Genomic DNA, 72,089 nt, shown 5'->3' on the forward strand with positions numbered 1-72,089 from the left:
ATTTTAATAAATCAGATGAAGGAAACATTCCAGCAACAATTACCTCTGAAGGACCCAGGCATACAGTGTGGGGTGTCCTAAATCTATCATTGTCACCGGAAGCAATGATTATATTTTCATTGGCAACTTCAAGGCTAGAACTTTGTGTTCTCAGTGGTGCAATCCTTGAGACTCATCTGGAAATTGTGCAAGTACTGTAGAACATAGCGAAGAACTTTATGAGTGTGATCCTATGTCTGTGTAAAAGATTGGTTTTGGCTGCTAGTCTTTTTTTTATTATTAAAAAGTTTTATAAAAGTTACAATACAAACCCACCCCCAAACCAACCCCCTCCCCCTCCCCCACTTCCCAGAACTGAATACAGGGTTACAAAAATAACAATCAAAATCTAAATAACATTAACCAACTATATATGTAACCAAGTTCCTAACGCACTTTAGCTCCCCTTTAACATGAACACAAACAAGATAAAAGTAAACATAATAATAATAGGAACATAAAAACAAGATAATATCCATATTATTAAATAATACTACTATTAATAATAAAATATAATAAAAACTAATAAAAATACCATAAAAACATACTAATATTAATAATATCATTCTATAATTCATTCATAAGCTAGATGAAACTTTTCAGTCCCATATTTGTTCTGAATGTAATCTATCCATCTTCTCCAGACCGAAATGTATCTTTCTTGTGAATGATCCTTCAAATAAGCAGAAATCTTAGCCATTTCTGCCAAATTTGACACTTTAAGTGACCAATCTTCTATAGTAGGCGGCTGCTAGTCTTCTGTTGAGTGAGATTCAACGTGATAGCATTGCTCCATCTAGGCTGCATTAACAGAGGAATAGAATCAAGATCAAGTGAAGTACTAACACCACTTTACAATGCCTTGGTAAGACCACACCTGGAATACTGCATCCAGTTTTGGTCACCACGATGTAAAAAAGATGTCGAGACTCTTGAAAGGGTACAGAGAAGAGCAACAAAGATGATTGGGGGACTGGAGGCTAAAACATATAGGAAACGGTTGCTGGAATTGGGTATGTGTAGTTTAACGAAGAGAAGGGTGAGGGGTGACATGATAGCAGTGTTCCAATATCTCAGGGGCTGCCACAAAGAAGAGGGAGTCAAGCTATTCTCCAAAGCACCTGAAAGCAGGACAAGAAGCAATGGATGGAAACTAGTCAAGGAGAGAAGCAACCTCGAACTAAGGAGAAACTTCCTGACAGTTAGAACAATTAACCAGTGGAACAACGTGCCTCCAGAAGTGGTGAATGCTCCAACACTGGAAGTTTTTAAGAAGAGACTGGACAGCCATTTGCCTGAAATGGTATAGGGTTTCCTGCCTGAGCAGGGGGTTGGACTAGATGACCTCCAAGGTCCCTTCCAATTTATTATTATTATTATTATCATCCCTCTCTCTCTCTCTCTCTCTCTCTCTCTCTCTCTCTCTCTCTCTCTCTCTCTCTCTCTCTCTCTCTCTCTCTCTCTCTCTCTCTCTCTCTCTCTCTCACACACACACACACACACACACACACACACACACGGATCCATCCATGGATCCATCCATCCATCCATGTGTCTTATATGTATATGCCACCCAAATATTTTATCAAAACAATATTAAGAATTAACAGATAAAAGCACAACTGCAGCAAGCCTTTTATTTTTAACCAAGTTCCAGATGTATCAGGTTGCACCTCTAGTTTTATAACCCTGGCTTCAGAATCATCTGGGTCTAGTCCTACCAAAATGCATACAAAGTTTTTATGCTGAAACACAATGAAAATCTGATTTTAAGAGACTGACCCAAATGGGATATGTAAATTATCTTCATTGCATCTTGCTAGCCATTTTTGATGAAATCCATTTTTGTCACATGCCACAAGGATTCTTCCTCCCTGCTCCCAAAAGCATATATTTATTTGCTTTTGGATGTCAAACCTTGTGAGGAACAGTTGAAGGATCTGCATACATTTAGCCTACAGAAAACTTAACTGAAGGGATGTGTGATATCAGTCTTCAAATATCTGAAGAGTTGCCACACAGAAGATGGAGTGGACTTATTAGAAGGAGTAGAATGAATGGGTTAACGGCCATTCAGGTTGAAATCAGGAGGAACTTCTGGCCTATAAGAGGAGTCAGTCAGCGGAACAGGCTATTACATGAAGTAGTAACTGTTTTCTGCCACAAGTATCCAAACTGAGGCTAGATCAGGCATGTCAAACTGCCAGCCCTTGGGCCGGATGCGTTGTGCCAAAACTATGCCCACCCCATTGCCGGCAATGGGGAAAAAGTCATGATACGTCACGCGACGTCACGTGATGTCACGAGTTTGATATGCCTGGGCTAGATGGTCATCTGTTAGAGATCTGCAGTGGATTCTGCACAGATCTGGGGTGGGATTAGATGACCTTTAAGATTCCTTCCAAGTCTAGAATTTAGTGAAAGGCCCGATTAGTGGTAGAAAGCATTTTTGGTTCATCAGGAGGGACTCATCTGCCTCAGAGTAAATAGATGTTTTGTGGTTGGGCTGCCAATGATCAAGTTTCCCAAGACAGCTGTTGGGTAAGTGCACCTGCCATTTGCTTCCACAATTCCAAATATTTCTGTATGGGATCTGCTTTTCCTAATCTAGTGGCCTTGGAGATGTTTAGAACTTACAAGCACCTAATGATGTTTGAACTATTATTCTTATGAGTCACTGAAAACTCTGTGGGGAAAAGCAGGATATAAATATTTAAAGTAAGCAAGCAAACAAAAATATTTCAGTGTTTTGTTGTGGTTTTGCTGCAGCTGATTAAAATAGCACATGGCTATTTTTTTGACTATCTTGTACCCTACCATTCTTCTCACATGTCCAGATGCTGACTAGCCAGATGTTTCCCCAGCTTGTTTGTCCTATTTTTCTTCACACCATCCTGCAAGCATAGCTATCCGATGGTTTCTTCATCCCTTGAACTCATGGCACAAGTTCTTGCACTAATTGGCCAGTGATCCTATACATGCTGGAATTAGGCACTTGCACTTTGCTAACAATGGATGTTGCTAATATATCATAGGGTTGCTGACTTCATACAATACACTTAACCCTAAACCTGGATTAACCATACATAATTGCTGGGTTCACATAACATGCTATGTTCCACAGTATGACTTAAGGTGTTTGTTTGGTTTGTGGAGAATACTAAGATGGTGGGTGGGTTTTGCAAAGTAAGCTGAACCAGATACTACTTTATCTCATCATATAATAGTCTAATCTAGTGTGTGGTATGAACTCAATCAGCATAAATGGATACAAATGAATGCTTAATGCCTGTTAGCTTTTCCTTGCCCTGCATTAGGCAGATGAAGTGAACAGTCTAACATGATGTGTGTTGTTATATATATGGAGAGCCTACATAAGGGAGTTAAATCCCACTATAGGTACAAGATTTCTGAATGACATTTGTAGGACTATATCACATTTTCTGCTGCTGTTTGTCATAGAATGTAAGCCCTTGCTGAAAGGAAAACAAGAATCATTTTTGCTGATTTTCCAACATTCTCAGAAGTTCTTCAATCTTTTCATAACACTTGTTTACATAATTTTAGACCTTTCTCTTTATAGTAAAAAGCCTGAGCTACTTGGGGATGAAATAATAAAAGAAGACCCAATTTCACAGGGAATCAAACAACATCTGTCTCAAACTTGATGCCCTATCCAAAAAGAATGAATTGAATAGGTGCCTGTCCTCACAGTTCGTTTTACATTTATGGAAAATGTTTTAAACCTTCAGTTGCTTTCTCTCTGAAAGATATCAATCAAACATTATTCCACATTTTATGGCCTCCCAGTCATTGATAATTTATTCTACAGAATCAAAATAGCATGCAAAGCATCACTTATCACAGAAATGGAGCCTGAGCATTGTGCAAAAACAGATTGCTTTGAACAATCTGGATGATGGATTTTTTTGTTTAAGTTTCCAAATGCTCCTTTTTCAGTATAAGAAACCCATAAATATTTAGATGGCAGTTTTCATATGGCCTATTCATGCTTATCTCACTGCTTCACTTCCACTGAGCTTGGATATTCAACTTTTTTTTCCTGCAATATTTTCAGTTTTTATGCTAACTCTATCTCTCCTGCATCCGGCATTGGCTGCTCATATCCCTGAGTTAATCAGTCATCCAATTTCCATTTTTATACTCTCCTAAAATTCTAAGATAAAGCTCAGCTAAGGGAATGAGAAAAGAATGAAGGCTCGGCTAGTGCTGAGAATTATTCCCAGTGTTTTTAAACACTCATTAAAGGCTTTTGCAGTATCTCACTTCAATAAACATCATGCTCCAGTTACTACTTCAAATCATAGGGGCATTATCCTGAGCAGCACTTATCAATATTTTAACATGTGAAAGTCAAATGATGTTGAAACATTGAACTATATTTCCATCTGTGCAAGCTAAAATGGTACAAATGCATCTCATGTAATGCAACCCTGCATCCCTTGCTGCTTTCTCAGAAGTGATACCTCCTGATTCCTTAGTATTTCATGTGGCTGCTTTGAGTGACTCCAAGAGGAATCCAGTTTTTTTAAAAAAAAATTCTTTTTAAAATATTAAAAGAGCTTTAGTCCAAGTAAGTAGAAAGGGAAAGTATCCGTATGGTGATTTGGGATCATGTTAGGGAGGGAGAGGCACATTTTTAAAACGGTGACTTAGATTCAAAGGGCTTTAATTATGCACATGAAAAATGTAATATGCATGAAACGGAGAAAGTTATTTTTTACTCATTAGATTATTACAAGGGAAGGGAATCTTTTAAGACCATTTGGAATGTTGATGAGCAGGTCTTGGGTGGTTTCCAACAATGGCTGATATTAGAAGTGTGGCCAGAAACAAAAACACTCCTTTATTGGAAAGCAAACTAATAGAATTGCTCCCTGACACATCTAGATTTGTCAGGATGTTATAGGAGATGCTATCTAGCCTTCTTGCTTACCCCCTGGATTGCTATAGTTAATCTTGACCATCAATTGAATATGCTTTAAAAAGCCAGATGGCATTAAACTAATGGGAAGGACTAACAGATTGAAACCCATTTACAGTTTTTGTAGCATGAAACCACAAGGTCCCCAATGTATGTACATTTTTAAAAGGAACAAGAGCACAACTATAGTGCCCTGCTGCTAAGTTTCCTTCTGAGAAACATCTTATTTTCAAAAGAGGAGAAAGAACACAAAGCCAAATCCCACTCAGACCCTTTGAAGGTGAATGAGTTGTCATAGCCTCTTGGATGCCTGACAGCAGTTCATTTCAGAATCCTCAAGGGAACAGCTGTACAAAACAACAGAGATGTCTCATATGTGATAGAATCCGTGATGGGGTTCTTTGAATGAGGATTTGAGTTCCACGGATGTCTGAAGTCATTGTGGCACTACTATATGGCGAATATGATGTTGTATAAGGAGATTCAAAGAGACCCAACAGAACTCCAAAAAGTAATTGGGTAGGCCGCATGGAGCACTTTTGTATAAGAAACAATGTTGGTATTGCCGCTCCTATTATAAAATAGACTACCCTGTCAATTGTTCTGATAAGATCCAGCATCTGAGAGTGACTATATCAACATCTGATATGATTCTCACTGTTACTTTGGCCTTCGAACTGGATACAAACCGGCAAAAGCTGATATTCTAAGGCAGGTTTCTTACTTCACATTGAATAGAGCAGTGTTTATCAACCTTGGCAATTTTAAGATTAATGGATTTCAACTCCTGGCCAGCTGGGGAATGCTGGGAGTTGAAGTCCACTCATCTTAAAGTTGCCAAGGTTGAGAAACACTGGAATAGACAGCTCCGCATCTTTTTTTTATTGAAAAGTTTTACAATACATTTTTAAATACAACCCCCCTCCTCCCCCTCCCCTCTCCCCAACCCCTCCCTCCCCTCCCCTCCCCCCTCCCCGACTTCCCAGAGCTGAATACAGGGTATAAAAATACAAACAAGCATAATCTAAAATATGCTAACAACAATAAGACATTAAATTCTGTCGCACTTTAACTCTCCATCGTCAAAATATTAATAAAATAACTACTAACTAGTTATACATCATATAGATCCAGTACTTATTCAAATGCTAAATGAAACTTTTTAGTCCCATATTTATTCTGAATATATTCAATCCATCTCCTCCATTCCACAATGTATCTCTGTTGCGATTGGTCTTTCAAATACGCTGAAATCTTTGCCATTTCTGCCAAGTTAGAAACTTTTAAAGTCCACTCTTCTATAGTCGGCAGTTCTTCCTTCTTCCAATATTGCGCTACTAAAAGTCTTGCTGCCGTAATTAAATTCAACATCAACTCAGTATCTATAACAGTAGTATCTGTAATAATACCCAATAAAAACAATTGCGGAGAAAACTTTATCCTTTTCTTAAATATCTTTTGCATATTCCACCAAATTTTAATCCAAAAAGCTTTAACCTTTTTACAAGTCCACCATATATGAAAATACGTTGCATCCTCACAACCACACCTCCAACATTTGGGCTGGCAGTTCGGATACATACTTGCTAATTTTTTAGGATCTAAGTGCCACCTATAAAACATTTTATAAAAATTCTCTCTTAAATTTTGGGCCTGTGTAAATTTTACATTTCTAACCCAGATCTTTTCCCAAGTGTCCATTGTTATAACTTCTTGAAAATTCTGAGCCCACTTTATCATACAGTCTTTAACAAGTTCCGTTTCTGAATCAATTTCTATCAATGCATTATATATCCTTTTTATAAGTGCTTGACCTTGATCTCTAATTTGTTTTACCAAATTTTCATCAGTCATCGAAAAACCAACTTTCTGGTCCTCTTTCCATCTAGCCTGTAATTGCCCATACTGAAACCAAGTTTGTACAATCTTTTCTTCTTTTAAAATATTATATGGCTTTAATTGCCATACATTCCTCTCTAAACTTAAGATTTCCTTATATGTAGTCTCATCATGTTTAAATCCCACATTTATATTTTCTATTGCGTGTTTAGGTATTGCCCAAATGGGTATCTTATAATTTAACTTATGTCTATACTTTTTCCAAACTCGCAACAGAGCATACCTTAAAATATGTATCTTAAACACATTATTTATTTATTTATTTAATTGGATTTATATACCGCCCTTTCCCGAAGGACTCAGGGCGGTTTACAGGGTATTTAAAACAAGAAATACAAAAGTTAAAAACAATTAAAAATAATTACAACAGTCCCTGAAAAAGTCATATGTTGTGACATTAGTAAAATAGGTCAGTCACATGACCAGCCCTATTTTTTGATGGTTTTTGCAGGAATTTTTAAGTAAACCAATGGAGGCCCAATCGTCAAAAATTCAAATCAAGGACAATAACAAATCATGACCCTCAAGATTTAATAATCTCTCTTGTGTTAAATTAAACCAGTCACTTATCGCTGACAAGGCAGCAGCCTCATAATATAATTTAAAATTAGGCATTTTAAGACCACCTCTTTCACGAGTATCTTGCATTATCTTAAATTTAACTCGTGGCTTTTTCTCTGCCCAGACAAATTTATTAATTCCTTTTTGCCATTCCTCTAAATTTAAATCTTTTTTAAGTATAGGTATCATTTGAAATAAAAAAAATTTTTTGGCAAAACAATCATTTTCACTGCTGCAATTCTTCCCAATAAGGATAATTGTAATTTTTTCCAACTATCTAATTCTTTTTGTATTTTTCCCCATAACATTTCATAATTATTTGTATATAACTTCACATTTGAGGCTGACAGATATATCCCCAAATATTTAATCTTTTTAACTATTTCAAATCCCGTTAGCTCTTCTAAAACAGCCTTTTGTGATACTGTCATATTTTTAGACAATATTTTAGTTTTTTGTATGTTGATCTTAAATCCAGAAACTTTCCCATATAACATTATTATCTCCATCAATTCTACAACTGAGTAATCCGGCTGAGTTACTGTAACAACCAGGTCATCTGCAAACGCCCTCAATCTATAATCCTGATCTCTTATTTGAATTCCCCTAATTTTTTCCGAGTCATGTATTTTAATCAATAATATTTCCAATGTTAAAACAAATAATAGAGGTGACAACGGGCACCCCTGCCTTGTACCCTTTTCAATATTACTGTTGTGATTCAGGGTCAGCCTGTGGGTTCAGCAGTCGGGTCGGACGACTCAGAGGAGGAGGAGGAGGGGGGTGTTGAAGAGAGCCCTCAGCCAGGCCCCTCTCACCTGGTCACGATGCAGACCCAGCTGTGTGAGCCTGACAGCGTGGATGAAGATGACCCACAGCTGGCCCTGTTCACGGACGCCCAACGCAGGAGGCAGTCAATCAGGAGTTGCCCTGTTCAAGGACGCCCGATGCAGGAGGCAGTCAATCAGGAGTAAACAGAGGAAGGCAATGGGGCTCCTCGGAAGGAGGCAGAGAGAAGCCATGCCCTGAACTGTATTTAAGGGGAAATGCGTGGGAGGGCTGGTTTGCTGAAGGCAACCGCTTGAAAAGCTCCTGTTTCTTGGTTTGTGTCTTGTTCTATTTGTTTTTGTAGCAATAAATTTGGCAGGCGTAATTCCAGCCTCTTGCCTTCTTGTAAAAGGGGTTGTCCCTGCCTTTTCTGCAGGGCTGGTAGCAGGCTGGTACAGAACAATTACATAGTTCAGTCAAACTGTTATTAACTATTATACGGGCTGTTTGCTTTTGATATATTGCCCTAATTGGTTGTAAAAATTTGTCCCCAAATTCCATTTTCTCTAATACTTTCATCAAAAATTGCCAATCCAATTGATCAAAGGCTTTTTCAGCATCCAAAAAGATCAACGCTGTGGGGATCTGATTGTTTATTTCCAAAAATTCCAATAAATCTACAATATTTCTCACATTATTCTTCATTTGTAACAGCTCCGCATCTTATTTCTTCCCTATAAGTCATGTACATATACTGTCAAGGTGAACTTGAGCAACAGTGAATAAAAACAGGCAGCTTCTCTTGAACAACTGCCCACAACACATTCTAAGGAATTTGTTTTTTTCATTCAAGGGAATAACTTTTATAATCTTTGTAGCACATTATAATCCTCTCCTTCATTTACTATTCATTTAACAACTGTTTGAAGTTACAATGACACTGAAAAAAGTTAGGGTTGGTCCTTGCATTTACAACTGTTGCAGCATCCCTACAATCATGCGATACAAATGTGGGTGCTTGGCAACCAGTATGTATTGACTGCAGTGTCCTGGGGGTCATTTCATTACCACCTGTGAACTTCTCAGCTGTCTTCTGCTAAGCAAAGTCAATAGGGGAAACCAGATTTGCTTAACAATCACACGATTCACTTAACAACCACAGAGATTTGCTTAATAACCATATCAAAGCACGACAGATTAAACCTATTGAACTAGATGCAGGAATATGAGAACGAGGATGAAAAAAAACCCATCAGTGTTTTTTTTCCTAACCTGCATGAAACAATTCCAGGCTATTGTACAGTGTGAGAGCTTCAGGCCAAGGAGATCATGAACTGCATCTTTAAGTCTGAAGATAACTGTTATTTATTTTGCTATTATATAAACAATGATGCTTAAGTCCAATGTACTTTACAGATGATCCTCAGTTTATGACCAAAATTGGGACTGAAATTTTGGTCATGAATCAGGGGTGGTGGTTAAGTGGGTTCCTGTGTGATTAGGCTTGATTTTATGACCATATTGATGATAGTCAGCAAGTCACTATTGCTGTTAAGAAAATCCATATGGCGAGTAAGCAAATCGAACTTCCCAAAGCACTTTTTTTTGCAGTTTTTTGCTGGAAGATGGCAAAAAAACCAAAAAACCATCCCAAACCCCATAGGAAATTGCAAACATATGACTGCAGGATGCTGCAACCAGTTGTAAATGTGAGCTGGATGCCAAGAGCCCAAATTGAATCATGTGACCCTGGAGGTGGTGTGAGAATTTGTGATGGTATGTACTGTAATGACTGCAGGTCATAATTCATTGTTCCAAGGGCATCATAAATTGGAACATGGTTAAATAAATGGTTGTAAGTCAAGAACTACTTCTATAGAAATACAGAAATTTCAACCTACTATTGACACATGTCATGCTGTCAAATTTGAAGTGAAAAATTAAACTGCTTTTCTGTTCCATTGGTCCATATTATGAAAATTGTATAGAAACAGAGATATACAGTAAGGGTGTTAGAAACCTATCTTATACAAACTTCCTTAAAAGATTTTTTTTCAATCAGAAATTTATAGATTGGCTAAAGACTTTGACTATTAGTGATATACAAGACAAGTCAACACAATGAGTGTTCTAGGAGGCCAGTTACTGCAGACTGTTCACTAACACCTCATGGATAGAATGTGAGAGAAATCATGTTAGGACCTGAACATCTTTTTCATGTCAAATTGTGCCAAGTTGTTAGTACATTGAAAAACACTTTATCTAAAATTGCTCCAGGACAGAATTTTTGAAATTATCTTTTATACTAAAATTTTGCGGTATATTGAGCATAATTGGCTGTAAACCAACATCTCTAATTTGTGAATAGGGTTAGAGAAGTTATCTGGAAAATAGCAAATGAATTTGTCTTCAAGGGTATCTTGCAAAGCACTATTTTGTTTTTTTATAGGCACTTGACAGTGTACATGGCAATCTTCATTTTTAGCGAGAGACCAAAATCAAGGTAGTTGTCAACATTTCCAAGGCTGTTCCCACTTCCCTGAATAAATAGCATTGCAGTGTATTATAATGCTTGCAGTATTATTTCCTTGCAAGTTTAAAATTAAAGTTATTCAAGGTTTCAGAAATGTCTGCCAAATATGCCAGTGAAGTTGGAATACTTGGTGTGTAAGTGCATGATACAACTCTTCTTTCTTTTGTTGCTGGAGGAAAATGTCCACTTCAGCTTTCAGCTTGAATAATCATGAAAATCTTTTGTCCCTTTGGAAAATCATTGTGTGAAAGAAAAATAGCTAAATTAAATGCATTACAGGATATTTGGAAGAGTTTTAGCAAGCAATGCTTGTCTATGTATATGCAATCAATTGGGCTTTGGCTGGACTTTTTTTCTTGCTTTCACCAGTATAGAATTCAGAGTGAGTATCACTGAAGCATCATCACTGCATGTACTAACCAGTTTTATTCTCATTAAAGTACTTTTTATTAAAAACAAACTTGGAAATAAGTTTCGTAACATCTGAAGCTTTGGTCGTGATTGTCAATTTCTTCAGAAAACTCCCCATGGTTTTTCATGCTTCCTTTGTTAATGAATTGAAAGTAGAGAAACAACTGAAAAGGTTGTGCTACATCAGTTCTGAAATCTCCATAACTTTCACCATCTCTATAGCTTGACATTTAAAATCCCCTGCCAAGTCATTAATGCAACATTTCACAATTTTTTTAGAACTTTGGCTGAAACCTGATGAAAAACTTCATTTGCCCAACTTTATATGCTTTAGATTTTGAAGATAAGCATCAAACATTTCACAGCAGTATGAAGTATATTTTATATCAGACCATCAGGCCCTGGTTAATACAGACTAATCCTGATCACTTTTGAAAACCATTTTAGAAAAAGTAAGAATATTTCATTACTTTCTACAATGTACTCAGACTTCTGGTGAGAGATGAATACCTACATGTATAACAACAAAAGCTATGTATATGTATGCAGTGATGGGATTCAGCCACTTCGCATCACTTTGGTAGAACCGGTAGTCCAGGCCCAGAATGGATTTCCAGAAGCAGTATTCACACAGAGAACTGGTTGTTCACATATTTGAATCCCATCTCTCTCTCTCTCTCTCTCTCTCTCTCTCTCTCTCTCTCTCTCTCTCTCTCTCTCTCTCTCTCTCTCTCTCTCTCTCTCTCTCTCTCTCTCTCTCTCTCTCTCTCTCTCTCTCTCTCTCTCTTTGTGTGTGTGTATAAATTCATGATATAATGTTTGAAAAAAAATGTGATAGTTTTCATTCTATAAATTTTACATCCTTGTTCCCTGCCTTGGAATTTCTTCATGTCCATCCAAGGGGGTGCAGTGAAAACTAGTTAACAGCAAAACAGTGAGCAACTGTCAAAATACACCACATCTGCACATTCTTAGAAACGGACAACCCATTTGAATGAAAAAGAGCATAGACATAGAATACAGGAAACTTTCCATGTGAAAATATGCAAGGATCGTGCAGATTTATTTTTATTTGTTGCAAGCATTGGGTACTTAGCTGTAGTTATCATGAAGCAAGGTGAAATACTTATGAGGGATATGAACTTGGAGGTTTGGTGAATTAAAGTATTGTCTGTTTCACTTTGAAAGAAAGGGTAGATGATTAGCCACATCCCAGAATGAGAATTCCCTACAATATTTTCCAACAACAGTGACAGAGAGCATCCTCCTTCCACCAGGTCCCCTCCACATAGGAAGTAAAGTTGCATTCCCAGAGAGCTGGCAACATATTATTTAGTGAGAAAACCCTTGATTTTTTTCACTACTAGAAAGAGCATCAGTGCAAAGTACAAGGAAAAAGCCCTAAAACAAAAGATAATAAGAACCTGGCACAATTCCAGCAGATTCAGTTACAAGAAAATGAACAAATTCAGCTGATTGTGCCACCAACTGGAGCATCTTGACTTTTGCTGAGCAGAATGCTCTTAACCAAACGCAGTGTTCTGAACCAGCCAACTACCGGCCTTGTAATAAGGCAAACCCCTGTTCAAGCAGTAGAGACTGGAGAGCGTCTGAGGCTGCAAAGCGTCTGCCAAGTTTAATTCACAAGCAAAACAACAGAACAAGAAACCAAAAGCACAGGAACTTGAATCCTCAAGCGGAAGGGTTGCTTTCAGCAACCAGCCCCTCCCCAAACACTCCTTTTATTTAGAGTTCAGGGCGTGGTCTCCCTGTGCCTCCTCCCGAGGAGACCCGCAGCCTTTTTCTGCTTAGTCCTGCTCGACTGCCTCCTGCGTCGGGCGTCCTTGAACAGGGCCAGCTGTGGGTCATCATCCTCCGCACTATCGGGCTCACGCAGCTGAGAAGAGGGCCCCGGCTGAGGGCTCTGCCAAGCCTGCAAGCCATCATCAGCCGGTTCGTCTTCCACACCCTCCTCCTCCCCCTCATCTGAGTCATCCGATACATCTGAGCCGGCTGCCGGGCCCACCGGCTGGCCCTGAGTCACAACACTATCCCGCACCGCAGGGCCCTTCCCCCGGGGCTGCCGATCCGGATGCGGTCGGGATGGGAATTGTTCGTGAAACGCAGTCACCAACGCAGGGGCATGAACGGCGGTCGCGTCTTCCCATGTGAAGTCCTCCGGCCCGTACCCTTTCCACTCGATCAGGTACTGGAAGCGACCTTTCAGCCAGCGGGAATCCCTGATGCTGGCGACCTCGTACTCGGGGGTGCTGCCTCCATCACGAGGTCCTGATGGGGGAGGTTCCGCTTGACGAAGTGGACAAGCCGGTTGTTCGGGGACCAACAAGGACCGATGGAAGACGGGATGCACGCGCAGGGAACGTGGCAGAGTTAAACGATAGGCGACCGGGTTGATGACGGCCTCGACTGGGAACGGTCCAAGGTAACGGTGGTCCAGCTTCCTCGCCGGCTGAGTGGATGGTAGGTTCCTGGTGGACAGCCAGACCCGATCCCCCACCGATAGTGGAGGCGTATCCCTTCTCGACCGATCGGCGAACCTCTTGTAGTCGGCCTTGGCCTTCTCCAGCTGCCATCGCACCAACCGATGGATCGCCTGTAACTCCGCCATGAATTCGTTCGCTGCCGGCTCCGGTGAGTCCACGGGAGAAAGGGGGAAAAACCGGGGGTGATAACCCACGTTGGCCAAGAACGGTGTCATCTGCGTGGAGGTGTGCTGCGAGTTGTTAAAGGCAAACTCGGCTATGGCCAAATAGTCCACCCAATTGTCCTGCTTCAGGTTAACGTAGCAGCGCAGATACTGCTCTAAGATGCCGATGACCTTCTCGGTACCCCCGTCGGTCTGAGGATGATGCGCGGACGAGAGGCAAACCTTAATGTCCAACGCCCGCATCAACTCCTGCCAGAAGCGGGCTGTAAACTGGGCCCCCCTATCGGAGACGACTCTATTGGGAAGGCCGTGCAGCCGGAACACCTGTTGGATGAACATGCGACTAGTGGCGCGAGCTGACGGTAAGCCGCGACAGGGGATGAAGTGCGCCATCTTGGTAAACATGTCCACCACCACAAACACTGTCGTGAAGCCGGAGGATGGGGGTAGATCCGTCAGAAAGTCCATGGACACAGCCCCCCAGGGTCTCTTGGGTGTTGGCAAAGGCTGCAGTAAACCAGGCGGGGCCCCTGTCGCTGACTTGGCCTGCCTGCATGGGATGCAGGAGGTGACATAAGACTGGACATCGTGTCGGACTCGGGGCCACCAGAAGGTACGGGAGACCAGGTTCAGAGTCTTGAACAGGCCAAAATGCCCCGCAGCCGGGTTATCATGACACTGGCTGAGGACGAGTCCCCTGAGTGGCCCTCCTGGAACATAGAGCCGGTCACGATAATACAGGAGTCCATCCGTGACCGACCAAGGCGAATCTGGCCCCACCTCTTCCTTCCGCTGAGCCACCCACGCCTCCTGCTGCTGCGCCTCCCGGACCCGAGCCCGTATATCCACCGGCTCCCGCACCGCAGCAAAAGACTCGACGGGGATCACTGTCCTGGGCGGAAGCTTGTCTTCCACTCGGGTGTACTCGGGCTTCCTGGACAGAGCATCCGCTCTCTGGTTGTGCCCGCTTGGTATGTACCGCACCCGGAAGTCAAACCTCGCAAAGAAGAGGGACCACCGGATCTGGCGTTGGTTCAAATTCCGAGCGGTCTGCAGGCTTTCCAGATTCTTGTGGTCCGTCCGGACCTCGATTTGATGCTGCGCCCCCTCCAGATGATGCCTCCAAGCCTCGAACGCCGCCTTGATGGCCAGCAGCTCCTTCTCCCAGATGGTATAGTTGCGCTCCGAGGGGTTCAATTTCCGCGAGTGATACGCGCAAGGGAAAAGGGTACCGTTGGGCGTCGCTGCCTGGAGTAACACGGCCCCAATGGCAATGTCGGAGGCGTCCGCCTCCACGACAAACGGCCGTTGCGGGTCGGGATGCTTTAAGATGGGCTCCTTCATGAAGGCGTCCTTCAAAGCTTGGAACGCCTGTTGTTCGGGGGCGTTCCACTGGAACCGAGTCTTCTTCTGCAGGAGCCGGGTGAGGGGGGCTGTCAAGGCAGCAAAGCCAGGGATGAATGTTCGATAGTAGTTGGCGAATCCAAGAAGTCGCTGAACATCCTTCACTCGACGCGGGGGTTGCCAACTCTGCAACGACTCAACTTTACTCGGTTCCATGGCGATGCCCTCAGGAGAAATGCGGTGACCCAGGAAATCGATGGTCACCTGGTAGAACTGGCACTTCTCCAACTTGGCAAACAGCCGATGTTTCCGGAGGCGCTGCAGGACCTGACGGAGATGCTGATGATGCGCTTCACGCGACGGGGAGTAAATCAGGATGTCGTCCAGGTAAATTACGACAAACTGGTCCAACAGATCTCGAAAGATGTCGTTCATAAAATGCTGAAACACAGCGGGGGCGTTGGTCAGGCCAAACGGCATCACCGTGTACTCGAAATGTCCATAGCGAGTACCAAACGCCGTCTTCCACTCATCACCCGGCCGAACCCTGACGAGGTTGTAAGCTCCACGCAGGTCCAGTTTCGTGAAGATCTTAGCCTCCCGGAGTCGGTCCAAGAGCTCGGGGATGAGGGGCAGCGGGTAGCGGTTACGCACCGTGATGGCGTTGAGTTTCCGGTAGTCACAGCAAAGCCGTAACTCGCCCGACTTCTTTTTGACGAAGAGCACGGGCGCAGACACTGGCGAGGACGAGGGCCGGATGAAACCACGAGCCAAATTCTTTGTCAGGAAGTCCCGCAATGCAGCCAACTCGGGCTCCGACATGGAGTACAAACGCCCCACTGGGAAAGGCGCATCAGGGACTAGATCAATGGAACAGTCATAGGGCCTGTGCGGGGGTAATTGGTCCGCCTCTGACTCGCTGAACACATCAGCAAAGTCGGACAGTTCGGGAGGCAAGGAAACCCCTGAGGAACCCTCCACCTGGCCGGCACAGATATGGCGGGTGTGGTCCACGCACTGCAAACTTGGGAAGGTGACCAAGTTCTGAGACCAATAGATCTGTGGATCATGCGCCCGGAGCCACGCCAGTCCCAAGACCACGGGGAAGTGCAGATCCGAAGTGATGTAGAACTGAATGGCCTCCACATGGGAACTGATGGCCATACACACTGGTTGCGTGGCGGCCGTAATAGGCCCGGACAGGAGCACTCGACCATCAATAGTCTCCACTAGCATGGGCGGATCCACCGGACACTGGGGAACAGCCCATTTGGCCACGAAGGCCGAGTCCATGAAGTTAGTGGTAGCCCCAGAGTCAATTAAGGCATGGACCGGAATCCCCTCTGGCTTGCCAGGAAGGATCAGACGTGCCTCCAAAATCAAATGCCGTGGAGGTTCACAGGCACCGTCGGAATGGCGTCGCTCGGCGTGGTCGTGGTGGGTCGCCCGATCTATCACACCGTCTAGATCGGGCTCGGGCCGTTTCCCGACAGCAAAGCAGGGGACTTTCTCGGGGCCGGCTTGGTCACTGATGCCCGCTGACGCTTCTTTGGGCAAGAAGCAGCCAAATGTCCAGGGTCCCCACAGTAAAAACACAACCCCCCCGATCGTCGTCTGTCCATTTCCGTCACCGATAGACGGGACCGGGCGGCACCCAGCTCCATTGGCTCCTCCCTCTGGACTGGGGGCACACGCTCAACAGGGGCGGCAGGGGTCTGTGGGGTGGCACGGCGACTCTTTCGCTGCTGCAGCCGGGCATCGATCCGCAGACAAAGATGGATCAGCCCATTCAGGTCTGAGGGAATGTCCACGCGGGCCAGCTCATCCAACATCTCCTCTGACAAGCCATCCTGGAAGGCATCCACGAGCGCAGCCTCATTCCAGGCGGAATCCTGGCTAAGCAGCTGGAAATCGCTGATATAGGCCTGTAGGGGGCGCTGACCCTGCCTCAAAGCTTTCAGGCGTCGGGTGGCAGTCTGCGCCTTAATCGGGTCCTCGTACATGAGGCGCATATGGTCACAAAACCCCCCAAAGTTATCCAACAAAGGGCTAGGCTGTGCCAGCAGAGGCGTGCCCCAACGAGCTGCATCCCCCGACAGAAGGCTCAACACGAATCCCACCTTATCTCGGTCAGTGGGGAAATCAGCTGCTCTCACGCTGATAAAAAGCTGGCATTGTCCCAGGAAGGCAGGAAACAGTTCTGGATTGCCAGCAAATTTATCCGGCATAGCTATCTGACATTTCCTCCTGGGTGGGGGTGCAGCATGTACCTGAGCTTGCAGTTGAGCCACCTGAGCTGCCAGCAAAGTGAGTTGCTGGGTGAGCTGAGCATTCTCGGCAAGAAGCTGCTCCATCGTAGTAGTAAGGGGTGGGAGGCTGAAAGCAAACTGTTCTGAACCAGCCAACTACCGGCCTTGTAATAAGGCAAACCCCTGTTCAAGCAATAGAGACTGGAGAGCGTCTGAGGCTGCAAAGCGTCTGCCAAGTTTAATTCACAAGCAAAACAACAGAACAAGAAACCAAAAGCACAGGAACTTGAATCCTCAAGCGGAAGGGTTGCTTTCAGCAACCAGCCCCTCCCCAAACACTCCTTTTATTTAGAGTTCAGGGCGTGGTCTCCCTGTGCCTCCTCCCGAGGAGACCCGCAGCCTTTTTCTGCTTAGTCCTGCTCGACTGCCTCCTGCGTCGGGCGTCCTTGAACAGGGCCAGCTGTGGGTCATCATCCTCCGCACTATCGGGCTCACGCAGCTGAGAAGAGGGCCCCGGCTGAGGGCTCTGCCAAGCCTGCAAGCCATCATCAGCCGGTTCGTCTTCCACACCCTCCTCCTCCCCCTCATCTGAGTCATCCGATACATCTGAGCCGGCTGCCGGGCCCACCGGCTGGCCCTGAGTCACAACACGCAGCTCCTTAAAGAGGAAATACGTCTTTGCAAGGTTATACTTGGTTTAGCCTAGTTGCCACCTTTTATGCCGGCAGCAACCTCTAGGCCAGTTACAGAGGCCACTGTGCGTCAAACCCATCAAAGTAATCCAGCCATGAAGTTAGCTAATGCATCACTTACTATATATCCCATTGTGATATTGGAAGCTGCAGCTCAATATATCTGGGTTCTGAACCCAAAGCAGCTGACATAATACTTGTGATTTCTTCAGGAACACAAATGTATTGCAGTGATGGTCAACTGAATGCCTTCCTCACCTTAGTCAAGAGAAAAGACTATCAGAGCCCTGCCCCTTGTTTAGAAAGCAGTGCACAGAAAGAAGGAGCAGGCAATTGTAGCACTAGCAGCCTCTTGACTTTTTGATCCTCCCTCTCTCCATGGATGCCCTTGCATCCATTATATGTATGTGTGACAGAGATAGTGACAAAATAAAGAACTGATTCAGCTACAGCAGCTGCTTTCAGGTAAAATGCAGTCCATGAAGGAAACCAAGCTGCCCATGAAGAAAAATTAAAAGTTAAAAGTTAGATATTTATCCAAGTAATGCCAATATTTTTTTACTGATGCATTAACACTATTCCCAAAGCCCCAGCTAGTTAAGGACTCCCCAAACCATAACTTTTATAGTTCATCTTTCCATAGTGCTTTGGACTGTATGTTATGTTTCAAATCTTACTAAAATTATGTAATAGGTCATACTTTCATATGTTATATATAAATTCCATGCATATAAAATGTCAAAAAAGACACCATGTCCTATTTCTTTTATTATTATTATTTATTTTATAGGCATGTTTTTAAAGAAAAACAATCTCTTTCTCTCACTCTCTCTCTTGCACACACACACACAGAGTATGTGTGTGTGAAATTATTTTTCTTAAAAAATGCCTGTACATGTGTGTAAAATTATTTTTCTTTAAAAGGATGCCTGTAAAATATGCCCAAGTGAACACCAAGAACACAGTATCTTCTTTTGACATTTTATGTGCATGGAATTGCACAATTGTGGCCACTAAATAAATAAAGAGATCTTGGCTATTAGAAACATATTTTCATTTAATATTTATAGAATACATTTTACATTTCTTAACAGCATCAGCAATGAATCAGCACTGGTCCTCATTAAGCCACTTGGGGCTGGGAGATGAGAAAGCCAAGCATCCAGGTTAATTTCACCCATGTCTCGTTCTGCTTTGGATACAAAGCTGAAGATAAAAGATTTGGTTCCTTTCAACTCTATGGAAACATACAGTAAAGACTTTTTCCTTTCTCCAGTGGAGTGACAGATGACAGTACTTGGGGTCAGGCTCAGGGATGGCAGCTTAATCTTCAGATATCTGGACAGATGGACAACAGGGAGTATCAGAGCCAGATTAAGGCCAAGTGATACCCTAAGCAAAGTTCAACAATGATGTCCTTTGACAGGAGTGAACCTATATAGGTGGTCCTCAGTTAACAGTAATTGGGCCTAGGTAATGCAGCCATAAAGTAAAGTAATGCACTAAGTAATGCAGCCATAAAGCCTGATGTCACATAATTGCATTGTTTATTGATGAAATCCTGGCATTCTCCATTGTCATTGTTAACCATATACCACCAATCATTGCGAGAGAATCCACCCCAATCCACCTCATTCTTGGCTTGATTGCTCCCAGCCCTGAACCTTAGTAAGAGGCTGAAGTAGAGTTCTGGGATTTTCAGCAGTCTCAACCATCCACCCCCACCCCCAGCTTCTATTTAGGCCCCAGCATCACCAGTACTGCAAGGAGTGCTGCCTCAAGCCTTGTGCCATAGCCTGCCATTACAGTTCCACAGCACAAACCCTCAATTGTCCCCATCAACTGGTGTTCCATGTCCTTGCTTCCCCCAGCATGCCAGACTCAGTCCTATGCAAGGCAGCTTCTGGTGGTGCCAGACCTTCTTCCAGAGCTTGTGGTACCCTTCTCAAATAAAACATGGCTTTATCTCCAGGCTTTAGAAGGCTTTTCAGAAGCTCAAAGGAAGTTGCACCTTCCCTTCTTCAGGTCATGCATGGCCTTCTTGTGAACTTTTGAAAGGCCTCAGAAGCCTTCCAAAGCACAACAGGAAAGTCATGTGTGATTTGGAGAAGGAAGGGCATGCACAGCCTCAGGAAGAAGGCATGGCGTAGCTGACAGCTGTTTTGCATGTGGCCGGGCTGGGTTTGTCTTGTCAGCAGTGGAAAGAAAGCAATGGACAGTAGAACCAGCAGAGCTGATAGAGTGCAGATCTGCAGAAAGAATATATCAAGAAAAAATAAGTACTTTCCAGGAGGAAATGTATGCTATGCTGCAACTAATACAAATGTTAATGACTTCAAACCACGAGAAAATTAAAAACAACTTTGAAAATATAAATGAACACATCTTTAATTTAACCTCACAATAAAAAACTCTCAGAAAATAAAAAGAGAGCAATCAAATAAAGCAGACAACTGAACATAACCCAGAGGAAAGAGATTTAAAGATGGAACCCAACAATGGAAGGAATAATGACTTAACCCAGGCAGAGAAAAACTTGCAGGAAATATCAGACATGGAAAAGATAACTTACACTTCAAGATTGCAAGATTTTCTGAGGACAGGAAAAAAGATTTGACAAAATGGATTGTAGAGCTGTCAGGAGAACTATGAGAACTTGAGAGACAAAAAATTATAAGAGAAATTAAGAGAGAAAGAAAGAAAAAGATTTTGAATGAATACAAAGGGGTGAAACATTCGTACAAAAACATCTTACTTGACTTGTCTCTTGTACCTACAACAACATCTATAAGACTATGGGAAGACCTTCTGGTCCAGCGGAGTATACTGATTAGGAAAGATGTTTGCCAAAAAAAAAAAGAAAAAGAAAAGAAAAGAAAAAAGGATAAAGTTAGAATCAAGAAATTAGATGATGGGACTTATCAGATAGAATATGTAAAGATTAAACACCTGTTTGACTATGGTTAAAGAAAATTCTGGATATAAATGAATTTTAGTTTAAGAGGGATGGCCCCCTCAAGAAATGTAGTATTTTTTTATGATATGAGAAATATAAAAATGTTGGGATGGTTCATATGAGGGAAATGTTTCAGATACTTAAGTGTAATTGATTTTTAGAAAATTTCAATTGATAAGAATGTTTTTAATTGATTTAAAAGATTAGATGATTGGATTTATTAGATGGAATATTTAAAAATTAAACATTTGTTTGAATATGGTTTAAAAGAGTAGAAAAAGTCTGGATATAAATGTATTTTAGCTTAAGAGGGACATGTTTCTCAAGTAGTATACTATTTCCTTTTTTTCTTCTTTTTTTGTTTTTGTTTTAAGATATGAGAAATGTAAAATTGTTGGGATGGCTCGTAAGAGGAAAAAAGATTTAAATACTAAGTGAAATTAACTGGTAAGAATGTTTTGAACATTGCGGGGAAAACAAATTAAATAAGAACTCTGAAAACAAGATTTATGACAAGGTAATTAAGATGATCAATTAGAAAAGAAGCTTTATATTGATGTGGTTGTTACTTGTAGAAATACTATAAAAATATTTATATTCAATTATTATCAAAATACTAAGAAATGTACTAAGTCAAGATTGATAAAAGAGAATATTATTGGAAGAAGAGAAAATCAAAGAAAGCTACTATGTGGATTATGGAATTATAGAAATTAATTGTTATTGGTTGTTTTTAAATATAAGCCCAGACAACACGCTGTTTACCAAATATTAAGGTGATTATGTTAAAACATTAATAAAATATATTAAAGAAAGTAGCTATGGATGGAAACTAATCAAGAAGAGAAGCAGCCCAGAATTAAGAAGAAATTTCTTGACAGAACAATTAATCAGTGGAATAACTTGCCTCCAGAAATTGTGGGTGCTCCAACACTGGAAGTTTTTAAGAAGAGATTGGACAACCATTTGTCTGAAATGGTATAGGGTTTCCTGCCAAAACTGGGGGTTGGACTATAAGACCTTCAAGATCCCTTCCAACTCTGATATTCTATTCTATTCTATTCTGTTCTGTTCTGTTCTGTTCTGTTCTGTTCTGTTCTGTTCTGTTCTGTTCTATCATAACAGAATTCTTAGAAATAGCTTATAGCCCCTAGGGGGACAGCCCCGCCAAAACATATAGTGGCTGGTGCTTTGCCATTCTTAATAGCAGAATGAACCCATGTCTTACCGAGTCATTCCAGATGTTTGTCACCTGGAGCTCACTCAGCTGTTTCTTAAACATTCTGACTTGTATGCATTTCATGGTCATAACTGAATCCTCATCAATATTCTGTGTCATATTAAATAAAACTAGTTTTGTTATGTCAAAAGCATTTTTATCACTTCATCAGCACATTTCTTCCTCAGCAGCACTCTAAATCTCCTGCTACAGTGATGCTTTCCAGACACACAACCCCTAGGAGGTCTGCTCATTATGATATTTTATTCCATTTTCTCTAGATTATCTTCATGGAATAAGACTTCACTATCCAGCACTATTCTTACAGAAAAATTGCCAGCCTGAAGCACATTATTTCAAACAAATCAAATCACAAGTGTGTTGAAATGTCACAGGTATTGCTGAAATGGAAAACCTGAGAAAATAATCTTTATTTTCCTAAATTAAGAAGTCTGCTAAACTTACCAGCTTCTTCATTTCTCAGTTTTTGTTTAGATCAAGAAAAAAAATGCAATAACAAACTACTGTATCCTTTCCACACACAGTCTATGCTATTTTGGTCTAAAACAGGAATAGGATGGCAGCCTTTTTACAAGTGTCTGGAAACACCATTTGGACTGATAGTTGAATTTTAATACCATAATGAGATTACAGGCATATTTTTTCAGCACATCATTGCCACCGAACAGGTCTTGGTGGGCCAGGATAAGTTGTGTGAATTTCATAGGTCCATTTGTGTTGGTGCAGTGATTAAAATGCAGTATTGCAGGCTAATTCTGCCAACTGCCAGCAGTTTGATCCTGATTGGCTCAAGGTTGACTCAGTCTTCCATCCTTTCGAGGTCAGTAAAATGAGGGCCCAGATTGTTGGGGGGGGGGGCAATATGCTGACTCTGTAAACTGCTTAAAGAGGGCTGTAAAGCACTGTGAAGCGGTAAATAAGTCTAAGTGCTATTGTTATTGCTACTGCTATCCTCCAGTGGAAATTCAAGAGGAAGATCATATGTGGCAACTCATCAATATGATTAATTTCATCTAGGATGAACAATGAATATTTTTAATTTTGGTTATCTTTGCCACTTAGGCATTCAATGATATCGTACTATAAAATAATGTAACATAATATATATTACATTTGCAACTATCATTGCTCTCTTTGCTCTATTCAGTCATGCTCTGTTAGTGAATCTGCTCTTACCATTTCGACCAGCTGTTTATCTTATCATGCAATCTGTTCAATTTATGCTTCATTGTGTTGCACTCTGCATCACAGATTATTTTCCAACGATGTCAACAGCATTTGTGCTCATATACCGTACTGTAATAAGAGCTCTCATGAATAAAGTAACCTTTGCCCCTTCCCACTCCCTTCAGGAAAATGAAGCAAAATTAAAACCATCTTCCAGATTTTAACCTCAAGAGTATTTTGATAGAAGTGCTGAAAGTGGTTAGGGGACAATGCAGTAAATGAATGGCCAAGATTGTCATTCCTATTCTTAGCAACACAGGCAGTGAAGCTGTATCCTAGATTGTGGACTTAATATCAATTGAAGCATCCTTTGAAATGTTTATATTATAAGGCAAAGTACAATACATAGTTAGAAGCAGAATGGACAATCAAGTAAAAATTAGAATTAACACAAAGTTTGACTTAATTTTGATAGTCATCAGGTTTGAGTGATGTCCTAAAATATATATATTTAAAAGAAAGGCTTATTAATAAGCCATGATTTCCAGGCTTCAGGCAAGCCTCAGACTCTTTTTAAGTCTCTCAAACCTTCAAGATCTCATTGTTCTAATTCAGCAACAAGCTCTCAAACTACAATAGAGGTGTCTGAATCTTTCTTTTTTTTTTAAGGCTCTGTGCAACTATTACTAAACAAGTCTGCTCCAGGCTTAAGAAATAAGATCCTCAAAATTCTGCCCTCTTCTTTCTCCAAGCAATATCTTTGCATTACTGCCATAGACCCCGCAGATCTTAATGTCTGCTTTTCTGTTAGAATAAATGAAATCTCTCTCTCTCTCTTAGTTCAATTTCTCCCCTTATAAAACCTGAAATGTTTTTTTTTAAATGTACATCATCCATCATCTGGATTTTTTATGGCTAACTGTACGTATTTCAGTCTAGCTGCTCCTTGAATTTACAAATGTTCTCAATCCAGAAATGGAGTTCATATATCTGTAAGGGTCTTTCCATTAATTTCACTTGTTTATTTATCTAGATGTAATTTTATTCTGATCATATTTTTATGACAGCTTCTCATAATATTTCATTGCATACACATATATACACTTACGCTCACTGACCCTGTGCTGTCATAAGCCATTCTGTTTTTGAAGCAATAACAAAATTTGAAATATTGAGAGTCTCTGAAACCTGGCCTCACCTCACGTGATATGGGAGATCCCAAATTGGATTTTATTTCCTTTTATTTCACTTTATAGCAGCTGAAATTGATAAGTACAGTGGAATTATATGGAGGAGGGGATAAACTATCCTGTCCCCCATCTAATTTTCCTCATAAATTACTTAGCCCTAGCACCCCCTAATTTTAACATCACAATAAGAATTTTTTTTTCTCCTCTTGATGTGTCAACAAGATTTTTTAAAGTACTAGTAATTAATAATACAAAATTAAGCTAGGAAGGAGTTCACACACAGAACTATTACGGTGATGTTAAATCTTGACTCCCTCTCTATTTTTTTTTCTTTCTTCTCGAAATCCAACTGTGTATTTTTCATATGTCTAATCAGCATACATGTAGTCCTCACTTAACAACCTCAATTGGGCCCAGAATTTTGGTTGTAAGTCATTGCACTCATGAAGCAGGCTATCATTTGACTTGACTTAGTTTTATGACCATTTCTATGACAATTGTGAAGCGATTCATGGTTGTTAAGCAAATCTATTCTGCCACATGGGCCTTTTTTTTGTTGGAAACTGGCAAAAAACATCAGAAGCAAATGTCGCATGTAATCGCAGAATGCTGCAACCAGTTGTAAGTGTGAGCTGGTTGCCAAGTGCCTGAAATGCAATCACATGACTGGGGGGGGGTATGTTCAACTGTTGGAACTTTGATAATTTGTTGTAAGTAATTTTTTTAAAATTTGTTCAAACAGTTTTTAAGTGACTTGTTGTTAACTGAGGACCTGCTGTACATAGGCTTCAATTTTTCGTACTCCCTGGAATATTTTTCATCTTGCCTTATAGGTATATCTCATTGACTGACTCACTCATAAAGACATATTTTTCTTAAATTGCTAAGTGCCCATTTATGAGCACTAGGAAGAGGTATATAAGTCTAAGTGCTATTGCTACCTTGCGACTACTTTTTCACATCCCTGCACAAATAAAGGCACCAGGATGCCAAAGGATACTTGTGGTTCCTTGGATTTTTGGATATAATTTTATTTTCCTAAAAGCCCAGTTGCCTGGATACTTCTCTTTGTTTAATGGCATGACTAGCCAAAAGCTGCCCTTTCCAGAAAAATCACCCTGCAAACTTATGACTTAAATTCCATCCCAGTTTTTGTTAGCAATATGCTTTAAAACAATATTTCACATTATATTTATGAAAGCATTCGTGTACTGACAAATGCATCCCGCCTGAAAGCAACCTCCACCCACTTTGCTTTCATTTGTGTGATTGTGACCCAATCTGGAGTGGCTTCAGTTTGCTATGGCCTCTTATTTGTTCCAAAGCAAACATGGATATGCTAGGATTTTTAAAGAAAGGAATTCTTTTTTTCACAGCTAAGATTCCCACTGCAACCTGATACATTCTGACAGGTAAGTTCCATTGAGGGCTTCTTTTAAGGAAGCATCACATTCTAGTTACCTCAATATATAATCTGATTTGCCTCTACAAATTAGGCTAGATAAACATAATCAAACACTTTGTTATAGGTCTTAAGGAAATCACTCCCATTATTTCATCCTGATAATCTGGAAGACCAAGAAACTCCATCACAGATTCAGTAGAAAATGCCAAGTCCTGAAACCCAAGGGCGGTGCTGGGATCAACGTACATAAGTAGATCACGTGTTTAATCACAGAATCCAAAGAAGTATTAAGTGACAATATGGAACATTCCTATGTACTCAAAAATACTCCTCAGAGGTAGGGTGTAAAATGGATTCCCAATTTTGGCGCCTCATAGGCTATGCAGCTCAGATTACTGTACTAGTGATTTTAGGTACTTACATTAGATTCACATGCCAAGGTTAATACCAAGAGTGTTTGCAAAAATCTACGTGTAAAAGATAATCTACACCTAAGAGATAAAACTGAAGTTTTAAGGAGGAAAAGTCATGAAGCTCATATTTTTTCCCAAATTTTGCAACTATGGTTGTAAAATTACTAAACTACTAGCAATAGGACATAGGCATTACAGTCTGAAAACTGTAGATTTAGCCCTTCTCCTCTTAAAGGAGTAGAATCTTCAGTAGGAGGATTAGAAAAAAACAGAAAATCTTGTACTGGTGAAGAACGGGGGAATTTGTACATAAACTGGAAGCAATTAAATAACTATAGAATTAATGTTTATTACAATTAAATACACCAAAGTTAGTTTGTGTCCTGGCTCAACCTTCTCTTTGTATTTTCCCAATTTGACTTTTGGCACAGCGTTCAATGGGCAAGTGCAGTCCTTGTTATTTAGATTTTAGATTTTATTAGATTTATATACCGCCCTTTCCCAAAGGACTCAGGGCGGTTTACAGGGCATTTTAAAATCACATCAATATAAAATACAAAGTTAAAAGAGAATTAAAAGATTAAATTATCCCTGAAAATAAAACCCCAGTTAAAATTCTCAGCCTGGGTCAGAGAGCTCAAAGAGCCAAGTCTTCAGGTCCCGGCGGAATAAGCGTAGGTCAGGGGCAGTCTTGAGCTCTACGGGCAGCTGGTTCCAGAGGGCAGGCACACCCACAGAAAAGGCCCTCTCCCTGGGTGTTATTCGCCGGCAATCTTTTACCGGCGGCACCCTGAGAAGACCCTCCCTCTGCGAGCGCACTGGACGAAGGGAACTTGATGCTGGCAGCAGGTGTTCCCTCAAATATCCCGGACCCAAGCCATTTAGGGCTTTATAGGTCATCACCAGCACTTTGAATCTCACCTGGAGGGCAACCGGAAGCCAATGCAACTCACGGAGTAGAGGTGTTACATGGGAGTATCGGGAAACCCCCATCACAACTCGCGCGGCCGCATTCTGCACCAGTTGTAGTCTCCGAATGGTCCTCAAGGGCAGCCCCATGTAGAGAGCATTGCAATAGTCTAAACGGGAGGTGACGAGCACATGAGTGACTGTGCGTAGGGCATCTCGGTCCAGGTAGGGTCGTAACTGGCGCACCAGGCGAACCTGGGCAAAAGCTCCCCTGGTCACGGTTCATATATGATCTTCAAAATTGAGCCGTGAGTCCAGGAGGTTGCCTAAGTTGCGAGCCCTATCAATGGGGGGTAACACCTCACCCCCCATCATTAAAGGTGGAATAGTTTGGTTAGCCCGAGATGCCGGTATGCAAAGCCACTCAGTCTTGGCAGGATTGAGACGAAGCCTGTTTCTTCCCATCCAGACCTGGACCGCCTCCAGGCAACGGGACATCACGGCGAGGGCATCGCTGGGTTGGTTCGGGGTGGAGAAAAAAAGTTGGGTATCATCAGCGTTATGTTGTGTGAAATGTTGTGTATTCCAATTTTCTTTGATGTTTTATATATACAGAGCTTTACAGCCTGATTTCACCAGTTCCTATCATTCCTGTATCACAGATTATTTTTGCTGTCATTTAACTGATGTGGTACTCAAGCAATTGCATTTGATTTTGAAGGTCTTGGAGCTTCAGAATGTAAAATTATATCTTTGGTTGGCTATCAGCTCTGCATTCCTATCTTAAGGAAGCAGCAACTGTGCCTTCTTAAAACTCTTTGAGGGGAAAACAGATTATAAATATAAATAATATTAAAAAATGAAATAAAACAGTACAAAGATTTGTATCTGTGTCTTTAAATATTCACACATGTGTGCCTGGGATGCCTTATAGATTATATTTTTTCCCCTCCAAGTACATTAATGATGTGGGCAAGTTGTTCATTCTGTAGAGGGAAGACCATGGTTGATGATCAGGTTTCCCCATATCTGGATTTCAAAAGATAGCAATAATAATGAAACCATGGTTTTTTAAAGTTGTGCATACTAATACTACTCATAGGGCTGAGTCCTGTTTCAGTTACGGCCATGTGGGGACCGTGTAGCTTTTTCTGAGAAGAATATGACAATGGAACAAAAGCTAACTGACTCCAGCATTTTGCTAAGGGAACATGATTAAACAAGACAAGGTATGTTTATGAGTATTCTACATGCATGCGAATGTATATATGACAATTAGTCTTGCTCCATTCTATTGATGTTCTTCAACTGAGGTGTTGACAGCTTAATTGAATTACTGGCAGACACTCTAGCTGAAGAGAATAGCAACTTTTGATTCTTAAGTATGTATTAAAGGAAATAATTGGAAGAACAACATAGTTTGAGGATGACTTTCATTTATCAGGCAAGGAGAGTAGCAGGAGGACTGAGAGCCAGGTGGTGCAGATAGACACCTATCAGTATGTGTATTTTAGGGCAGAAATCTAACATAAAATTGTATTTATGGTAGTGATTGTTCTGTTGTCAGAGAACAAGCAATATTTTTTTATGGGGCCAATATCAGTTGGATGAGAAATATTTTCTTTTCTTTTTTAATATATTTTATTAATTTTTTACAATAACAATCTTTAGTGCTTAATGAACAATGTGTTGTCTGGGTTCATATATTTAAAAACAATCAATAATAATTATTTTCTATAGCTGATCAATATGTTAGTTAATATATTTCCTTGATCCTCTCTTCTTCCAGTAATATTCTCCTTTTGTCTACATTAAACAAATATAATTCTTAATACTTTCAATACAAACAGAGTTGGGTATAAACATTTTTCTAGTATTTATACATATAACAATAACATCAACATATAACATCTTTTTTAATCAGCTTATGTTTCAATTATATTTATAGAAGTTATCTTATTAAGTCATTATATGTCCTGTTTTCAAGATTCTTATTTAAGCTTTATTTCCCCTCAGTATTGAAACCACTCTTATCAGTCATAATTTTCTCAAAATTCATTACTTTTGAATATCCAAACTTTTCATTCAAATATACCATCTCAATATTTTTACATTTCATATATTATAAAAATATTATACTACTTATATATCTTATCCCTCTTGCTATAGGGCCCCTTTATGTTCAGACTTTATCTATTCTTTTAACCATGCTCAAACAAGTATTTAATCATATAACACACCATCTAGCATTCTTACTATAGGGCCTTTTTATATCCAAACTTTATATTTTTTAACTGTATTCAAACAGATGTTTAGTCATATAGTATTCCATCTGGTACATTGAATTACATATCTTAAATCTAATTCTAATCTTTTTCTTTTTCCAGGTTGCTTTCCAAATCAGTCAGTTTAGCTTGCCAGGTTGTATTTTTGTAGATATTGTTGGGGATAAAAAAAGACAAATTGAGTAGAATATTCATTTTTTGTCTCTCATGCTTTAATGATTCTCCTGACAGCTCTTTAATCCATTTTATTAAATCTTCTTTTTTTGTCCTCAAGTTTGTTTTTAAGTCCTGGAAAATAAAACATCTTTTTTATTTCCTTTGTTGCAGCAAAACTTTGCAGATTTTCTTTTGCTTGTATTAAGTTGTAGTTCTCTTCATTTGTAGCTTTCATATTTAAGTCATTTTCCTCTGATTTATGTTCTATTGTCTGATTTATTTGTTCATTCTTTATCTTTATATTTTGAGCATTGTTTAATTGTGAGTTTAGTTAAAAGTATGTTCATTTATGTTATCAGAATTGTTTTTAATCTCATCATGATTTAAGACAATTGTCATTTGAATCTGTCACAGCACTGTATATATTTTCTCCTGGAATGTATTTGCTTTGTCTTGAGTCATTATTCCTGCAGATCTCTGATGTTCCACACTGGGGTCTTCAGGAGGAGATGTTAGGTGTGGTTTCAGGACCTCCAGAAATTCTCTGGCATTTTTTGAACTTGGCTTGATCTAGAATGTTCTCAGTTTCCCAGTTGAAACTACGGTTGAGTCTGTCCATGTGTTGTGAAATTAAAGAGCTTTTGTCATGTGTTCTGAGGGTCAGTTGGTGCTCATGGGTGTCAATGCTGCTAATATCGGATGTTCTTGGTTTGACAACAGATGAAAATGCAGCCATTTTCTCTTTGCCTTTAGAATTAGTTGATACTGGGAGGGGGGATAGGCATGAGAATCCAGCTAGTCATACCAATAAATACTCGGCCATGGGAATCCAAGGACATTGGCCCCAGAGCTGATAGTGTTTTGGTGGGCTGGAGAGCTGGGGAGGAAGCCCATGCTTGAAGCTAATTGGGGTATGTGATTTATGACTATTTATTGGAGGTGGGAATTATACTTTGTTACTTTGTATCCAGGGGAGGGGAATTTAGTTTTTGGGTTCAACTATGTAGTGCCGATACTTTGTTTTTTGAATAAAAGATTCTTTAAGGTAAACAATGCCTCTTTTGAAGGGTTTCATATGTTGGAATCATGACAATGGGTGTATTCTGCTAGCCTTCTGCCTCTTTGTCCTATATAGTGACTGTTATAGTCCTTACATTGTTGTAGATGACTCCTGTTTTTTCTTCTAGGGCTGCTGAGTCTTTTGGTTTGCATAGGATGTTTTGGAGGATTAAACTAAGCAAACTGATGAAATTCTTTCAATATTTTAAAATACGCAAAATTCATCTTTATCAATGTATCAATGTATAATGTATAAAATACAAATAAAAATAAAAATAAGAAATTAAGGGAAAGAAAAAGAGAGGGGAAAAGGAAATATGAGGTACAAGGGAAGAAAAAAGTGTTGACTTCAGACTCTTTTTAGCACAGCACAGGATAACATTAGTCTCATTTTTTTTATTTTTACACATTAGTATATAACTAGCCATTTCTATAACAATAAAGCTATTTAATCAGCAAAGTCAAAGTTTCATTTTTTTCATCACAAGCACAAAATCCAGAAGTGATATCCAAATAAAAAACACAATTAAATATATTCTCCTCTTTGAATAAAACAATCAATTTAACCATTTCTGCTTTATCTTCCTTGCTGTGGAAATATGTATTTCTATTTGCACTTAATTTTTATGAACTATCACCAATTGTATTTTAAAAAAACCACTATCTTCTTTCAGATTCTTTAACCTTAAAGGAAAAAATACTTTTTTTCATTCATTTTAAAACACTAAACTTTTCTTTAAAAACATTTCTAAAATCAAAACATTCTAATACATCTTTTTTTAACTTCCTCTTAACATAGATACTTCAAAGTTCACTTTCAGACCAATAAAATTTAGATCGCTCCCTTCAGGTTACCTTCATAGAATAATTTTTTTTCTTCTTGTATACATCTTTTAAAACTCTAAACTTTGCTTTAAGCTAATACATCTTTTTCTTTAACTTTCTCTTAACATATTGTCAAATAAACTTTCAATAATATTTTACAAACTTTAAGAATTACTTAAACATATATAAAGGAAAAATAAATTTTTAAACTTTAGATTAAGACTTTGTTTCAATTATAAACATTAGACTGATAAATATCTATCCTGTTTAAGTCACTCCTTCCAGCTTGTTTTCATGGAATAAAATCTTTTTCTTCTCTGGAATATTTGTCGAATAGTTATAAGCTTCTCTTTTTCCCAAGGATTTCTCAACCTTGTTACTGTCCATGAGGAAAAAGTCCCAAAGTTGTCCTTTTAAAAGTTGAAGATTTTCTTTTCTTCTTTCTATTGTGTTGAAGTCCACAAGTCATAAAAGAGCCAAGGTTGCCTACCCCTGACCTAGTGAATCACAAGTTCCTGGCTCTTGGTTTACCACTAAACTTGCTCACATTAAATAAAGGCCTGTTCTAGTGGGAGATTATGATAGCTACTTGTGATTTATAATGCAGCCTGGAGTATGCTAACATATCTGATCCCACCTACCACAATCTCTCAATCATGCACATTGTCTAAGAACCCTCATCCCCAATCAACAGGATGGCATCAGGTTAGGGGGGACTAGTATAGTCCAGTCTGAATGATGGTAGTAGCTTTATGAAACAAAGTAAGAGTGCAGAGTAAAATAAAAACATCCACAGAAGGGTTTGTGGAGATTGGTGCTTATATCTGAAAAAGAGAATTCTTGCATTTTAGATAGGAGATTGCAACCTGATCTAGCTATATTCTAAGTAAAAGAATGAACACCCCCCACCCCCGATGAATAGTAAGAAGGTACAGTGAAGGAAAAAGTGCAGAAGGGATTCATCCATTATGACCACAACAATCCCATACCTTCCTGTTCTATTCCAGTTGGTTGAATTATAATGGAGAAATAAGCGGGGATACGGATGCAAGATACTGTATGAAATAGCTGGAGCTATATTAATTTTCCCATTCTGGCTCCTTTACAATCATGGGGACCTCTATTGCCACACATAACTATCACTGTGTTACAACCAAAAGCTAGGTGAGAGAGATGAGAATTGTAACCCAACATATCTAGGAGGTAGCAGGTTAAGTAGTCTGGGCTCCAGAATTGTTTTGCAGTCCTGAATGTCCATTGTTGACTATAATAGGCCATAGGACAGAAAAGCATTATTATATAAAGGATGAATTGTTTTCAGCTCCAGTTATCACTCTGAGCAGGTTAAGGCATCCAACTATCTAATGACAAGCCCTGAGGATTTAAAATAAATTCAGAAACAAATAATACAGGGAAATTTTAACTCAAACCTCTACTTGATTCAAATTACTCATGCTATGGCAGTTTAGCCAGGCATCTCCTTTAGATGTGTTTGATAAAACCTGGCAGACAAAAAGCAATGAGTGGTGACAATTAATCTTTTTGAGTGGAGAGGAGGAAAAGAGCAGGACACTGGATGATCTTACAAGTGCTTTTCCTCAACATGTGCTGCTTAGGTGAACACATCACCCCAAAGGATTCACACATGTTATAATAATGTGACCTTGGAAAGTTACACATCAAGAACCAGAAGTGAGTTTGCCAATCAAATGCTGGTAACACAGTGATGTGCATTTCTATAGCAACAATTCAACTGACCTTGTATGTTATGTTTCTTTCCTAAAAGAAAGGGAAAATGCTACAAGTGTCACAAGTGATGCCAAAGAACAGAGTATGCCAATATTATAATACATTATATTATATTTTGGAATTTAGGTTTCACTACACTTAGCAATGTCACACACAACAGAAGGCAACATTCATTCTTGGCACTTCTAGAGACCAGGACTATACTAGACTGAACAGGGATTTTGTTACTGAAGAAGAGATTTTCAAGTAAATGTTTTGTCAGAATCCATTTATATCACATTCATAAATGTATGTTTGAAACATTATTTCCCCCCCCCCAGATTCTGCCATCTCCCGAGGAAGGAGGAGCAGATGTGGATTCAGCCTGCCTTAGGTTATTTCAAAGACCAAGGGAAACCTTTTGAACTGGGGGAACAAAGGGGAGGGTTAGGGAAGAAGGCATCTGGCCTGTGTCTCCATTTGAATCTGTAAAGGAAGAAGGCAATAACCATAAAGATCCGAAGTTCCCTTTTTCCCATGAAAGGGATGACACGAAGTAAATGATGGGGGGCTGACCAAATGGGGTTGAGGGAAGGGGGGGTGTCAAACCGGGAACTCTTTATAAAGTTTCAATCTGTAAAACAATACCAGGTCCTGTCTTGTATTTCCACAACCAAACATGTCCTAGTAAAAATTCCTTTTGGACTAGAACTGACTCCAAGAGTTTTTGTTTTCCTAAGATGTGGATTGGGGTGGGTCCTGACACATTTCTTGATCGTAAGTGTCATTCAACAATGGATCCCAAGCTCTTCGTTGCTAGATATCGTCAAGCAAAGGCTCAATGATAATTACATATGTCCGTGCAACTTAAAATATCCTTTTAAAAAAGAATATTAACATGCCTTTTTGAAACTTTAAATAATGCTACAAGGTGCTTTGCTGATTAAGTTGTGACAGACCAAGCACAGGTGTCCCGCTGGAAGCTGCAGTAATAGCAGCTTGCCAAAGTCAACAACTAAACAAAGAATTTTAATTTAAAATTAATTTTAAATTTAATGCATGAATTTTCAGTTTATGTATTAGCTTCTCTCAACTGAATGGTATCTTGTTTTGATCGTCTCCAAGGGGGTAGATGGAATTAATGGCATTGCCTATTATTTTCATGATGTATTAATAGGAATAGGGCTACTGGGCCTTCCCTGATGCCATTGCAGATTTGTGGAAATATATACAACTGCAAAAATATGTATCCTTCTCCCTGCAAATCTTCTCTGTTCTCTTTTGAGAGTAGGTGGGAGGTGGTGGGCATGAAATGAACCCTGGAAACAATGTGGTAGTTGAAAGGGAAAACCATGAGTAAGAAATGGCAACAGCTGAGGAGAGAGAGAGAGAGAGAGGGAGAGGGAGAGAGAGAGGGAGAGAGAGAGAGAGAACAATTGTGTAGTGTGTATATGAGAGACTGTGTACCGTATATGCTGACTCTTCCAGAACTGCCTTTTGCACCAAGCCTACCAGGCAAATGGCAACTGGCCTGCAAAAACTTTCCAAGACAGCCTCCAGAGTCTTCTTTTACATAAGCTCTAAGAGTTTGCGACTCTTCCAAAGAGCTTACTGTTGTTGAGTTATCCACAAGCTTGGATCCATTTCCTGGTTGGCAGGATTTGTTTGAATACTCAAGAAATATCCAAAGCACTTCAGTACACAGGACTGAAATATAATACATTGTTCTATGAGATGTATAGAAGTCCTGAATTATCTAGAGATGTATGTGCACTTGCTGGTGACTCAGTGTAAATTTTACAGGGAACATACCACATCTTTTGCCTTGACCTTAGAAGATATACCTTGGTTGCCACCTGCATTTGTTACAATTGTCACATGCCCTGTAATAACAAATATTTGCTTGCTGTCCCTACAAAATTTGCAAGGTAGGGGACGTTGCCCTCAACTGGATCTTATATCTTCAAGACTTCTTCAAAATTATGGGTAGCCTGCTACTGAAAAGGACCTTTGTTTATAAGGCAGCTTCCCCTGAAAACCTTTGCCAGCCAATGTACAACAGACTACTCCTTCCTTGGAGTATTTATCTGAATAACCATTTATCTCAATAACCACAGTAAATGAGAGAAATGCTTTGAAATGCTTATGATTCTTCTGCTGAAGCCATTAAAAAAGACAATGTTCAAGACATAAGATGTTTTTGCAGCACAAGAACTGCTATTAACCTGCCTTTCCTCCAAGAAGCTTGCAAAAATTGGCACACTTCTGCTATAACTTAGTTATTCACCAGAGAGCCAATATTGAAAGTAGGGCTCAACCTAAAACTATGCATTAGGGATTCATGGATGACTAAGATATGAGGATTTTGTCTGTGTTAGATACTGGGTTCATTGCTTGATTGACGAGATGAGGCGAGTGAGTTCAGCAAGAATCATTCTTTGTTTGGTTGCAGGAACTGAACTGAGAAACAGGGCTGCGAATGCAGCAATTTATACCCTGGCCTCTAGGTGGTGTTCAATAGGTTTAAAGCAACCTATTGCCGCCCTAGAAGCAGCCAATGGCAGCACTGGAGATGGGTTGTCTGAGGAGCTGGGAGCCGTTAGCCAGCTTCCCTGCTTGAGCAACCTTCCAGCAATTAACCCCACGTGATATTCCTAAACAAGACAAAGCCCAATGCATTACACCCCTCCCCACTAGAATGTACACATATTATAACAACAAAAGGAATGATTACAGCAAGTACAAGTTTTCAGACATACAGAGGCTCTCCTGGCTAGCAGCAATCAATGACACATACAACATTATAGCTCAGTTATTTTGGAACAAAATCTTGTAAATACGCAGGAGGCTTGCGAACCCTTATGGAATGCCTAGGAGAGCTGGTTACTTGGATGCCTAGTGCATCAAACCAATCGAGCCCGATCAGGCTCATTCACTGACCCCCTACTACGACAAAGTCCAGGTGCCCAGAAAACCCCTTAAATTTAACGGCTAGTGTGGCCTCACCCTTAACTGCAACTCTAGCATTCTGGAAGTCGGTTAGTATAATGTCAGATAGCCTCAGCTTGGCCCATCTCTTGCTGCGATTGCAGACGAAATTAAATGTCTCAAGTGAAATAATGGATACAGCTGAGCCCGTGTCCAGCTACATCTTGCAAGGGACCCCTTGCAGCTCCACCTGAAGTCTAAACTTCGGCTTAATAGGGTGGCGAGCTCCTGTGCGGCAAATGCTTCTGTGGCTGGAGCAAAAACCTACACTATACTGTCCCGGGGCCCCAGTACCTCTCCTCGTCGGAATGTCTGACTGGCGATTTGATTGCCGGTCCCTTTGGTGACCTCTGCAGATGGATGCAATGTGGCTGGTCTTTCCACAGGCCCAACACGTGGCTGTCCGGAACCTACAGTCCATGCATTGGTGGCGGCTGCCACATCCTGGGCACCTAAGGAAGGGATCTGCCTTGTAAGTTGTCCCTTGTTGCTTGTCGCTGTGACGCTGTTGGTCATTGTGTCTTTGTAGCTTGTCGACTTCTGTGTTGTCTTCTGGGTCTTCCGTGTGTTCGGCGTCCTCATGGTGGATGGCTTCCTTGTGCTGTGCTGTTTTGGTGGGCTTCATGGCTCTTACGGCCGCGCCGGCGGCTTCATCCACAATGATCTCTTTCCTCGCATCTGGGAACGACAGTCTCTTTGGTGAAGAGTTTTTGCTATAACTCTCAATTCCGGAGACCGTAGACAAGCTGGTCTCGTAGCCTCCCCTCGAGATTGGAGAACTGGCACAGGTGTGCAGCCTGCCTCAATGCCGTGATGAATTCAGACACTGTTTCACCTGGTTACTGAACCCTCTGTTCGAATGCATGGTGCCAAGTGATTACTGACAGCTTGGGATGGAAGTGATCTCCGAGCCATTTCTTCAAGTCCGTGAAAATTACGGACTCCAATAGCATTGGTGCGAACAAGTTCTCCGTGATGTTGAACATGGCTGGGCCACACACACAAAGGAGCATGGCGGCCTTCAGGCCATCCTCGGCAACTTGATTTGAGCATAGATAGTTTTTGACGCTGGATAGACACAAAGACCATCTTTCCAGGTGAGCTATATCAAATTCTTCCAGCTTTCTGATCTTTGCCATTTCTGCTGGTCTTCATGGCTGGGGCTCATTGTCTTCTTGTCCTGCTCCTCCGTTGCCCAGGGACTGGTCCTCTGGGCGCGTGGTCGCTAGCGTGGCTGTGCTAGGCTGACCATAGTACGCTACCCCTCCAAATAAAGAGCTGAACACGTACTCTGGCTGGCGTCTCTTCCTTGCGACGGACCCACTACATTACAGTGGCGACGAAGGTGGGATCTGCTGCCAACAAGGAGCTGAAGTCACTTGGGGAGCACACCACACGCTGAAGGAAGGAGGAATCTTCCCTTTCTCCCAACGCGACCGCCAGCCACCGCCACCGGCCACCCACACACCGCAATGACCGACGGGACAATGGCATGAGCTGGGCAACCCCACAAATTCGACACCCGCCACCCAGAGAAATGGGCCCGGTACCTGTCGCACGTTGAGCTGTACCTGAGATTTAACCAAATCTCGGAAGACGGCTCGAAAGCGGCAGCCCTGCTCTGCCTAGGCGGACCAGCACTCCTCGAGGTCACCGCAAACCTGTTTGCTCCAGAGGCCATCGATACTGTCTCGTACCGGGACCTCGTAGCTTAGCTGAATGCCAATTTCCAGCCCTGCAGATCCAAGCTGGCTGCCCGAGCCCAGTTCGAGAGGAGGAACCAGCAGCCCGACGAGTCCGGGGCCAATTTCATCGCCGCCTTACGAGAAGCTGCCGTCGCCTGCAAGTTCTCAAATTTGGAGGAGCGGTTACGAGACAGGCTGGTTTGCGGCCTATAGGACACGAGGCTGCAGGAGCGCCTGTTTGAGAGGGAGGAGGTTTCACTCCAGGAAGCCCAGGACGCCATCCTGGCCCACGAGGCAGCCTGCAGAGCCGTCCAGGCCATACAGGAAGCCAACCCCAGTGGCCTGGCAGCCAGCGTCCACCAGCAGGTCGCCTCAGACGAGGGTGGACAGAGCATTGACCTCCTCCAGTGGAAGTCGACCCCCGACCATCGAGGCGGACGCCCAGACAAGCCCAGGCCCTCTAGCAATGCTACCAACCTGCAGAAGTGCGCAGGGTGTGGTAGAAACCACGTGCGCAGCCTCTGCAAGTTCCGGTCGGCCACGTGTTGGGCCTGCAAGAAAACAGGCCACATAGCCACGGTCTGTCATAGCCGCCGCCCCCGAGAGGAGATCCACGAGCTGCAACAGGAAGAATCGCCGTTCAAAGGTACTGGGGCCCCAACCAAAACGCGAATTGGCTATGTTGAGAGCCGGCTGGCCATCCACCACATGGGTAGCCGCCGGCTGCTCAAACCCAAAATTAGATTAACAATCCGCTTGCAAGGTGTTCCTTGCAGCATGGAGCTTGACTCCGGATCTGCGGTCTCCATCATTTCAGACGAGACCCTTAACTACATTAATGGCCGGAGCAAGCAGCGGATTAAATTACGGCCTTCAAAATTAGCCCTGACCAACTTCCAGAACTTACCGGTCAAGGTAAAGGAGGAGGCCACCATTTCCGTGGGGTTTAAGAGTCGTGAACAGCACCTGGAGGTAGTAGTGGTAGAGGGCTGGAGAGCCAGCCTAGTTGGCCTAGACTGGTTTGAGGCCCTGGGAATCGCCGTCTCCGGTATCCACCGGATCCAGGGAGAATCCATCGAGGCCGTCTGCAAAGAGTTTGCAGACGTCTTCGATGGGATGCTGGGCAGGTACACTGGGCCCCCCATCTCATTCAAACTAAACCCAAACGTTCCCCCCGTTAGGGTCAGGCCACGGCGAGTTCCCTTCGCACTCAAGCACAAGATCGAGTGCGAACTGGATAAGCTGGTGGCCCAGGGCATCTTAGAGCCCATAGATGGGGGGGAATGGGAGACCCTGATAGTCACCCCACTCAAACCCAACGGGGAGGTAAGGATCTGCGCCGACTACAAATGCTCAGTGAACCGCGCCCTAAACCCGCACGCTTACCCGGTCCCCACGGTCAGCCACGTTCTCGCTTCCCTCCAAGGTGGCGCCATATTTGCAAGGCTTGATCTTGCGCAGGCGTACCAGCAACTCACGGTTACCCGGGCAACGGCTGATGCCCAGATGATAGTGACTCACAGGGGAGCATTCAGGGTGAATAGGCTGCAGTTTGGGATCAGTGTAGCTCCTGGCATTTTCCAGGAGATCATGGAGAAGACGCTCAGGGGCATCCCTATTTTGATGACGTCCTGATCGTAGGAGCATCAACGGAGAAACTGGCAGGTAGGCTGAGGAAGGTACTAACCAGGCTGCGCACTGCTGGGCTCAAATTGAAGAGGGAGAAGTGCAGCATAGGGGTCCAGTCCACTGAATTTCTGGGATTCAGGGTAGATGCCAAGTGAATCCACCCCACAGAGTCCAAGGTGAGGGCGATCAAACTGGCACCCACACCCAAGAACAAGGCAGAGCTACAGGCATTCCTGGGCCTGCTTAACTTCTATCACGCATTCCTTCCACACAAGGCAGCCATTGTAGAGCCACTTCACAGGTTACTGGACAAGCAGGCAGCATGGGTCTGGACTTCCGTCCACGACCAAAGCTTCCAGGGCTTTAAAAGCACTACTGTCAAATAAGTCCACAGTGATGCATCCCCTTATGATGTGGGCGCAGTACTCAGTCACCTCAAGCCTAATGGGGCTCAAATCCCCATAGCCTACTATTCCAGGACGCTGTCTGGAGCAGAGAGGAACTATGCCCAAATTGACAGGGAAGCCCTGGCAATCATGGCCGGAATCAAGAAGTTCCACGATTATCTGTATGGCAGGGAGTTCACTGTCTACACAGACCACAAGCCCCTGCTAGGCCTATTCACCATGGACAAGCAGACCCCCCAAATACTGTCCCCCAGAATGCTCTGGTGGTCCATTTTCCTTGCAGCCTACAATTGCAAGCTGGTGCACAAGCCAGGGAAGGAGATGGGCCATGCAGACGGCCTAAGTAGGCTACCCATAGACACCACTGAGCCAGACCCAGCACCAGCAACACAAATCCTAGCCCTGCAGGAACTATCAGAATGCCCAGTACATGTCAAGGACATTGCAACCAGCACAGCTGCTGACAACATCATGAGCAGGGTACTCTCATGGGTTTGCACGGGGTGGCAGGACAAGTCTCCGGGGCCTGATTTCCAGGCCTATTTCACCAGGCGACAGGAGCTCTCCATGCACCGGGGTTGTCTCCTTTGGGGAAGCAGGGTCATCATTCCCACCACAGTCAGGGGCAGGGTATTGGAATCCTTACACGAGGGACATCCGGGGGTGGTCAGGATGAAGGCACTGGCCAGAAGCTACCTCTGGTGGCCAGGGCTGGACAAGGACATTGAGGAATGGGTCAAGGCCTGTTATACATGCCAGAGATCCAGGCCAGAGATGCCTCACGCCCCAGTGCACAGGTGGGAAGCCACACACACACCCTGGTCCCGCATTCACATCGACTATGCGGGGCCGTTCCAGGGCCAACTGTTCTTAGTGGTAGTGGACAGCCACTTAAAGTGGTTGGAGGTAGTCCCTGTCCCCAACATGACCTCAGCAAGGACAATCCAGGTGCTCAGAGCTCTCTTTGCCACACACGGCCTCCCCGACGTAATTGTGTCTGATAATGGGCCTCAGTTTACCGCTACTGATTTCCAGGCATTCTTGAAGGCGAATTGGATTAGGCATGCCACCTCCACGCCCTTTCATCCATCGACTAACAGGCAAGCTGAATGGATGGTAAGGATGACCAAGGACGCACTCCGGCGCATCATCAGTGGGGACTGGCATCACAGACTGGCAAAATTTCTACTTGCCCAACACACTACACCATGCGTTGCTACCGGAAAGAGCCCAGCAGAACTTCGATGGGGACGGCGTCTCATCACCAAGCTGGACCGTTTACACCCGGACCGAGTAGCAGCAGAGACGGATAGGCCACCACCACCACCATCATCATCAACACACAGGGTTCTCAACGTGGGGGACCTGGTCTGGGCAAGGAACTATGGGGCAGGGCATCCATGGATTCTGGGGACCATGGTTGAGAAAACTGGACCCCTCTCTTACATTGTGGGGGTGGAGGGGGACAGACACATAAGGCGACACATCGACCAGCTCAGAGGAAGGGTTCCTGAGTGCACCACACATGCCCAACAGGAGAGCCAAACCCCAGGGGAGGTCAGCCCAACCGGAAACAACTCAGAACCGGAACCAGAGGAGGAGGGCCTCCTGCAACCAGCTCTGCTCAACCCAGCACAGAGGCTTCACGAGCCGGCTGTCCAAGTCCAGGGCCAAGCCACACCCAGACGGTCCACCAGGCCCCACAGAACACCTGCCTATTTAGCGGACTATGTGTGCAAGTGACCTTTCAGCAGTTGAATGGGTATCGGCACATTGTATATAGTTGTGCATGCATACAGTGGTAATGTGGTTCTTCTCTAAGGGGGGAGGGGTGTTATGTATCCAAGTCATCTGCATAGCAACAGCCACCAGGGGGCATTGGCCTGGACGGTTTTGGCGGGAAACCTAGTTTCGGCGGGAAACCTAGGGCCAACCCCATTGGCTGGTTGCCTACCTGGCTGGGTATTTAAGGAGGCCAGGTAGCCCTTGTTCAGGCAGTACGCTACCCCCCCCCCCCAATAAAGAGCTGAACACGTACTCCGGCTGGCGTCTCTTCCTTGCGTCAGACCCACTACATTACAGGGGGAATTGCTTTTCCCACCAGGCGTGTTCGGCCTCTCCCTGACTCTTCAGCTCAGTTGGAGGAGCAGGATCCCACCTTCGTTGCCAGTGTTAGATACTGGGTTCGTTGCATGATTGATGAGATGAGGCGAGTGACTTCAGCAAAAGTCATTCTTTATTTGGTTGCAGGAACTGAACTGAGAAACAGGGCTGTGAATGCAGCAATTTATACTCTGGCCTCTAGGCCGTGGCCAATAGGTTTAAAGCAACCTATTGCCACCCTAGAAGCAGCCAATGGCAGCGCTGGAGACGGGTTGTCTGAGGAGCTGGGAGCCATTAGCCAGCTTCCCTGCTTGAGCAACCTTCCAGCAATTAACCCCACATGATATTCTTAAACAAGACAAAGCCCAATACATTACAGTCTGATAGGCATTAAAGGAGACTATTTGTAGCTCAGGATTGACGTGACAGGTCCTTGGTGCTCTCTGAGCTTGGTTGTTTCCTTGCAGACTTTTCATTACCCAAACTAGGGAACATCATCAGTGCTACCATAGTAAGGAATGGGGTTTGCTCTCAGTTTATATTCTGGTGGCTTGCCCTGTCAGTGGTGGTGCGAGTGTTCTTGAAGGTTCTTTGGTTGGGCTGTTTACTGTTAGCTTGTTTGGTAGTTCCTTGATTGGGGTATTGTTTACTTCTTGATTGTTGGTCTGATGTTAATCTATGCTATGGACATGAAAGGGGCTGTGATAATGAATGAGACCATGCTTTCATCCTCATGATCATCTTGACAATTAAACCTGAAGCTAATATGGTTCCAGGGAAGGCAGAGCAGTCTAACTCAAACAGATAATTTGCAAGGGTTTAGCAGTTGTCACACTGGCTGCTATATCATGGGGGGGCGGAGCAGCTGTTTATCCCAACAATTGAGGTTATTGTGGTGGAGAATGCAATAGGCTGCTGGCAAATGTAGGGCATGCCAAGCCTTCACAGACCACAGCACTCAGAAGCTACATTGGGGCTGGCCAGGGCTCCTACCATGGGCTTCACATGAAATACAAAGGAGCAGCATCTGTTTCTGCTTTTAGGAGCATCATGTGCATGACACACCATTAGCCTCTGGCTAAAAACTGGGTGATAGGATCAGAGCTGGGTACTTCAGTGAACTGAACAGTAGAAGGAATAATGTTCTGGGCTGGGAAGGAATAGAAGGAAATGGGGAGAACCCTGATTCCGAACAGCCAGAATATTTGTTTTCATGTGGAGGTGTCTGCCTGCATGAGCCACATTTATTTTTCCATCTGGGAGTTGAATGGGGATTACAACTGGAGGACAGAAAGGAAAGGCACCATGATATTTTTTTTCCATTTTTTTTGCTATATTTATATGGCCAATTGTTAACATGTGTTTCCCAAGCTGTTTATATATCAGATTATAACACAGGAAATTAAAAACATTTTTTTAAAATGACAACCTCTATAACTATAGTGAGAGTCCAGAGTGGGCTCAGCCAATCTCAATGTATACACGGTTGTACTTTGACAATAAAGGTTCATTCACCTTGGCTTGGTTGAAAAATTAGTTGTTCAAAAAAGACCAGGTGAATTAAAAAAAATATTTTGAAGTGAAAAAGCTATGCATGTGGTGACAATTGAGCAGAAGTCTCTGTTCTTTGTAGAAATCACTTATTTATTTCAAACAAGTCTGTATATGGTTGGTACTTCCCTATTACTAGAACATAATCAAGAAACTGATCTGACCATGGACAGTGGGAAAGGTTACCCAAGTCTGGTTTACTTGAACTACAGTCAAGCCTCATTTAGTGACTGCCTCAGTGATCATTCACAGTTACAGTGGTGATATAAAAGGAACTTGGTAACTAATCCTCACATTATGAGCTTTGTAAGGTCTGTAAAGGAAAGGAGATCTGAAGTAAGATCATAAGCATAGTATAGTTCCACTTAGCTATTGCTTCATGACCAAGTTGCCAGTCCCAGCTGTGGTCACTAAATGAGGACTACCTGTAATGAAAAGGAAAAATAGAATTAAATGTTACTACATGGCAAAGGAAATTTATGGAAAATCTGGAGATTGGAAGAGTGGGTGGGTGAATGGACAATTCATCTCTTTGGGAATTCAGACTATTGTTAAAATGAACATGGAAGCTGAAGGATATTGAGGTCTGCTGCTAGTGTTCTGCAATTTATCTAGAACATAGTTAGGAACCCAGCAAGGAGAGGGCCTTTATCCATACTGCCTCCTCTTTGCAGAGGTTTGCACTGTGCTGTAAGATAGCTTAAGAGGGCTAACTCAGATGCTTCAATTTGGGAACAAAACAACATAGTGCTTACCCTGTATGTTCAATTAACTGTAACAAGAATGCTTGAAGCTGGCTAGAGTCCCGTACTATAGACTGCATGACATTGTTAGCAAAACCCTATGACACCTAATTCCCACAGCATTCTTATGCCCAAGGATATTTTACCCATGCAGTGGAACTGTATTACTATTATCCTTCTCATCTTTCCTATTACCTTCTCCTATTGGCATCTATGATTATCACTTTGTTGCTTGTATGTACACTGAGAGCTTATGCATTGGAGACAAATTCCTTGTGTGTCCAATCATACTTGGCCAATAAAGAATATTCTATTCTTTAAAAATATTCTATATTATAGCTTTTATGTAAGCTAAAGGAATCTATTTCCTTTAGATAATGGGATCAGTTCACTCTAAAGTTATTTGTTATTTGTTGTTGTTACTTGCTATGAGCCATGGTGGTGCAGTGGTTAGAATAAAGTACTGCAGGCTATTTCTGCTGCCTGCCAGCTGCCTGCAGGTTGGCAGTTGGATTCTCACTAGCTCAAGGTTGACTCAGCTTTCCATCCTTCCAAGGTCGGTAAAATGAGACCCAGATTGTTGAGGACAATGGGCTGATATTGTAAACTGCTTAGAGAGGGCTATAAAGCACTGTGAAGTGGTATATAAGACTAAGTGCTATTGCTAAGTGCTATTGCTATTTGAATCAAAAGCTGATGTCAGAATACACCAAAAGACCCACCAAGTGAGGTACAATGGTATAATGAATGAGAAGTTTTTTGCTGACTTGGCTCCCTTCCTGCAATGGGCCAATGCTCATAAAAAAGAGGCTACAGCTGCTGTTGTGGGTCACTGCTACCATCTTGCTTTTTTGACAACACCCCTGACAGCCAGCATGTTGTTTTTAAATGTTCTGGAAGTTGAATACATATTGGGGGGGGGGGGGAGTTCTAGAAGACTGAAATTAGTCAATAACTATCTGAGTCATTTCTCCCCCCCCCTTCTCCCCCACACACTTAAACTGAATAACCTTGGAAAGGAGTTAAAGTATAATTTCATCAACTATGCTGGCCAAATCCTCAGCTCTCAGCTATAGTCACTTAACACATTTCTTTTTGCCTTCAGGAATGGAGTGAGTAAATGTTTCAAATATGCTGTTTCTCTGACCATTTGGGATATACTCATTCTATCTCTTTTTTTCCCTCTTACACACACACACACAGACACAGACACAGACACACACACACACACACACAAAATGGGGGAGGCTGTAGTCACACATTGGTTCTTTAAGTGGCTTATAACATTGTAACACCAGAAAGGTCTTCACCATTTACTGTTTTCTAAAATGCTTCAGTGCCATTTAAAGCATTTTACCCTGGGTCATCTCCCAAGGTGGTCTACAATAAACAGCATTAATCTATAGCAAACATAAACACAGTGTAAATGTGTAAAGCACTTCAAATGCCCACCCCCTGGGTTCCAGTCATCCCTCAGGGACAAGCAATCAAAAGGCTGCCAGTGCCGTTGCCTTTTCCTAACAGAGGACGAATCTTTAATAGCTGCAAAGCAAGCAGCAATCCAACAGGTGACGCTTCCTATTATTGCATTCCTGTGCCAGAAAAAGAGACATCTAATGAGGGTCTAGCTTAGTGTGATCCTGCCAAAAGCAATTGGAAACCCAACCAGATAATGATGGTTACTTCTAGCTCAGTGCCCCCCCAACCTTTTGGGCATCAGGGACTGGTTCAGTGGAGAAAGGTTTTTCTGTGGACTGGACAGGGCATGGTTTCACGTGCTACCTGCATCCTGTGGATGGGTCTTCACTTGTTTGCGCGGACCTGTTGCTAGCATGCTGTGGACCATGGACCATGGATCAGGTCCCCCCTGCTATAGCTGCTTCTTGAAAGAGCTATTGATTTAAGAACATTGAGAGATTTATATTGGATAGGTCTAAAAGGCCCATGTGTCCTGCAATGGCTGGCTGTTAAGATATGCATCTATCTCAACATTAACATTGGCATATTATATATAATGCTGCAGAAGTTTTGAAGCAACTGTGTTATTCTGGAAATAGACACAGTTACTTTAATGAGTGCTGTATTTCCATTCGAAAGCATTTTAAAGAACCTCTTCCAAATCAGATCTGAACCACAGATTATGTGGTTTCTTGTGGAAATCTTTCTGAAGTGTAAAACAGGAATGGTTCTGGCCAATATGAAATATACAGTATGTTTGACTATAGTCAATGGCTGCATTGTTTTTAAATAACCTTCATTTGTTTCTGCTGTTTTGTTTTTTTAGCACAATTCAAACTCCTGAAATTATTAGCTGGGCTGAAAAATTGTGCTAGAGTCATACTTCAAATTCTGTGCCCATCCTGGACTACGTAAATCAGATTGAAAAGGGGTTCTTCACAAGTGGAGCTAATTTACTTAAGAGAAGTAGGGATTGGATATTCTGAGGGTCAATGTAAGAGCCACTCTTATGTAGTGGTTAAGGAACCAGGCTAGAAACAGGAGACTCTGAGTTCTAGTCCTAATTTAAGCATAAAGCCAAATGGGTAATATGGGCAAGTTGTCCTTACAGTTCTCTATTTTTTCCAGCTGATTAATTTTCACCTCCATTTTGGATGAATTTCCAGTAACTGAAGCACAGATATTCTGTCTGCTTTATTAGGATCTTTGTTAGATTTCAAGGTATTCATACTTTTCCCCCTTGCATTCCAGCCAAAGTGACAGATAATGAGAATTCTTTTCTGTACCAGTTCAAATGTTCTCTTTGACTATAATTGAAAGAGACAAAGACAGAAAAGATGAAGCCACCAGCATAGGAGTTATGCTACTGTAGTTTAATATGCATAAGGGCATGGGTTCAAACCAGCATTATATTGGAGGCTTAAGCAGCTTTGTAGGCCAAAGATCTTTTTAATCAGAAGCAGCTAAAATGCCAGCATCACCCTTGCTTGATTGGAAATAGCTGGATCACAATTACCCATGCTGTTGTAACCTCCCTTTTAGTCAACTGCAATGCATTATTTTATCAATGTGCCTTTAGAAAAAGGTAGGAAACAGCAGTGGGTTCAAAGCAGCGTCCCTTGATTTCCCACCGGGAGTAAGCAGTTTAACCGTACTGCCCTTTAAACTGCGCTGACTTTCAAATCCATTTCCAGGTCAGATTTGACGTGCTGAGGCTTAGCCTCAATGGTTGGGATCATGCTACCTAAAAGATGTCACAGCAAGTAGTACCATCTGTAGCAGAGATGCTGGTCTAGAGGAGGGAAACTGGGTTCAAAGCATGGAAGATGACTGGGTGACTTGGGCAACTCCTCCCTCTTAGCCCAGCCATTTCCCATGGTTGTTGGCAAAAACTGCATTAATTGTCACCTTAAGCCCTTAGGAGAAAAGCAGAAGATATGCGAAATAAATAGAGTATGTGATTTTTCATCAGTAGGAGCACCCAAGCCATTGAAATAGTCTTAAAATCTGAATCAATTTTGGAGTTTCAGTACAAGTCGTTCCTTCTTAGGTTATTTTTGCTTGTATCAGTTTAAAAATGTTCCATTATATATCTAATTTGCTTTTATATATATTGAATGCAGGCATCCCAGGAACATTTGTTTGGGGATGAGATACAGATATTTACCAAATTCCTAAATAAGGTTCAGTGAGTGACTTTTCAGCTTCATCAACCTCACAGAATTGGAGCAAGGATGACAGTGGGAAGGAAAATCTAGGTGCTCAAGGCAAAGTGAGGAAATTTATAATACAAATGTTGTTAAAGATAGCTATTCTGCATTTATTATTCCCATGCCCTTCAAAACACAAGAAAAATAATGAGATAAAATCTCTAACAGCCTTGCCAGACTAAGTTTCCCCAAATTCTGGAAGAGTAGAACCATGGCAATAAATAAATAAATAATAATAAACCTTTATTGTCAAAGTACAACATGTGTACATTGAGATTAGCTGAGCCTCCCCCCGTGCTCTCCCCCCCCAACACACAGTGACAACAAACCCTCCATCCCACCACACTATGTGAACCAACTACACCACACACCGGCCTCCCAAGTCAATTCTGCATAAGATTATGTCCCATTTAAAAGCCTAACAGCCCACGGATAAAAGCTATTTTTCAGCCTGTTGGTACGGCTGGCTATATTCCTATATCTCCTACCGGATGGTAGGAGAGTAAAGAGATACCGTCCAGGGTGTGAGTCATCCCTGAGAATCTTCCTCACTCTTCCAAGGCAACGAGCCCTGGCAATGTCATCCAGTGGTGTCAGGGAACAGCCCACAATGTCTTGTGCTGTGCTCACTACCCTCTGTAATACTTTCCTATCCGCGGCTGTCAGACCAGCATACCAAACCACAATACCATACGAGAGGATGCTCTCTATAGTAGACCGGTAAAAGAGGTAGTATAAAACTAGTGCTTTTCAATTAAGACTACCAGAATTTTCATCCTGTTAGAATCTGTTTCTATCCCTCCAGATCTCTTAGGATGGCAATTCCCTGAAGCCTTAGCCAGTGCAATCTTTGGTCGAGCTTGCTGTGAATTCCAGGTCTTAGAATCCCATCATGTCTGAAGGGCATTATGTTGCCCTTAAAATCTATTTTGTGATTTATGCTCAGAAATTCAAGATCTTAAGGACTGCTTTATTTGTTTAATATTTTTGCTTCCATTTCAGTATTATTCCATTCCAGTAGTGTGGTCTTTGGAATCATAAATTGGAAGAACTTCCATGACCAAGTGCTAGAATCATGCTCTGGCTTTTATAAAACTACCACCTGGAAAAATGCTATCAGATACACCCTGTTTTCAGCTATGCCACCCATTAATTAGAGAGAACAGGCTTGCAAAAATATATCTACATAGATTTGGCACAGTTATATACAACATGCAAAGGGAAGAATGAAATACTGTACTTTTAAGTAAGAAAATAGCCCTTGTACCGAAACCAGCCTTTTCCAGTGCATGAAGCTGAACTGGTCACAGTACCCACTTAATATAGTTGGATAAAAAAATTATGATTGTAGTTTAATTTACCTGCAGGACATCAAGTTGATGAAGGCTAGTACTGACTGGTGTCTACAGTGCTACATGACTTTTTCTTTCTAAGAATATAGTGTTCTGCTTCTGAGGAATACTGAAATAATCTAACACGAAAGTCTGTTTCAATCTCACTTGGTTGCTCTTCTAGAATGCACACCCATTAATTTTCTTGGCACCATGGTAGGGGATTGATACCGTTTTGGAAAACAGTAATGCAGTTGACTTGCAAAATAAAGATGATACGAAGATTTACCATATGTGCTTTCTGCTAATTAAAATGCTTATTTCCTAACTATAATCCTTGTGACAATTTTGAAGACAGGACAGAAATATCGTCCCCTGTGTATATTTTTGGGTTATTGCAGCTTCCCCAAGGTCCTGTAAATTTGAATTACCGCATTTCTGCCAAGTACTAAATGTCTTAGCCACTAACTCTTATAGAAGCATGTGAAATGTACAGAAACAGTTCTTGGTGGAAAACCTATGGTTGTTATCCCATTAAAATATTATCTGAGATTCTGCAGGTTAAGTATCCAGATTAAATTCTTTGAAAGTCTTTTTTAAAAGCTACCAAAATCTCATTTCTGAGTAAATTCTATCACAGGGAGGAAATGGGAGGAATGCCTAAGAGAGAGTTTATTACATTGCTAAATAGCTGAATACAATTCTAGAAGGTGGTAATAAGTTGCTTTTGGAAAAAAAATAATTTCCAAGAAGGGGTTAGCAATGAAAGTGCCAATGCTGTGTATTTATCACAGCTATGTTATACAAAAAGCCATCCCGGCAGGGCACAGACCTAATAAACGTGTATTTAAGTCAGGTAAGAATCAGCCACTGAGGTAAGCAGCCATCAACATACAGTCACACATGTCATTATGCAAAGTGCTAAATAAACATATGCTTCTTGTTGAATGCAGCCACTATAAGAGACCAAAGGAACTGATGATAATTAAATTAGCACTGTTGGAGCTGGGCTGCAAAAAGCCAGACAACCACTAGATGTCATCAAAGAGATGCAGAAGCCCAGACTCTGCTGCTTTCTAGTAGCTACCTGGATTTTGAGATAGCAAGGTAGTCCTAGATATGAACTGCAAACAATATTTGCTTTTATAGCAATTGATTTCACTCAAATCTTAGTGTTTGAGGAATAAATTCTCTGCTTTGCCAGCAGATGGCGGTGAGGCTTTACCTTCAGCAGATTTTGCAAGAAGCACAATATACTGAATTTCTTTTGACAACATACTGCAAGAACTTTGAGCAGAAACCCCATTTACTTGATGCTGCAAACATGAGTGTATTAATCAGAGCTTTTCAGGAAGTGGCACAATGTATATGACCATGCAGTGCCTGACAAAGTAAAAAGTAAAAACAAAAAACAAAAGTATTTTTCTTGACATAACTTCACTGAAGAAAATAGCATTTTATTTAACTTAACAATATTATTTGTCTTGCATCCAAATAATGCAATTAGAAACCAATCAGACTCTCTGCTGAGTTTTACTTAAGAATGATGTTGGATAGGATCTACTCTAGTTTGTACAGCAAGGTGAGCTGAGACAGGGAGCTATTCATTATTTACCAAATAGATCCCTTTTGAGCCCAAAGGTTGGAACAAACCTGAAAGGAGGAAGAGAAGAAAATCTAAAACACTGAGAAAAGGGAAGATGATCACAAATTTCCATGGGGAAGGGCATTAAAAAAAAGTGGCAACTGCAAATAAGCCTTTCTATGAAAACTGACTTTTGCCCTGGTGATCATCTTTAACAATGTGCATTTTCATAAGTTAAAAACAGACCTTCAATTGCAACTCAAGACTCAAAACAAATAAAGAGCTTTGATATCCATCAGATGTGTCACTTTAACCACAGTCTTATATCGTCTATAATACTGCTTAAAAAGTGCAGCCATTCTTACTTTAGATTCCTTGCCATTTCCCCCACTATCACTGTATCTTATAATGCAACAAATGCTGTTCTGGATGAAAGGTCCTGGAGCTGCTTTTCAAGGACAGCCAGTAAGTGTGATGTAAAAAAAAAATACTTAAAAAGCTAGTGTGGATACCGAGTACAATTTGTGAATTATTGGCTCTTAATCTCTGGTAATACGCAAAATTGGGTTAAAACTCAGTGTGAGTCTTTAGTAAATAGAATCCTTTAAAAGTATGTGCTTGGTTGTTATTGTTGTTGTAATAATAATAATAATAATAATAATAATAATAATAATAATAATAATAATATTCAATACGAGATTTGAATCACCATATCCTGGGCCAGGTGAAACACGGGGCAGTTTCTTTCCCCCTTCTCCTTCTCAATCAGTATTTGCTTAAAGAGGGCACATAGCCAAACAATTAATTAATTAATATTCCCTCCATCTGCTGGAAGGTCACAAGGAGAGGTCTTTAAATGTGGTGTTTATAAGCATCTCCTCTTACAGAACATTACATGGCATCATTTCTGTCACCTGATACAGTTAATGCACTGCATGGCAAACAGTGTAATACTGTTGGCTAATTCAGGAATACTGTGCAGACATTAAAGAAGGTGGCGGCCTCACTCAAGGTTTCCTGGGCGGATTATGCCAGTAAATAAATTAGTTTAGAGAGACATCAGTGAAGTGGAAAACATGCAGTGTACACAGATTTTTTTATTATTCCTACTGTGTATCTATGGAGAAATCCATTCCCATACAAACTTCTTCTTCCAAGGTTCAATTGCTATAGTAATTTTAGAAAATATCTAAGTCTATCTAGGGACGTGGTGGCTCAGTGGGTTAGGACACTGAGCTTGTCGATCAGAAGGTCGGCTGTTTGGCGGGTCAAATCCCGAGTGCCGTGTAGCAGAGTGAGCGCCTGTTACTTGTCCCAGCTTCTGCCAACCTAGCAGTTCGAAAGCATGTAAAAATGCAAGTAGAAAAATAGGGACCACTACAGTGGGAAGGTAACAGCGTTCCGTGCGCCTTTGGCGTCTAGTCATGCCGGCCACATAACCACGGAGACGTCCTCGGACAAACGCTGGCTCTTTGGCTTTGAAGCGGAGATGAGCACTGGCCCCTAGAGTTGGAAACGACTAGCATCTAAAACAACTATGTGCATACTACAACAAACTCTTTCTCACTTTTTGCAGTTGAAGTACCTCACCTTCAACCATTGGGAAAGGTGCCCTGCAACACTGAATGTTCACCAATATTCACACTGTAAAGAGGAAGAGGCCAATTGCAGATTATTCACATATACCTGTAACCATCAGGATGAAGCTCACAAATATCTGGGCATTTTACAGTTCAATAGCATCAATCATGGACAGGTTAAAAACATGGTTAGCAAAGTATACATCCCAAGAGTAAGAAAAATGCTGAAGGCAAAATTGAATGGTGAAACAAATCAAATCCATCAATACCTGGGCTATACTTGTCATACCCTGCTGGAATTATTAACTGAACACCAGTTGAACTAAACAATTTGAACCAAACAACAAGAAAGCTAATGACTATTCACTATGCATTACACTCTCATAGTGTATCTCATAGATACAGAAATAGAGACAGAAGTTTACTTCAAATCAAACAAATTGTCAAAGAAGAAAAGTAAGCACTGGCTGTGGGTGTAAAATTCAGCCAAGAACATTGTGTGTTAAAAATTGGAATTCAGTGCACAGGAAACAAAACATGGATATCAAAATAATGTAATAAAAACACAAACAGAATGCTAGCAAGGAAAAGCATTATGTGGTCAATTTCTACAAAATATTGAGGAGAAAGTGGGTAAAAATAAAACCTAGCAGTGGCTTACAACTGGAAGATTAAAAAAGAAACTGAAGGCTTGATTTTGGCTGGTCAAGCACAAGCTATTCAAGCTAATGCAGTCAAGCTCAGAATTAAAAAAAAATCAGATGATTTAAAATACAGATTGTGCAAAAAAAGAAATGATCATATACTACGAAGATCACACAAACCGATTATAAACAACAACATGACACAGTCACCCAAATGATTCACTGGAACATCTGTAAAAATTATCATCTGCCATTAATGAAAAATTGATGGGAATATAAAGTTGAAAACGTAATCAGATATGATCTAAAATATTCCAAATAAAAACTAACAGAATAACAGATTTGGAAGGGACCTTGGAAGTCTTCTAGTTCAACCCCTTGCTCAAGCAGGAAGCCCTATTCCGACAAATGGTTGTTCAGCCTCATCTTAAAAACCTCCTATGTTGATGCTCCTGATAAAATCTTGGCTCATAATACACCATATTAACTGTGGTTGAAAAGAATAGTGTGGATAATTGAGGTGGAAAAAAGAAGGCTATAGAAAAGAAGTCTAAGAACCAGAGAAGATCACCAATTATCAAGATCTGAAAATCAACATTGAAAGATTATGGCAGAAACTAGCCATCATGGTCCCGGTGGATACCATACCAAAAAAAATATTGGATAGCACTTAGGAACTCCGCATATTGACGAAAATTCCATCTGTTAATTACAAAAGTCTGTACTGCTTGGATCTGCTCATATATTACACTGAGACAGTACAACATTGTAGATTCTTGGGAAGAACTCAAAGGATATGAAGGACAGCACTAGCTAAAGGACTGGTAGATGTGATGTCCAGACTTAATAGGTGGACAAAAATGTCAAATCCAGTGTAAACATCTGGCTGACTGTGCGCCCAACCGTAATAATAATATCCTGTCCTGAAGTTTGAAGCCACAAACACAAGCAGAACAGATTCCATTTTTGAGGATGCTTAAAGGTAAAGGTAAAGGTTCCCCCGCACATGCATGCTAGTCGTTTCCGACTCTAGGGGCCGGTGCTCATCTCCGTTTCAAAGCCGAAGAGCCAGCGCTTGTCCGAGGACGTCTCCGTGGTCATGTGGCCGGCATGACTAGACGCCAAAGGCGCACGGAACGCTGTTACCTTCCCACCGTAGTGGTCCCTATTTTTCTACTTGCATTTTTATGTGCTTTCGAACTGCTAGATTGGCAGAAGCTGGGACGAGTAACAGGCGCTCACTCTGCTACGCGGCACTCGGGATTCGACCCGCCAAACTGCCGACCTTCTGATCGACAAGCTCAGCGTCCTAACCCACTGAGCCACCGCGTCCCTTGAGGATGCTTAGTCCATATTAAATAAAAAGCATATGGAACAATGAAATGTTTTGAGTCATAGTTCAGTGGCTCAAATGCTTCGCATACAGAATTCCCCTTTTCCAGTTACAGGATCATATCTCAAATGCCAAACAAGATTTCTAAGGGCAGTTTGCCACCGACCAATCAACAGTCATCCTTATGCTGACATTGAACGAGGAACAAAACTCAGTGCTTCACTCAAGATGACACACGTCCTGCAATAACAAAAGTCCTCCCACTTTTCACCTCTGTGCTCTCACTCTCAAAAAAATGTAGTACATGTTAAAGAGTTTCCCAGCCTCAGATCCCATTTTTTCATTTCTAGGTCATTAATATTATATCCCAGACTTCCAAACATTGCAAGACTTCAGCTCCCCTTGTTAAATTTTATCATCAGAGTGTTATGTCTGTATTTTGAAAGAAACTGTTATTTGCCTGTAAATAAATGGATTCCAAGGCCAATTGAAACCAATTAATGGGTAAAGGAAGTATCTCTGGAGAATACTTGCTTTGTGTGTATCTTTATGATCTTTGGAATTGGGGTAGCTAGATGTTGTACTTAAGCTTTAGGCAAACCTTACATTTCTGGGAATGGATTGTTCTAGAGGAATCCAGAATATTTAGTTGTCCTCTGATCTGCCAGACACATCCAATATGGCTATGTTTGTCTGAGCTGCAAAAGAAATTAGGCTCTTGCACATCCTTAATGTACAAATGTATAAAATTAATAGAAAGAGAGAGAATAAGTGATTATAAGTAGATCACCCACATATCTAATCTGAATGGGAACACAACAGCAAACGCTAAAAGCAAATCACAGAGCAATGCCAAAAGAGATCATTTGTAATACTTAAATTGTGGAGTTGAAGCAAGTACAAGGCAACACTGGTTCACAGACTCATTAACAATGAATCTATTCAGAGGAATGAGTTGGGGAGATAACAGAGGGAGAAGGGGGAACATAGACTCCTACAGTAGTATCAAAAACAATTTCCAAATCCTATGAAGACTGGCAAATAGATGGGGAAGAAATGGAGGTAGTGACAGATTTTATTTTCCTGGGCTCCAAGATCACTTCAGATGGGGACTGTAGCCAAGAAATTAAAAGACGCTTGCTCCTTGGGAGGAAAGCCATGGCAAATCTAGACAGCACACTAAAAAGCAGAAACATCACCCTGTCAACAAAAGTGCATATAGTCACGGCTATGGTCTTCCCAGTTGCAATGTATGGCAGTGAAAGTTGGACCATAAAAAAGGCTGAGCGCCAAAGAATTGAGGCCTTTGAACTGTGGTGCTGGAGAAGACTCCTGTGAGTCCCTTGGACTGCAAGGCGATCAAACCGGTCAGTCCTAGAGGAGATCAGCCCTGACTGCTCTTTAGAAGGCCAGGTCGTGAAGCTAAAACTCAAATACTTTGGCCACCTAATGAGAAGGAAGGACTCACTGGAGAAGAGCCTAATGCTGGGAAAGATTGAGGGCAAGAGAAGAAGGGGACGACAGAGAATGAGGTGGCTGGATGGAGTCACTGAAGCAGTAGGCATGAGCTTAAATGGACTCCAGAAGATGGTAGAGGACAGGAAGGCCTGGAGGAATGTTGTCCATAGGATTGCGATGGGTTGGACACGACTTCGCAGCTAACAACAACAACAATAACATGAAGACATTGTGCTATTATAGAACATCCACAACTTTGGAAAATAGTTTTTTTATAGTTAAATTTGTTATATCTGTTAAGCAGGGTAGCCAGATGTACCTACCATCCTACGTCTGCAAGAGAGTGTACAAGGATGATAGGACATTTTTGGCCTATGTTGGGAGGTCTTCCTGAAATGTTTTGCAGCTGGATGTGGATACGTTTGGCTTCTTCAAGACTTAAAGACATCCATTCCTATTATTTTGGCTCAGAATGTCCTTCAAATCATATCACTAAATGTTTTCAGTAACTGATTAGCATCTCTTTGATTTCTGGCTAAATGGCCATCCATTTGAACCTAGGGAGAGGGGCTAGGGAAAAAAGCCACTGCTAAAAGTCAGATGTTTTCTCACTGAATTTTTGTGTGTGTATCAAACCATTATTTTTTAATCATTGGGAAGGGAAAATGAATGACAATATAGGATTTGGGTAGGGAAACAGTAGCTTCCTTTTGGGGACTATTAGTAGCTGGCTGATCAACTTACTTATCCAAGATTGTATGGGGTAAATCTTATCATGGTCTTTGACCAGGATGGAGATTGTATGGATTAAACCCATTTGGGTATGACATTTCATGCCCCTGTTTTTCTCAGATAAATTTAAAAATTCTCGTCATTCCAGTTCAGTTCCATTCCTTCATTCTGCATAATGTTGAGACAGTTTTTCTTTTTTAAAAATATTTTATTAACTTTTTATAGTCATAAATGCTTAATATTTTATCAGCAACATAATGTCTGGTTTTCAATATTTAGCTTACTAATACATGTTAAACTCCTTTCTCTCTACCTGGTTTTTCTAGCCACTGATAAAATGTATCCCATGTTCTAAAACAGGGGTGTCAAACTCAATTTCATTGAGGGCCGCATCAGCATTGCGGTTGCCCTCAAGGGGCCGGGTGGGTATGGCCTGGGTGGGCATGGCCTACTGGGTGGTGTGGCCAGAGTGCGTATGGCCTACTGGGTGGGTGTGGCCAGCTGTACATCATTCACATCAAGGGTGCCTGGGCAGGAGTGGGAGAGATCTGAGGGTCTCTGGCAGAAGGAGGGTCTCTGGGCCAGGGCCAAGGCAGTGGGGGCCGTCCCCTCACTGTTTCCAGGATGGCTTCGTGGGCCACATGAAACCACTTCGTGGGTCGGATCCGGCCCCCGGGCCTTGTGTTTGACATGTCTGTTCTAAAATATTCTGAATCTTCTTTCTCTTTCATTTTCAATGTCAGTCTGTCCATTTCTGCACAATGTAAAATTTTCTTAATTATCTCTTTCTCTGCTGGTAATTCTTCATCTTTACAATGTTGAGCAACTACAATTCTTGTTGCAGTTAACACATGTAACATTAAGTATACACATTCCTTCTCAAAATTTCCTACAATTATACCTAACAAAAATAATTCTGGCTTAAAATCTATGTGATTTTTAGTCATTTTCTTTAACCATATATGTATTCTTGACCAAAATCTTTTGGCTTTAGGGCATGTCCACCAAAGATGATAATATGTGCCTGGTTTTTGTCTACATTTCCAACAATTACTAGACATATTTTTAAACATTTTCGCTAACCTCACAGGTGTTAAGTGCCATCTGTAAAACAGGTTATATAGGTTTTCTTTGTAAACCACCGCCTTTGTTATTTTAGAATTTCTTTTCCCAAAGGCTTTGCCAGTTTTTTAAGTCTATGTTATGCCCAAAGTTTTATTTATTTATTTATTTATTTTATTGGATTTGTATACCGGCCTATTCCCGTAGGACTCAGGGCGGTTTACAGGGCAGTTAAAACCATGAATACAAAAAATTAAAAACAATTAAAACAATTAAATTAAATTCAAGACCCAAGAGTAAATCTAAAACCCAGTTAAATTAACAACCCCACAGTCTGGACCAAACAGATCGAAGAGCCAAGTTTTCAGGTCCCGGCAAAATGAGCGTAGGTCGGGGGCAGTCCTAAGTTCTGTGGGTAGTTGGTTCCATAGGGCAGGCGCACCCACAGAGAACGCCCTTCCCCTGGGAATAACCCGCCAGCATTCATTAACCAGCGGTACCCTGAGAAGGCCCTCCCTGTGGGGGCGCACAGGACGATGGGAAGATGATGCCGGCAGCAGGTGTTCCCTTAGATAGTCCGGACCCAAGCCATTTTAAATTTAATTAAATAAATAAATAAATAAATAAATAAATAAATAAATTTAGGGCTTTATAGGTCATTACCAGCACCTTGAATCTCACCCGGAGGGCAACCGGAAGCCAATGCAGCTCATGGAGAAGAGGTGTTACACGGGAGTATCGGGAAGCTCCCATCAAAACTCGCGCGGCTGAATTCTGCACCAGTTGAAGCCTTCGGGTGGTCCTCAAGGGCAGCCCCATGTAGAGGGCATTGCAGTAGTCTAACCGGGAGGTCACGAGCACATGAGTGACTGTACGTAGAGCATCTCGGTCCAGATAGGGACCAGGCGAATCTGGGCAAAAGCCCCCCTGGTCACGGCTCCTATATGATCTTCCAAACTGAGCCATGAATCCAGGAGGACTCCCAAGTTGCGAGCCCTATCAACCGGGGGTAATACCTCATCCCCTATTGTTAATGATGGAGAAGGCTGGTCAGCCCGAGATGCCGGTATGAACAGCCACTCAGTCTTGTCAGGATTGAGACGAAGCCTGTTTCTCCCCATCCAAACCCGGACCGCCTCCAGGCAACGGGACATCCCCGCGAGAGCATCACTGGGTTGGTTCAGGGTGGAAAGAAAAGGTTGGGTATCATCAGCGTACTGGTGATACCCCACCCCGAAACCACGAATGAGCTCACCCAGTGGCTTCATGTAGATGTTGAACAGGAGGGAAGAGAGGACCGACCCCTGAGGGACTCCACAAACGAGAGATCTCGGGGTGGACCTCTGTCCTCCTGTCAACACCGACTGCGAGCAGCCCAGGAGGTAGGAGGAGAACCACTGTAAAACAGTGCCCCCCACTCCCAACCCGCTGAGGCACCGCAGTAGGATACCAGGGTCGATGGTATCAAAAGCCGCTGAAAGGTCTAATAGGACTAGGACAGAGGAACAACCCCTGTCCCAAGTCCGCCAGAGATCATTTTTTGCCCATATTATCATTGTTTCTTTAACCTGTTCTTCCATCTTTACACTTAACATATACTTATACAGCTTCTTAATCAATTTTTCATTTTATGTCAATAATATCTGATCAACTTCTGTTCTTTGTAAAATCCAGATGTTTTAACATCTTTTTCATATCTCATTTGAATTTGCAGGTGTGGCCACTATGATAAATCAATGCCCTGTTCTTCCAGTTCTTATCTGGTTTTTAGTTTCCTTTCAGTATTCAAAATGTCTTTATAAGTCACAATTTTCTCATAGTTAATTAAGTTTGGGTGAACAAACACTTCCATTGTTGAAAGCCATCCAGGTATTTTCATATTTTCGCTTTTACTTTTTCCCATTCTAGAAGCAGTGCATTTCTTATATAGTGGTTTTGAAAGTATCTATGTATTTTATTCTTCCCATACCATAAGAAGGCAGTTATCCATTTTTTTAACCAAGTTAATACAGATGCTTGATAATATAAGGGCCAATCTGACAGCCCAAATTCTTCATTTTCTTTTGCTTCTTATAGCATTTTCAATCTAATTCTATCTTTTTTTCCTTGCCAAATAAATTTCAAAGTCAATATATTTAATTCATCAAAAAATCCCCAGTTTTATAGGTATTGTTTGAAATAAAAAGAGTAGTTTTGGTAAAATATTGATCTTCACTGTTGCTATTCTCCCTAGCATTGAAAGTTGTAGATTTTTCCATTTTTCCAAATCTAATTTTATTTTAGTAATTTTATGTAGTTATCTTCCTTTATTGTTGCACATCTTGCTGTTAAATATATCCCCAGGTGTTTGACTTTTTTTATCTCACTGAATTTTGATAGCCCGAGCTACTAGTGCTTTGTGGGGTGCACAATAGGGATTGAGAGTAGGATGTGACCAACACTGCCCACCATTGGATTAGGAGGCTGGAACAAGGATGAAATTGAGAGAAAAGATGGATTAATGACTAAGTAATGACTAAGTAATAATGAGAGTTGTCTGGATCCCACTTACATTATTATGAATGTAAAAGGTCAAGTTGAAATAATGACATGGGTAAAAAAAAGCAAGGGAGTTTGCTCCAGCAAATAATACAGTTGAGAAAATAAACCTAGCAAACAAAATAGAGGTTGCACACTTTTTCTCCCTATCTTTTAGATATGACCAGGATTAAACCCAGTTCTTCTGTTTGTCTAATTCTGGCAAACTCAAATTAACCTTCCCTGCTCCAGACAAGCCCCTGCAATCCCACAAAACCAAAGAATAGAAGCCTCCTCACCAGCTCACAGGACAGCCCAAGGAGAATTCTTATAAGGGAATAGCAATCTGGGAAAACCCCAACCTTTCATCATCCATCAACTGATGACCTCAAGATTCCCTCTCCTTTAAAAAGGGACTTCTCCAGCACTATTGCCCTCCTGAAAGGCCCTTGGTTAATGACGGCAATTCAGACTAGAGTTTTCATTGCTAAGAAACACAGTCATAAAATGTAAAATGTGACTTCATGTGACTGTGCTGTTTAGTAAATAATGGGATGTGGGATTTTGGGGTATATATCTGGGATTGGGAGGTTAGTTTGAGTCAGAATTAGGCAAAGAGAGGAACTTTGGTTTGATCCCATCATATCTAAAAGGAAGGGAGAAAAAGGGTGCAATTTTATTTGATAGGATTATTTTCATGATTACGTTATTAATTTGATGTGAGTTCTGCCATGTTTGATTGCCATTGTTAAGTGTGATGTTATGTGGTTGCCATTTGTGACCTCCTGCCAGCTTCCCTATTGACTTTTGCTTGTTGGAAGATGGTAGTGAAAGCCATAAGTACTACTTGTTCAATACCATTGTAAGTTCAAATGGTCACTGAATAAATGATCATAAACAAGGACTATCTATGGAGCTAACCCTAGGTACACCATAAAGATCTGCCTAGCTTCCCCAGACTGGCAAGCAAATCAGATCCCTATGATTTCCCACCTTGTACCCTCAACTTGTCTAAACATCTTTGCTTTTTCATTTTTCAGACCCAATGATTGTTGCAATAAAGCTTGTTTCTTCTCCTTAATGTTGGGCTCCTTCTTCAGATTAAATCCACATCCAATAACATCTACTGAATCGTATATATTCATGTGCTTGTTGACAATCTCACCAAAATCTAAAAGAATTAGACTAGGACAATGTTTCTCCACATTGGCAATTTTAAGATGCCTGGACTTCAACTCCCAGAATTCCCCAGCCAGGAATTGTGGAGGTTGAAGACCAGACATCTTAAAGTTGCCAAGGTGGAGAAACACTACTTTAAGAATAGGAGGGCTATCTGAGTTTGGAATGTGGACAGCATGCAATGAGTACTCTCACCACATGGCTGCCATAGTGACTGTGCCACTCAGATGAGACCTATTTACTAGAAAGCATAATAATGAGATTACTACTTGCCATTTTTACCATAACCTTACCATACCATAACCTAGGATCCATTCCTGCTAACCATTGTATTTCTTTTTGTATTGGGGGGGGCATTTCTAGACAAAACAATGGGCAACAGTGGCACATTATTTTTCTAAGGATGACCATGTGAATCCAGAAGCACTGTGGGTAAAAATGATGGTGCCTACTGGCACTTTGCTGACCCTCCTATTTAATTAATTAATGTTATGATTAAAATTGGGTATGACCTGGAGCTTAGTGAACAACAAGGGAAGCAGCCACAAAAACATTACAATAGGAACCAGGTTGTCTATTCTACGGTAAGGCAGTTAAAACAGTCTTGTTCCCTAAACAAATCATATAGTTTCTTTACAATTTCCTTATCCTGTTTACTATTTTCACTGATTTCCTTGTCATCTAGTGATGCATTTTTAGACCATGTGTAAATATGAATTAGGGACGTGGTGGCTCAGTGGGTTAGGACGCTGAGCTTGTCGATCAGAAGGTCGGCAGTTTGGCAGGTCGAATCCCGAGTGCTGCGTAACAGAGTGAGCGCCTGTTACTCGTCCCAGCTTCTACCAGTTCGAAAGCACGTAAAAATGCAAGTAGAAAAATAGGGACCACTACGGTGGGAAGGTAACAGCATTCCGTGCACCTTTGGTGTCTAGTCATGCCAGCCACATGACCACGGAGACGTCCTTGGACAAGCGCTGGCTCTTCATCTTTGAAATGGAGATGAGCACCGGCCCCTAGAGTTGGAAACGACTAGCATGCATGTGCGGGGGAACCTTTACCTTTTAAATATGAATTACCACAGGATGGACTGCTAGCAATCTTGATTAGATAGTATTATCTCAATAAAACTTCCAGTTTAGAGACCACATGCCTCTTGCACATCAGAATGTTTTAGTTTTATTTCCAAAAGGTTGACAAATAATAAGATATTTTTCTGCTGTAATGGCTCACTGTGGAAATGTTATAAGCATCTGATTCATCACTAGAGAAAATAGGGCTGGTTACTGAATTTCTGGAAAGTTAGGTAGGTGACTTGGTGGGGGACTGCAACAAAGTAGGACAAAGGGAAGAAGAAAAGTGTAAGAGAGAAAAATGGAATTCACAGCAGGACCATTTCCTCATACCTCACACTTTCCATCATCTTTAAGCTTCAACTGCATTTTCCCACTATCTTTGGTTCTTCTAGCATATGATTCAGGAAATAAAAGAAGATCAGTTGCATTCTCCTATGTCTTCTGCTTTTATCTTTATGCAGATTTGTTCATTCTTTTTTTGCTACCCACAAGCACACACAAACCCCAGCTGAGTCAATGAGCATCAGTGTTGATCAACTTTACAAAGATTCTTGGGAACATATGAGAGGATGGAATGAGGAGCGAGCCTGCTCACTCTTGCTTACTACTAGCTAATATTTCAGAGTCTTTATTATTTTTCCATCATCTGTTACCTGCTGATTTTAGCTGAAGAAGCTGAAAACTGAACATGGAATCAAAGAGTTCTTATAAAGTAGCAATGTGATTTTTCATTGAGTTAATCTCTGGCTTCAAGTCATAATGATCACCACGGCTATCTTAGCTATATAGTCCAATCTGGTATTGTGTGGAATTTTCTCAGAAGGTGCATTCTAGTTCTGTAATGTATTGGCCTTTTGTATATGTTGTAAGTGTCTGCTCTTGTTGCACTGCTTGCTAATTGCTGGCATTCAATTGCTAAGTGCTAGTTCACATGTATTTTGTAACAGTTGCTAACTGGTCCAGACTGGTTGTCTCCAGCCAGCTAAGTAAGTATTTGGGCGGGAAACCTATGCTTCAAACCTATTGGTCACCGCCTATCGGCCAACCGTATAAATAGCTGTGCAGCAGCTCCCTTGTTGCTTCTGTTATGTTCTGACTCTCAATAAAGCCTGTTGCTGTTTGAACCCTCTGTCTCACTCAATGTCTGCAAAGAACCAGCTACACAACACGTTCTATTGTGTTTTCACTCAGAAAACAAAGCCTTGTCCCCACTCAGAGAACTTTCATAAGCTGGAGAATGTCTTCATCCTCTAAAAAAATTAATGAAGAAATTCCATCCTTATGTATAAGGTTGAAAATAAAAGAAACATTTACACACAGGTCTACAATGTTAGGAGTTGTATTTTACATTGGCACCCAAGAGCCCTAGAGAAGATGTAAAAGATTCATTACATCTATCGATACAAATTGAAGATGTTTTAGATGTTCCATCTCCAGGTCTTGTTTCTGACAGCCCCCTCTGTGCTTCGAGATTGAATTACGCCAGACTCTGTGCAAATACTGGGTACAAGCTAGCCGCAGTGAAGCTTCCCACCACCATACCTGGTCATACCTGTTTTCCTTTGAATAGAAACCAATGGTGTTTTTTTTTAATTTCCCATTGCTCCTCCTGTTTTTGTTAAGTGAAGAATCAAGCTCCTTTGTTCTTCCTTAGTCTCCATTACAGCAGAAGGGTTGCTATTTTGCTCAAGCATGACTCAACAGTGACCTGATCTTTCTGGGAAAGAAGGGCCTCACTATCTAGCCCCCTCCAGGCTGCAAATCTATGGCAAACAGCTGCAAAAGCCAATGTTGGAGCCGAGACAGGCAGCCAAAAGAGAGGAAGGGGGAGATGTTTCTCGAGCAGGGGTAGGCAACCTTGTCTCTTTTATGACTCGTGGACTTCAACTCCCAAGACTTCAACTCCCAGCTGGCTCAGGAATTCTGGGAGTTGAAGTCCACAAGTCATAAAAGAGACAAGATTGCCTACCCCTGTTCTAGAGGCAAAAGAAATAGAGGAGAACAATGTTATGGGATATGACTATGGAGACCTTCCACTCAAAGGTGATGCATCTTGTGTCTCTTTGGACACTGAGCTTCTACCTTCCTATTCAGCTATGGCAAGTTAGAAATGTGTGTACATGAACAGAGACATTTAGAGGAGTTGGTGAGGGGTTTATTCTGCTTGTTCCCCATTTCTTCTTCTTTATCAAAAAGTAATGATAGAGAATGATGTGCTCAGACAAATCAGTGAGATGTGGTGGGTAGTAGGTCAAATTTAGACTTAGGAAATATGGATTCAAAGCCACTCAGCCACAACACTTGCCTGTTGCCCATGACCAGTGACATATTTCTATCCTTACTTAGTTCATAGCATTAGCATGCTTATAAAAAGGATGAGAAAATCAGTGAGAACATGTGGAAAAATATTAGGAAACTTTCTTAGAACAAGTCATTCAGAGCATTTTCTGGGCCATGGACAGGAGTAATTCCAAGTCCCAAGAAGATGGCATTCATAGAGTCTAACTCTTTTGATAAGAATCTTGAAACTACCATATTTCTATGTACAAAACATATTCATAAAAGAACAGATTCAGAAAATTGTTATTTTAAAACTACTGTGGGAACCTAACTGGATATTTTTATTTATTTATATCCTGCCTTTATTATTTTCACAAAAAAACCCTCAAGGCGGTGAACATATCCAACACACCTTCCTCCTTCTATTTTCCCCACAACAGCAACCCTGTGAGGTGAATTGGATTGAGAGAGAGTCACTGGCCCAAAGTCACCCAACTGGCTTTCATGGCAAAGGTGGGACTATCCGGGGTAGGCAACCTTGGCTCTTTTATAACCTGTGGACTTCAACTCCCAGAATTCCTGAGCCAGCCAAACTGGCTCAGGAATTCTGGGAGTTGAAGTCCACGAGTCATAAAAGAGCCAAGGTTGCCTACCCCTGGACTAGCTCATGGTTTCCTGGTTTCTAGCCTAGTGCCTTAACCACTAGACCAAATTAGCTCTCTGATATAGAGATAATGATATAGAGTTGGAGATAATAAAAAATGAACACAGGATGCTTGCCCATAATTTTTGTTACAAACTGTTGCCAGGATCCTTCCCTCTTATATAAACAGTGAAATCTCACCATTACTTGTAAAACAATTATTCACTAGTTTTCCTTGTTGTACAATGGCTATTATCAGAGACTTTCTAAAGCAAAACTAAAGACCAGAATTTATAATGCCATCTGTTATATGTCCATTATTTAGCAAAAAAAAAAATGATTGGTAGAAGTAGAAATGTAAAAAGTATTTTAACATTGCATTTTTTTTGTTCTGACAAATATAACTAGCAACTCTAACTTTGGGGAGAATTTAGCACTCTGTTTAGTTTTATATGACATTTGATTAAATATCTTTCAAAAGCTAAAAGTTTCTAAAACTTTATCACGTTCCCACCAGATGTGAAGAAATGTTCCCTTCAGTCTAGAGCTTCAGCAGCATCTCAATGAATATTTTTAAAATATGTGAGATTCTACCTGGAGCCTTAGCACCAACGTGAAAGTTTAAGGAGTATTTCTAGCACAGATACTGATAAGAATCCTTCATGCTGCCAAAAAGCTCCTTTTTAAAAATGAAAAACTTAATTCTGGAGTTTGTGCACATGACACAAGTCCAAACTCAGTATTTCCTAGTAGAACCAAGAAAGAAACCTTGATTAAAACCCCAACTGGTCATTTCCAATCAATGTAGGCGAAGGCTAGAGCAGCTTTCTTCAATCTGGCAAGAATCTTACTGTAGAAATAATTGTTGAGCACTGCAGTTGTGAGTATGTATGTGGGAGTGGGGTAGGAACTAAGGCCGAAGTGAACAATATACCAGTTTTCTCTGACCTACCCTTTCTGGAGTGTCTGCAGTGAAGGGTTAAAGAAGTCAAGATGGCTCCATGCCCATGGGATGGATACCAAGTCCCTTTTTACATGCATCATAACAGACATTTTAAAAAATAAGATAGTAAGTGTAAAGGTTTCCTCTGTCCAATCATATCTGACTCTAGGGGGTGGTGCTCATCTCTGTTTCTTAGCTGAGGGAGTCAACATTGTCTGAAGACCCTTTCTGTGGTCATGTGGCCAACATGATTATACACCGAGGTGCATGAAATGCTGTTACTTTCTCACCGAAGTGGTACCTATTTATCTACTCTCATTTGCATTCTTTCAAATGTCTAGGTCAGGGGTGTCAAACTCAATTTCATTGAGGGCCGCATCAGCATTGTGGTTGCCCTCAGGGGGCCGGGTGGATATGGTCTGGGGGGGTGTGGCCTACTGGGTGGGCATGGCTAGAGTGCGTATGGCCTACTGGGTGGGCATGGCCAGCTCTACATCGTTCGCATCAAGGGTGCCTATGGTGGCCTGGGCAGGAGTGGGACAGATCTGAGGGTCTCTGGCAGAAGGAGGGTCTCTGGGCCAGGGCCAAGGCAGTGGGAGCCGTTCCCTCACTGTTTCCAGGATGGCTTCGTGGGCTGCATGAAACCATTTCGCGGGCCGGATCTGGCCCCCAGGCCTTGTGTTTGACATGTCTGGTCTAGGTGGACAGAAGCTGGGCAAGTAACCAGAGCTCACCCCATCATGCAACACATGGGTCTCGAACTCAGGCTGTCAGCTTTCCAGCTGACAAGCTCAATGTCTTTAAACCTCAGACATCACGCCTCCTGTGTTTAAAAAAGTACGAGGCTTCAATCATGCAGCCAAAACCACCATCTTGATTTGTTGGACCCATCCCAGAACCCTTTCTTCTCTTTCTTACAGCCTTTTTCCTGACCTCTCAGTCACTGGTTAATATTTTTGACAGATCTGACACACATTCTCACAGAATCCTTCTGAACATGACAGTGGATTATAAGAATCACTATATGATGTTAATAATAAACTGGCCTATGTTCTGGAGTTCTGAAACTTAAGTCAAAAAAAGGCAGGTCATTTCCTGTTATTTTGAGCATTCCGCCACAGGAAGAAAATGAAAACTCAAATATTTTGTAATCTTTGCAAATCTTCCCTTTTGTTCGAGGGAGGTTGGGTGTGTCTCTATTTGTGTTATAGCATAAAAGGTGAGTTAAACTTAGGGAAGTATTGGGATTTTCAGGGTGACTAAGGGAAACTCTTTAGTCTTGATGAAGGCATATTTAGGCTGAGAAAAAGTGTGCTTAGAGAATTTAGAGAGGATATTTGAGATAACTTAATACTACTGAATCTGGGCTTCAAAAATATGCAAAATGTTAGTGCTCTATAGGTATCTTTAGGACTGGTTTTCTCAGTTGTGATATGAGTTTCAAAGCTGGACTATCACAATGGCTGATCAGAAAATGATTAATATCTTTGAGTTGTGGTGGGCAGAAAATTTGGTCAGAATGCCTTGGACTGCAAAAACAAAAATTAAATACTAGGCAAAATAAAATCAGACCAAATACAGGAAATACTAATAACTGAAGTACTAATAATGAAGCTACAGTTTGAACATTTTGGACATATAATGTGAAAACAAAAATAATTGGAAAAGCTCTTCAGGAATGGAAAAAAATCAAAGACAATAAAATAAACAAGGTAATAGAAGACCGAAAGCCTAGATAACATTGATGACACTGGGGACAGAAATAGGAGCTTTGATTATGTTCCATAAAGTCAGAGTTCACATTAGAGAATACGTGCTGTAGAAAGACTTTCTCCAGGAGGATGTGTCTCCACTTGCCCTGCTGCACCCATCACCACTCTAATGGAGTTCATCCACTTTACTATTGGTTGTACAGTGTTCCCAACCTTTCCAGTTTTGCAGATCAGAGGGGGGAGGGGAAGAAGTGATGGTTCCATGTGAGTGGTGGGCAAGCATATGCACAACTCCATTGTGCAAGTGGTGGGCACATGCACCCGCTTGTGCAAATGGAGCTGCACACATGCTCTCTCCCACCACTCATGCAAGTGGAGCCCCACAACAACAACAACCCCATAAGGTGGATTGGGTTGAATGAAAGTGACTGGCCCAAAGTTACCCAGCTGGCTTTCGTGCATAAGGCAGGACTAGAATTCATCTTCTCCTGGTTTCTAGTCTGATGCGGTGACCAAACTTAAAATTAAGAACAAAACTACTACAAAAGTCCCTAGACTCCAGGGAGCTAGGTCTTTGCATAATGAATCCAAAGTAAGATAATTTGAGCCTGATCATTTGTGTCTCAAGTGAGAAATCTGGGTGGATTTATTCAATATCAATTTCTTTGTTTTCTTGGGTTATCCATGGTATTTTCAGGAGTCTAATGCCAAAGTTCAAAAGTATCAATATTCTTCCTATTCTCCTTCTTCAAAGTACAACTTGTCTTTTCTTTGAGCATCACAGAGAAAAACATTGCTTTCATAGCTATTTTATAGATTAAAAACACACTTAAAAACACACTTAGATCTATATATTTTCCCCAAAGTCTTTCATGGATAGTGCTAGTCTGCAACATTATTTCTTGGCTGCTGGTTCCTTCAATTTGATCCTAAAATACAGAAGCTATCCACCAATTCAATATCTTCATTGTCAATTATATAGCCATTAGTTTCGTCTTCTTTATATTTACATTACATATAAAGTCCCATTTTTCACTGTGTTCTTGACTATTATAACTGGAGCCTGCAGATCATTTGTCATCAGCATAGTGTCATTAGCATAGTGTGAATTATTGATGTTTATTTCACCAATTTTAAAACCATGCTTAATTTTTACTAATCCAGCTTTCCCCCCCCCAAAATGTGTTCTGCATATAGATTTGAATAAATAAAAGGAGAATATGCAAATTTCTCTTCATTCTTTGTCAAAAGTTGCCCAATATTTCTATACACGTTCCACAGCATGACCTGATTCATGGAATCAAAAATTTTCTATTATCAAAAAAGCACACGCTGACTTCTTTTTGGTATCCTTTGGCTTTTTTAATTATCCAACATGCATCAGCAAAAAATGTCTAAAGCCAGTTGAACATCTGGCATCTCTTTTTCTATCTAGTGCTCTAATCTGTGTTGGATGATCCCAGATATTATTTTGCTAGCATGTGAAATTAAGCATACACAATTTGTACACCCTGTTAAATGTTGGGTTGCTCTGAAGCGGCTTAATCACATTCATACCCTGGATGCTGTCAGAAAAAAGATGTGCCAACATTAAGAAAGGTAGAGATATAAACATGTCAATGGTTGTAGTTTTTCAACTGTTTGTTTTGTTTTTGCTTTTGGACAAATCTAAAAAGAAATCCTGAAAAAAAAATATAGACCATTTTGAAAGGGAAGAAGTATTCCAAATTTCATAGAAGTTAGTGTACAGATTTTCAAACTATGCTCCCTTGAAATAGGTTTTTATATTTCACCAGGAAAGTATACTTAGAGGAAAACTAAATGCTGCCAAACCTAAACAGAAATCTATGATCACAGGGAAGGGGTCAAAACTTTGTTTTGAGACAGATTACACTTTGCAGTGGAAATGGTTCCTATCCTGAGCAATATCCTTGGAATATTTCAGACCGATTGGCTGAAAGGTTTTTTTTGCGGAATGAGATTTAACCTCTTCCTATCTGTTGGCCACTGTATATTTGCTGTTGAGATCTGAAATGGCAGTGACTCTCTTAAGAAAGAAAAAGTGAAGTATGGAGGAGGAGGAGAGGAAAAATCATGGCAATGGCAATAAAAATGACAAATCCCCACCTTCTGTATTTTCCTTCTTTCATTTTCTTCTTACCTTTTAACTTACAGTGAAATAAATCTTTCTCACGTGTTGCTCCTGTTCCTGTAATTGAAGATAATGTTTCTTGAAGATAAAGGACTAAATTTTAACCCAAGCAAGTTGATCTCTATTTTCCTCTACAGGAATAAAGGTCTGCAGGAGTTTTGAACTACAATTCCCATTATGCTCATTCAGCCTGAGCATTTTTCACGTTGGTTGGTAACAACAGGAACTCCACACACACTGAGTAGGGAAGACTGGTCCAGGCCATAATGCCTGCATTTACCTTTAGTTCTTACTGAAGTAAGACACTTCCTTGGTGAAATTATACATGTGAAGAATGGTTAGCAATGAGATAGTTTCTCTTTCTTTTGTTAAGATTCAGCGCTACTAAAATCCTCATGGTTAAAATTGTTTAAAATATTCAGATTGTTGCCCATCTCCACCAGGGAATCCTAGAACTAGACGAAATTGCCAAATACACACACACACACACACACACACACACACACACACACACATTCATAATGGCCCAAATGATACAGAAGAAGTAGGCAGAGAAGCTAGATTGGCTTCCAATCATTTTAACTATTGCAGATATGAATAATTTATCCATTTTATCCTGCCCAGCAGAAGAAAGCTGTTCTCTCCCTTGAGCTCTCCTGAAGTAGATTTTTGTATAAAAAGACTGTGTCTTCTGTCTGTCTGTCTGTCTGTCTGTCTGTGTCTGTCTGTCTATCTATCTATCTATCTATCTATCTATCTATCTATCTATCTATCTATCTATCTATCTATCTATCTATCTATCTATCTATCATCTATCTATTTGACTTATATGGCCACTGATCTCATATGATGGTTCTAGGTGGCAACAATCCATAAAAAACGTAATTAAAAACAAAAGTAGCTCCTAGTATGTATGCAATTTATGGAAATCACCAGAAAGAAGAACCAAGATTTATTACAATGAGATTGATTTTGATTTAATGAAAATAAGCACGAATATCACCAGAAACAAGCAGCATAGGGTGATTCTACAATGTATTTTGATTATCAATCTAGCCAAATTACAAATTTGAGTACTTATAGCACTTTTCTGGGCTTGCAGTTTTTCTGTAAGGTGGGTTTGTTTGCCTTTTGGCTATCATCAGGCTCCAGAGAAACAACAAAAATGATTGTCTGATTGACAATCTCCCTAGATAACAAAAAATATTCTTTAAGTCTGAGTTCTTCCAGTGGTTGATGGACAGAGTCTTCCTATGAGTGTACTGTAAGTGGGGCATCAAGGAAGAGGGGCAATCTTTATTGCTCCCACCAGAGATGGGAAAGGGATATTGATTAGATCAGTTTTATTGCACTGTGTACTCACAGGTTATTTTCATCCACGTATACTAAAAAGTAAAGTAACTACAGTACCTTCACAACTCCTGGTAGCAACATGGTACAGTGTTACCCATTGATAATTCAGGATGGTTGCAATTGGATATTTCTAATTGGCTTGAGAAAGTTTAGAAATTGAAGCCAATTTAGTGGCAGGCAAGAATTTCCCAGGGAGATGGGATCCTTCTGGCTGCAGATTTGCAGCTGAGGTCAGTTCAGTTGGAAAGGTACACAATGGAGCTCCTACATACAGTCCATTAATTCAGCTGTCAAGG

The sequence above is a fragment of the Vipera berus genome, assembly GCF_964194415.1.
Source record: "Vipera berus genome assembly, chromosome: 1".
NCBI lineage: Eukaryota > Metazoa > Chordata > Lepidosauria > Squamata > Viperidae > Vipera > Vipera berus.